Genomic DNA, 72,089 nt, shown 5'->3' on the forward strand with positions numbered 1-72,089 from the left:
ATCCTCTAGTCAGACAAGGAATTCATTTTTCTTTTTTAAAGCAGCCTTAGATGCAGCTTAAGGGTAAAACTCTCTGAGTTATGTTATCTTCAGGTTTCTGAAGTATTTCAGAACAAGTATGAAATATGTTACAATTCCCCAAAGGTGAAGGGGATTCTGTGTGTGTATATATATATATATATATATATATATTATTTTTCCTGCTTAGAAAAAACCTGATATAATAGTAAGTCACAGAATGGTGCATTAGTGAGTTGTTGGTACCGTTTTTGGATGTGCCTTCAACAACTTGTACATATCTGAGATGTTACCACAAGCACGTCACAAAATGGCTCAGAATTCTTAGGCGCATGTTTTTGTTTTTGTTTTTGTTTTTGTTTTTGTTTTTGTTTTTTTCCTTAACATAACTGATTAACTAATGGAAAAGAGTTAAAGGTCATTCCCAATGGAAGAATAAGGGAAAGACAGAATTGCCGTGGGGATTCAGGTCAACCTTGCATGAAAAGAAGATGCCTGACTAACTGTAAGAGTAGATTGGTCGTTGTGAAGGTTTGAAATGAGGGGATTGGTCTGAAAAAACCCAGTCCATTTCAGAAATGCAACCAGAAGTACTGAGGGTTAAAATTATGGTCAGGAGTTATCCAAATGAGATCTTGCCAAAGACCTGTATATTCTTCTGCAGGTCAATGGATCTATGTATCAGCTATGAAATAATTCTTTCAGAAATAATAAAAGAAGAGTTAATCCAGTAGCAGCAAACATTACTGAAAATAGCACATATGGAGTTGTTCTAGGTCTGTGCTCAGAAGCCACATTCTTAGGAAACAGGAAATTCACATCATGTTATTTTCTTTATTATTTGGCTTAGCCCCTGAAGTGCCACTAACTAGCAAGTAGTATTTAAAGCAATTTGATCTAAAGCTGTATTTTCCCCCTGCAGATGTTTTTAGAACATTTCAGTAAAGCCGAGGAAGTCGACAGTGGTCACAGTTTTTAACTTGAGAAAAGGGAGAGCAAAAAACCCTCAATTTGTTTGACCAGAAAGGGAATGTAATTATACTAATACATGTTTCTTGAACAAAACTTCATCTCAGTGTCATGTCTCTAGAAAGCAAATCACTTTTTTGTCAGTCAGACTTCTTACTCTACCCCTGCCTCGCTCTGCTGTAAAGTATATTTGCCTTTTAGTAGAGCACTGTTCTCACCCCATCTGTACCCCTCAGCTCTTGCAGAGTGCAGTGCCTCCTCCCTCTTCCGGCAGCAAGGTGATGAAATGAGGGATGAAGGTACTCTCTACTTCCACTCAGTTTGTTAAGATTTAAATGACTACACAAATGAAGATATATGAATTGAAATTAAAATATAAGTTTATGCATGCTGGGGAATCTCACAGCTTGTACTAGATGCAGGCAGAAGAGATCGTTACTTAAAAAGTAAAAAGATGTTTCAGATACCAAGAGGAGAATGGAAGAAAGTGCTTAACAGTGAATGAAGGCACAAAGTTGAAAAAAATGACTACAAAAATGTACTGTGTTAACTGGAAGCAGAGATTTAGATAAGGATAGCACCATGAATTCACTTATGAGCTGAGGATGAGGTATTTGAACTGCATATGGAATGAAGGAAAAAAGAGATGAAAAAGAGCATAGGAGAGTGGAATGGAATTGTAATGGCAAGTACAAAAAGAGAGGGTAGATTCTGAAATAACTGAGGAAGAAAAAGTAAAAATATATGCAGAGAGCCTAAATGTGATGAAAATAAGGCAGAGGAGATATGGAGGATTTTTTTTTTGCTATTATACATCTTGACTGATAAGCACATATTTCATGAGGAAGAATTATTTTAGAAGACAAAGCTGAATTTAAAAAAATAACTTGCAGAGGTTTCTTATTGTCTTGTTGTTGTGTTTTAAGCACAGATGGAAATTAAGCATCATGCAGACACTCACTCAACCCTCCCCTCTCATCCCCCTGACCCCAGTGGGGTAGAGAGAAGGATCAAAATAAAATTTGTGTGTTTAGATAAGAACAGGTTAATAATTGAAAATCAAGCAAAATAATGGTAAAAAACAGTAATTACAATAAAAGGGAAGCAAACAAGTGATGCACAATGCAACGGCTGACCAATGCCAGGCCCTCATTCTGAACCCAGATGGTCCATGCTTCCAGCTAAATCCTCTCAGTTGATGATGTTCTGTGTGGAATACCCTTTTGCCCAGCTATGCTCCCTCCCAGTTTCTTTTGTGTACCTCTTCATTAGCAGAGCATGAGAAAAGAGGAAAAATCCTTGGCTTAGGATAAAAAAGTCTTAGCGGAAAAAAAAAGTAAAATCAGTGTGTTATCAACACCATTCTCATTCTGAATACAAAACACAGTAATGTAACAACTATAGAGAAGAAATTAACTCTATCCTAGCTGTAACCATCACACTTGTTTTTGAGAAGAAAAAAGTTAAATAACTTTGATAAAGAAGATTGATTTTATTTTAGGAAGCCCAGAAATAACTACTTGATGAGTGGTTATGACTAGATCTTCTGCCATGACAAGGACATGTGCCACAGTGCATTCCGTGAAACAATTCCAAAACAATCAACTAACCAAAAATACCACAGACTGTTTAGAACATCCTGTGAAACTCACTGCAAATATGCTTCAGTCAATTTAAGAAACCTGTCTTTTGTGGACTGGAACATTTGAGACACTGGGCCAAAGTCCATTGAGTATCTTGTCCCTTCTAAGACAAAATATTTTCTACTACAAGAAAAATTTTAGCAATTTCCTATGCGAAAGCTAACCACTGCTACAAAGGAAAGGGATGGAGCTGGGAAATTTCGTTGTTAACCTAGCTCTTTGCTGTGCATTGTGCAACCTTTGTTCAGAAAACAACCTTTGTGTTCAGATAACTTTTCCACCTAGGTCCACCTTTCTACCTAGACCATGAGAACCAGTGTATTTGGAGTATGTATGCCCAGCCTTCTGCTAGGGGATGCGGCATCCAGAGCAGCACTTGTGTGTCAGACATTGCCTCCTCCTTCCCTGATGAAGGCTGTAAACAAGCTGAGCACCCAGGGATGCACACAGTGGAATGGGGGTGTGATAACATGGAAAGTCTTTCTGAACTGTAGAAAATCCAGTGGTAATGCTAATAATATATCTTGGTATCAACTATTTAACTCCCTTCTCCCAAAGGATCTGCGGTGTCATCATACCTTCCGGAATCCTCTAACGCTTTCCTGCTTCACCCACTCACTCCCTAGCGACATGCCATCCACAGCCCACTGCTGCTCAAATTACGCCTTCCCTGACACTGTATCACTGGAGTTTTCACTTACACCAGAGTGCTTGTTTTCTGCTTTGCTTGGAGATGACAGGAGTCAAGGGGAAGGGAAGGAGGCAGGGCAGAAAATGGCTTTATAAGTAGTTCCCTTGGCTCAGGGTAGTGAAACAGCAAGGGCAGGAGAGACAGGGACCAAAGATGCCTGATTAAAGGATACCACCACTATGGAAATCTCCTACACTGAGCCAGTTCTGTACTCTCTCCATCCACTCCTCAGGGGCCTTCTCCTCCATGGTTAGGCTTTTGGTAAAAATGCTTTACTCAGTGAGTGAATATGCCTTTTCTGTTTTTTGATGTATTTTCAACATCCCAAGACCTACAGTCCCCACCTCATGGGATCCTCACAGCCAGATCTCTCATCTCTCCAAGTAACACCAGCTCTGCTCATTCAAAGCACACTAACTCTCCCTGCTCCCTGTTACTCCTTGTGTCCTTATCTCCCATGCATTCCTTCCAACTTACGACCAGTCAGTGCTTTTACCTGATACTTCCATTTCTTTAATGCTAGCCTGCAATAGGGCATCAAATCTATTTTTCTTCTCTTGTTATCCAAAAAAGATTTTCACTAATTTGTAACACTGATCTCTCAGAATTATTGACTTTATAGCAAACCTGAACACTGAAAACATACTCACTGAATTATATTTTAATGATGCTGGTGAAGACTTCGTTCCATTTTTAAACCACTGATGGAATATGCCTGATAGTTAGATGTCTCATAATTCTTCACACTTAAACCACTCATGATGGATCATCAGTTAGTATTTTTATTTCTCAGATCTTGTTGCTTGTGCAGCAGACATTGGTCATACTTTTGTCGTTGTTATTATTGCTACTAAAGCAAGCTTCTGGTACAGAAATTCTGTGATCAAAAAGTCTCTACAAGAATATCTAATTAATTCAGCTGATGACTGAGAATGTGTGAGCTATAGATGTGTCAAAGGAAGGTAGCAGTTCTTGACTCTCCTGATTCATTCTGTGACAGATGTTACATTCAAGAAGTAGGGGAAAGTTAGAAATAAGCATTTATTTATTCATTCCACAGTCTCCTGCAGCAAAAATCTACAGTAGTGACAGTGCTCACCCACACTGAACAGCTTAGAAATGCCAATTTGTGATTAAAAAGAAAGCTGATTGTTCTGTTAACATGGAAACCTTTCAGAACACAACAAAGGAAAAAAATAATCTACCTTCAAGGCCTTACTGGCTACACAGCATGACATATACCAGAGCAAGTTTTATTTGTTCCAACATGCAGGTTGGGATAGCAGATAGATAGCATTTTTCATGCAAGCCTAGAACTCACACTGGCTCTTTTCAGGGAGTTGATTGGGGTCCAGTACATGAGATTTCTCTATAAATAACTCTAGCATTTCTTGGCAAAGAGGTGAATTTTGTCCTGAATGTAGATGTTACTTCTAGATGAATGACACTCCCACCTCTCCAGCCTCTTCCTGGAATATATGCTGCCACAGGTGGGTGCCACTAACAAAATTATATCAGTGCAAGGTCAACTGTATTTCTCTCATTCTCCTCAGTACATAAAAAGCCAGCAAAGGACAGTCACATGGCTTTAGCATTCAGTAGCTTTGTATATTTTTTGATATCAGAGTTCCACTTCCACTGTCATTTTGTAAAATTTGTGATCTTTGCAGGGAAGTGGTGGTGGGAAGTGATGGAGAAGGGCGCATATGAATGAAAACCTTACCACTATGTTCATTCCTTTTTATTTTCCTAACTTTTTTTTAAAGAGATGAACAAATGTTTGGCAGAGAGAAAGATCTTAAAATCTTAGAACTCAGAACTTGCAGGAACTTTACTCTTTGCTAGCCCATCTTGCCTTCAGCATCAGCTGAAGCTCTGGAAAATGCTGGTGATGGCATGGCACAAGCTGTGAGTGCCCACGTGGCCTCCACTTTAATTCTGAGCCATGGACAGACAGTGTTATCCAATCTGCTGCTTCCAACAGCTGTGGGAAATGTCATTATTGATCTGTTTAGACCATTATATTAACTGGAAGCTGTGTTAACAGTTGATAATGACAGCTCACTGCAATCTTCTCCTTTACTCTTCCTTTCCATTTCTTCTCTGACTTCCTTCACCACCCATGAATGTGGAGTGGTACCCTTTTGTGTGTATTCTCACAAGATAATCTGGTAGGGAAATGTAGATGTCTTCCCAAGGCAACAGCTTACTGGTTGTATATAAAAAATGTAAAGCCTTTTTTCTCTTGAGCTTTTCAAAATTAGGTTATTGATTGCTCTCTACAGGAAAGTACCATATTTAAATATATCATGGTAACTGTGATTTTGTCATGGTTTAGGAATGGTACTCCCCAATGTACTGTTCCCACTGAAACCCCAAACCACACATTGTTCACTCTCAGTCCCCCTTTTCCCCTTCCCATCCCCACTGCAGCAGACTGGAGAGGAGAACCAGAGGCACAAAATGCAAAGATCACAGATTGAGATAAGAACTATTTACTGGAAACAACGATACAAAAACCAACAGTGACAGCAATAACATTAATAACAAAATCCTAGAAAATGGAGTGAAGAGCTCAGTCCAACTGCAGTTACTCACCCCAGCTGCTTCCTCAGGACAAGTGTCACCCCACTGCTGTGCCCACCATGCTTGCTCGACCCAAAGGAACCTGCTCTCCCTGGAAGAGAATTCCTTTTTCTGGCCCTCAGCAGTGACATGAGGTGGCACGGAGTAACCTCTGTGCTCTAGTAGCCATGTTCCCTCCTGCCTAATGCAAAAAATTAACCTTTCCATACACAGCTGTCTCCTGTCAGCTATGTAGCTTTATTCTTCTATGAAATTCTGTTATTTGCTTTGTTGCTTTAGGCATTCATTAGTCCAGCATTTGTTCTGTTGCTTTATATACTCATTAAAGGTCTATGAAACATGCTACAAAAATATCAAGCACCTTGCAGCTCTGATTCACTTCTGTTCAGTATTCAGGTATTAGTTCCAGCAAACCTTCTGTGGACTTTTAATTGCAGCTGGTACAAACTTTGTGCTCCCTCTGCCTGTCTCCAAGCATCTTTTGATACTGCTCTGTGATGCCTTTGAAAGCTGAATCTTGTCTTTCTGTAGAAAATCAACACTCTTCTTTCCATTTCTCTGACTGGATGAAAGTGCTGTCAGTGCCTCAGAGGATCAATTAGAAGCTATTTTACTTGTGTGACTATAGAAAGACAAGCTGAGCTCTTTCTCCAATGGAGGAAAAAAATAAAAATCAAAAGACTAATTTATGTCAGTCCTTCCTTCTGGATTAACCAGAGCAATGAATTAGTGGAGTTCTATTTTCACTCTCTCAGAAACCCCATGTGCAGACAGTGCAGTATGACAGCAAGGCCATAGTGTCCATCCCTTAGCTCAGCACTCCTAACAGTGCCCCACAAGTGGTTTGCAACAGTAGCTCTAAACCATGTGTGACAGCAGTACACAAGCAACAGAACATCACTGACTAGGTGTGACTCTGTGACACACCAGGGCAAAATTCCATGTGCTTTGTGCTTTAGCATGGCTTTTATTCATCCTTTCAACCTTGGTGTATCTAATCATCTACATCCAAAAATACAGTAAGGTCCTGTTCACCAAATGTTAGCTTTTCTGACTGAAGTACATGAAGCGATTTTTGAACAACACAATGTCTTAAGGAATGAGCAAGACATTTGTGGGAATGTCTATTAACTGGAAATTAGGAAATCACAGAGACTCATGAGGCACACATGGAACTTGTGAGAGAGTATAAATATCCCTGAGTTATGCAGCCACCCAGAAAGTATAAATGAAGGATTTAATTAACCTCTGCTGTAAGCAAGCAGATTATTAGAAATAGCCCTATTTCAGGTAAAAAAAGCAACCACTGGTTCCTAGAAGTGATTTCTGTGGTACACATTAAGGAAAGCTTTAGAAACAGCAACTGTCAGTTGTGGAAAGCAGAAAACAAACTAAGGAAAGCAAAGCTTCTTCATATTTAAAACAGGGTTTTCACAATAAAATCAGAAATGCAGTTGAGGACATTCAGACTTTTAGGAAAGATGTGGTCTCCTTGTAGAGAAGAATCTCAGAACTATATCACTGCTTGTCATCTATATTGCTGCTATAAATTCCTGAGTGACAATGATTTAGCAGAGATTACAGCAGGCAGGATGCCTGCTCTGTCAGAAGGGTCTTGTGTGGATATTAGCAGTGGCTGGTGGTCAAGCACCTCATATCACAAGCTCTCCTGCTATGAAGTTACTGTCTTTCAGCACAGCAGCTCTCCTTCCCCCCTCCACCTCCACGATTTCTACAATAGTTTAAAATACTGAGAAGCATTAGGTATAGAAGTATATAGATACTTAGAAGTATCAGGTATAAAATACCTGAAGTATTTATATGTTGGTTGAAAGGAAATTAGGACTGTGTGAAAGGAAGATGCACAAGGAACTCCTCTAATGCAGGACTGATAATAAAACTACCTATGGCTTTCCAAGCTGGAACAGAAATAGAGCACCCCGAGTCCTTAAAATCAGGAGGAGAGAAGAGAAAACAGACCAAAAAATGTGTTTCTGAACCTATTGTCCAGTTCCACTTTGAGCAGCTATGAAGAGTGAGCTCTGATAAACAAATTGCTGTAAAATAACATATAGAGCTGCTCCTGTACCAAAAAAATATTTTTTGAAAAGGTAAGTCATTTCCTGCTTCATAACAATACTGAGTCAGCGCCTTGTACTTTCTCAAATGCAGAAACTGAAAATAAAATTCCATAGCTTTTCTTCCTATGAATCTTTCTTTCAGCTAGTATGCAAGCAAAAATTTAAATCCAAGTCTAAGGATCATCAGACCTAGTAGCCAATACTGCTGTTTTGAAAAGGTCACCTTCTTACATGCAAAGCATTTGGAGTGAAATCCAAGCCTTGGCAAGTCTCCTATTGATCTCATTTACTTCAGATGCATATACTGATCAGGAAAAACACTTTACAATGAGGAAGGAATTGAACTGGAAATGTAACTTTATGAATAAAAGTCTTAATTATTATTGCAACAAGATTTTCCTTTTGAATTTCAGGTTTTGGACTGAAAACTGCTTTTTCTAATTCTCAAAAAGTTTTATTTAGTTCATCTATGCCACTCTGTGGCACTTTCTTCTTCTTGTAGAAGCTAGCCTCTACATTGAAAAAAAAAATCCTCTGCAGACATTTTAAATTTTAGCCTTATTAACTCAGTTATTTTGATTTATTTTTTTGATTGCCTTCAGGTATCGAACCCACACCAATTAATTACTACAGATGATAAAATTAATCATCTTATTAGCTAGAAGCCACAGCTACCATGGTAGCCTCGTTTAGTATGCTACAAGAAAGTCATGCAGAAATCAAAAGCTTTAGAGAAGTTTTAATCATACAAAAATTATTGGAAATATGAGATTAACTCCCAGATATACAAAATCTCTATTATGGCTGAATTTTATAGTGTTTGACAACTAGGATCTCCAAGAGAGTAGACCAGCATTTGGACAGGAGATGTGCTACTGTATTTCATAGTTATCAACAAAAAAGCCTAGAACAAAAAACCCTTACTGCTGAAAGTAGAAAGTCAGACAAGTTAGAGCATTTTTGAAAAACAATGGGCCCCTAAGTGTACTGAAATGTCCCTGTGTTATTTAATCAATTACTAGAAAAAATTAAAAGGCTAAGAACTCATTTGTCTGTGATGTTTCTACAAAATATATTTTTAAAATCCACAATAAATTTGTCAGACACTAAAGTTTAATTCTTTACGTATTTCCATTCATTTTGGGGAACGGTTTGGAAAAGGAGATAGTTATATCCTCTCTATCAGAGGGGTGAAAATTATAAGGTCTATGTCATGCAGAATGTTGCCTCCTCAGATGGTGAACATCCCTCTATTTCAGGATCAGCTAAAATAAGAATTGGATGATGGAAAAATTTGGAAATGTTATAACCTTTTTGTTGTTGTTGTTGCTATCTTTGGAATGAGTCAGTTCTGAAGGTTTTTCATTTACAATTGAAAATGTGAGTGAAAGGGTGAAAAAAGGTTTTGAAAGTGTCAAACACGTTGGATAATAAGAGAAATCATTTTAGTTTGGCTACACCACATTTAAAAATCACCAACTAGGAGTACCAACTCTTCTCAAAGCCTTTTGTGCAGCAAAAGAAAAAGTATGGATTATTCAGTCAGGGTAGTGCCCCTGAATTGGAAGTCTGAGTTGGAATTTGAGTCTGTCAAAGAGGTCTCTCAGTGCTGCTGGAGAATTGCTTCCTGTTTACTGCAAGTACATGCTTTTTTAAAAATATGGGAGATCATAAAAGAGATGTTTTCCAAAGTTCTTAGGGTATTCATTTTCTCCCTCTATATCTAAGCTGAAAGTGTCTCCTCTTGTTTGGTTTATGGAAGTACAAGTCTATGTATTAAGCAAACTATCAGCTCTGCATTAACTTAATTTCCCTTCTCTAATCACGATACATATCAAGATGACAACAAGTATTCTCAAAATAGCAGGGCCCAAATCCATTATCCTGTGCAGAAAACTGCTTGACATTTGTGACATTTAAACACCATTCTTATATATAGTCAGGGAATGTGGTGAGGCATGATTGCTCTCAGTCAAGCAACATAGGATATCACAGTTCATAAAGCATGGGGCAGGGATGCTCTATAGGTCACAAAAAGTGTCTTAAATTGCAGACAGTCACATACTGTGCTGGTGAAAAATGATGAACTCTTCCGGTTTTCTTTGATTTTAATCCTTAATGGCACAGAACACCGTCACATAAGGGAGTTCCACTTTTGCAGAGCCTAAGGACGATGTTGTTTTCCACTTTTCACAGAACTTCTGGAGAAATCTGTAATGAAATACAGAATTTAGATTCTGTATTTGTAGGCTTGAGGCTGCACTTGCTATAGTCTTATTCACCCCAACAGTGTGATATTAAAAATTATTTAATTTTTAGCAGGGAAGTCTCATCTTCTAACTATAATAGGAGTATGTGGCAGATGTGCTACAACAGTGAATTCCACTCCAGTGTGTACAGAGACAGGGAAGGAGGCAGCTCTGCAACTGAGGGCTGGAAGAGATTGCACTGGTGACACAATTTAAAAAATGGTAGATGGAAATTTTCAATGCTCTTGACTAAGAGCGCATTCTATGATTCCTGGGCCTTCACAGAAAATACCTCTTTCTTGACAGGCTGTGAACCCTAAAAAGAAACACCAGAGACTCATGTAAATGCTTTTACTATTTACAATCATAGATTTAATTACATTACATTTAATTACAGTGAAGTACTGTTGATGCCTGTCTTCTCTTCATTTGTCTCCTGTCAGTCTTAAAAGCATTTCATTGACATGCCTGGAAAATAAACTTGTTTTTAGAAAACTCTTCATATCAAAGCTGAATTAATTTGATTCTAAAGAAAAAGGAATGACATTAAAATAGTCAATTGTACATAATTATCAAATTAAACCTTGTCAATAGTAATTAATTTATTTTGGTAATAAAAATAGCAGGCTGCCTTTTCTTGTGTTAACATTAATTCTTCAAACCATCAAATCTATACATGTGATACACCTCTTTTGTAGTACTTATGTTTTTATATGGCAGCTTGACAGGATTTCTCTTTTAAAACCCCTATGAATCTTATTGCAAAAGAAGAGCTATTGAGATGGATGCTTTTACAGACATTTCATTGCTCATTTTCCTTTCTTAGCATACACATTTTTATTTGGTATTTTGCAAGAATTTGAAAGCATCTTGTCAAAGAAAAAGTAGCTATTTTTCTATAATTACATATCTAGTCCAGTTCATTGTCCTTGCTACTGTTTTACAAGCTGCATTGGGTTAAGTTCCAGTGGCAGTTAATAAATCTTTGAATTCTTTCATGTAGCGAGATGCAGTAAGAAAAATCTATGGCACAATATCATGTGAATTATCTGTCTAGACACTTCCAATCTCTCTGAAGATATAGTGGAACTACTGAATTACTAATATTCACTGTTTCTAAGGTATATGTTTAAAGCCCTATCTATGTCACAGACAAATACTTTAGAAAAAGGAGGAAAGTATTTCAATGATGAAACCAAAAATCAATTGTTTTCTGTCAGACATGATCTATATTACCAAGACCAATTGAGATGCTCCAAAATGTTGACGAAGTATGTTTGAAAAGAAACAAAACCAAAATAAAACATTAAAGTAACTAGAATTTTAAATAGGAAGAAGAAAAAGTCATCACTGATTGCCATATTAAAGTCAAGACCTTTATTTTTAGCTTCCTTTAGTTTGAGCTTTCATTCGTAAATGCACTTCTTAGTGGTTGCTCAGATGCAATTTAGCTATTTCAGTCAACAAACAAAAATGGTTATATCTCCATTGTATTAAAAGGGAAAAAAACCCCAACAAATCAACCCTAAATTAGTTTTAGAATTTAGTTTGGATTTGTAGTGATAGAGGAAGAAATCAGATTCAGTTTGTAGATTATGGCATCTAATGCACCAATCTCCAAGTAGAATTTCAGACCTACACTGAGCAAGGTGTGTAGGCTGTCCTTACACTGGGGAAATCTACATTCTATTGTGATCTTAGATAAGAGTGTGAGCATAAAATTTAGGTGTCAATCTTTAAACTATATTTTAGCTATGTTGTTTTACAAGGTTATTAATCTTGAAGTGGAATAGTGGTTGTTTGAGACAGTCATGCAAAAACTCTGTGCTTCCTTTAAGGAGGGGTAAATAAAAGGTTGCATGAGATCCTTGTGATGATCTCTCTGAGTCTGAAATTGGTAATTTTTGGCTGTCATGCGATTTGCCTAATTCAGTTTTTTCCATGATCAAGAGAAGGGGAAAGTAATTGACAAAGGGCTTGAGCATTGACTTTCAGGCTTATGTCTCAGGCTTTCAGACTAAAGCTTTCAAAAGACTATAGACATTAGGAACCATCTAGACTAACAAGCTGAATGTATTGGGGACCTTCATTTGTGGTATTAAACTCTTGCCTTCTAACCAGAACAGCCTTGTAGCTGCCTAATGAGAGTAATACCCAACCCATGCGGAGCCCTGAGCGCTGCCCAGGAGGTGCTTGGAGCAGGCAGAGCTGACTTGGGCCAAATCAACACAGCACCTACTCCACCTATTTAGAGTTCCATGCTGATTGCTTCAAGGCCTGGAAATAGATCTTTGGAGTCTTCAGTTTATTACTGGAGATACAGGTTATATGTTTCTCTAGCAATGTATTTCTAGAAATGCATAAAATGCTGAGTGCTCCTATGCTGTGGCTGAAGATGTATATTTGGATGCACTAAGATGAGCACACCAATAACTGTTTCAGATATCTTTTTAAAGAAAATTAGTAAGATTTTCACCTTATCTAGATGTGCAGGATTAAATATTGTAGAAGAATGCTACAGTTGAGGATCAAAACCAGAGAGAGAACTAAATTTTGAAGGAAAGATCTTGGAAAATATCCAATTTTAGGTTATTTCAACAAAGTCAGGATAGAACTGTTATGATCCACTTCTCTCCATAGCCCTAAACTGATATGAAACAAAAGACGCCTAATATGTCCATAACTTTAAACTGAATCTGCCTTTTAAAATATCCAGTAATTTCAGGAATTTAATCTATAAAATTTTTCACATGGATTATTTTTTTAATCCTCATATGCCTCCTCATTGGATTGGTTTGGATTACCTTTTAAAAAGTTTAATACTTTATTTTTCAAGTTGTACTTAGTTGGAAGGATAACATACTCAGCAATGTCTATTTCTGTTCTCCTGACACATTTTATCGAAGAGCAAGTTACATGTAAAAATGAATGACAGACTCTTATAATTTTTTTTCTCCAAAAATACCTTCCAGGGAAAGTAGAAAAACTGATCAGAGATTATCTTTATTGATTAGGTCTTGCCATATAGCTCCAGAGATTGATTTCAGAAGAAAAAATATTACAAGGTTCAATTATTACCTCCAGAGGAAAAAGAGTTTGATTTTTCATGAAGTCCAAGGTGTTAATGCTGAAAATTGACAAAAACAAGTAACATTTAGCTTGGTTTTAGGAATACTGTGTCCTGAGACATTCATTGGAGTGTAAGGATGTATTTCAGGAATTTTGTATCAAGAAATTATTTAATATTCTTACTCCAAAATCTCCTGTTCTTAGTTCCTTAAAATTGTAGAATTTATATCTGTTCTCCTTGTGAACTAGTGAAAAAAAATAGCAAAGAGCTGGATAGGTTGCAAAACCCTGTTACATTTTAAGTTTCTTAAGACTGAACTTCAAGTTAACTCTATTTGTGAGTTTAAAGAGTTTTATGAATGGATTTTAAATATTAAGTATATCAGTATTAAAATTAACTGCTGAATTGTAGGTCGTGCCAACTGAATTGTGTGAAAACTATGACATTTCTTTTCCTTGAAAGCAATGCATATAATCTGAAAACAAAAATTTCTAAAATTTACAATTGTCTCTACATTATGAATAGTTTCTCCTTATTGCTGTGATGCAGTCCTCAGCTGTTCTGCCATAACCCCCAAAATGTACATTTTGTGACCATATCCTGTTGTAATGCCATATTATCAGAGTGGAAAAAAGGATTGATTTTGTAAAAAAGTACCTGTGACAACCAGATAGACATTTCACTAACATGAAGCTTGAGCAATTCTTCAAAATGTGACTGAACTTTTATTTTTTTAATAGTAATTAAGGTAAGGATTTCATTAAGATTTCGAAAAAAAAAACCCCAAAAAACCCCACCAAAACTAACAAATGACACCAGCATTGGCCATTGGGATCTCAGCCTTATCTGACATTTCTGGGATAGTACCTTAGAGTTCTTTCCAGAAAATCCATAAAGTCCTCAGTTTCCATGTTGATTATGTCTTACCAATTTGTTCCTTCTGAACAAAGGACTGAATATGTGCTAAGTTTTATCCAGTGTTACATAGAAATTTATACAATAAGGAAACTTTAAAGGGGTTTTGTTTGCTTAGTTGATGGCAAACTTGCTATATGTAGATTTTGTGTTTACTTCACAAAAATACTGGTCTGCAAATAATGCTGTACATGTACAGAGTAAATTTTCTTAGACTTTCAACAAATATTTTGATTTTTATTCAAAAAGCACATTTGAATCATAGCCTGCTTTCATAATTAATATGACTACATATTAAAAACAAGATTTTTGTGGCATAGCATCCACTAACCTTTCTCTAAAATATAATATGCTCATTTCCATATTCTCCACAAAAAAATCTCTCAGAAATTTCAACCATGCTCCAGAAAGCCATCATTCAACCGAGAGCAAGCATGTATGAGCACCTGCTCTTCCACAGTGGAGAAGTCTCGGAGGCAAGAAAAGAGGCTGTTGTGAGAATCCAAGGATTACTCAGCAATGCCTGCTGGTGTCTTGAGCAAACACATTAGTCTCTTGCTTAAAACAGATGCAGGTCACGTTCTCTGGGCCAACATGTGCAGACAAGGCTGTTGAATTGCCATCTGTGCTTAATCTGTCACTGAAGAGCAAACAAGGCTGTTCCAGCCTTTCAAAGAAAATGCTGACTGGTAGGAACATGTGCAGCATTAAAAAGCCCTCCAGTCATAGGACTCTGCTCACTTATGCCTTCTGTTTGATTGCTTTCTTAATTAATTATTTGGCCAAGATAGCTATCTTAATCAGTATAGGCATTTATTTAAAAGATTAATTGCTGGAAAAACAGGAAAAAAAGTTCGCCTTGAAGTTTTTTTTTTTTTTTTCTGTATGCTACTGCAGTTATGCAATTTCTGGACATGTCTGTTCTAATTAGCCATCTTCTTCTTAAAATAGTCCTAGGTTTTTAAAACATGATTCTCTGAAATTACGTGCTTAGGGCTGTAAAAATGTACAAGAAGTACTTTCAAGTTACTTTAGTATATTATCTAAGGGATTTTTTTAGAGACAAATCACACCAAAGCATGGTTCCAGGAGAAATGCTCTGCCAAAACCATTAGTTTGCCAGTGGGTTTTTTAGTCTTCTTTTCTACCATAGAGACACTTCTGTGCATTAAAAGTAGACTTTGCCTTGCCAAAATCTTTCTCTTCTCTGAATCTCTCCTACGTATATACTAATTCATGCAGCTCCCTCTATCTTATTGCCATCACCAAAGAAAGGATGTAATTTCACAAACCATGTATTATGACTCAGCTACTGCAGCAACTAGAAAAACATATCAAATTACTTTCTCTCTAGGGGCAAGACATCACTTTGATAATTAGGCAAGACAGCAGAAAAAGCTGGTGGAAAGATCAAGACAAATCTGCATGCATTTTAAATAATATGGATGATGTATATCTGTATAAAGTTCCACTGGTATAAATGCCACTCTTAGTAATATAGCCTGAAAATTTAAGCTTGATGTGTTTTGGAGTTTTGTAATTCATCTAGAAAACTACTCAGCTGCCTTCTGTCATGGGCTGGGTGCTGAAGGCAGGGAGAAAAGATAAAATATAGCCAGGCAGTTTAGCTCCTGGCAGGTCTTCCTTCCCATAAAGTCACGTGAATAGCAGAGTAATTTTGTTGCACCTTCCATTATGACATTTGCCACAGCAAACAGGACAATTTGCTAGCCTTTAAAAAGTCTTTGTAAGCTTGGTTCTTTCTAAGAAAGAGGCAACCTTTTGAAGACAAAGACTTCTGAGAACAGTTTATTATTTTTCTCTTCCAGTGCATGAAGCTCTCATGAACCTTCCATGATCTCAGACATTTTCTGGCCAAGCATCCCCTTTTTCTGAAAGTTACTGTTATATTTTGATTTGTCTCTGTCCCCACAGATAATCTATTTTAAGTAGGTTTGCTTTTACATTTGAGCACAAGGTATCTCTAACCCTTATTTTACTGAGGCTAAAAAGGAGAAAATTCAGCTCTAGAATGGTAAAACTGGGGGTTTTTTAAAATCCAACTGCCAAATTCAGTGGCGTATTGCACCAGCTACTGGTATCTTTCTAAACAAATCACTCTCTTTTTTTGGGGGTGTGGGCATAAAGTAATCGCTGCACTTAATGAATTCAGGATGGTTTCATCCTCTCAAGCACTATTCTATAGAGATAATGACATTAAAAAAATCAATGCGTAGGGTTTTTTTTAAGTCTTCAAAACATTTTTAAAGTAGCTCTTATGCACCCTTTGTGGCATATCCAGATGACATGGCAGTGGAATATAATAGTCATTTTTAGCAATATTTTGGGGTGTATGATGTAACTTGGTGCTAGTCTTATAATTCATAGATAATTCAGTTTCCTAAAACTCATACTAATAGAAATGAAAAATTAATTGGAAACAAAACCATAACATGTTCCATTTTGCTTTTAGTGGAATCTCCCCTCTGTCACCATTGTTGTTTTCTAAACAGTGACAATTTTTCATTGTGAACCAGACCTATGCTTTAATTTTGACAAACTGTGTTTTGAAGCAGGAAAATGTTCTGTTGGGCTCTCTGACTAGCTCTGCATACCAGAGATGAGCAGATGGAAAGGCTGTACTACTCCCACCAGCAGTGAAATACAGGGGGTTGATGCTTTTCACTTCCCAGGAAATTTTACTGGCTTCAAATTTTTCTCCTCCCACTCTCAACCCTCAATTCTCTTTGGGGCTGAAACCAGCCTTTTCTCTTGATTTTTAGTTCTTGCTTCACACTAACAGTTAAAATCACTCCCTGCCTGAAACAAGAGCTGGGATGACTCCTGGATACACAGATATTTTTATTTCTTTTGCAGTATGCATCCCGAGTTTTCTAAACAGTTTATGAGTGGATTAAACACGCTGGCATATCCAGCAGCCTTAGGTAAAAGACTGCTGTTTTGCCTGTAGAAAAATCAAAGTTTAAATTTGTTTGGCAACTCACCACCATTCAGAATGCCAGGACTGGAGTGGAGATTGAAATTCAGGGTTTACGCGGCTGAGGGCAGATTATTCATGCTTTCTTGAACTATTTTGTTTCTTAACCATTAAGGCTATTAAAGACTTGTCCAAAAATGACTGTCCCTTCCCTCCCCAAATAATGTAATGCCTGAGTGCCCAGGTGCCATTTGTTAGGGAAATTGAAAGGATTTAATCTGTTCCTTTCAGGCTACAGGGGCTTGGTGTTAAAAGCTCTGCTGAACAGAGACGGGTTTCAATGCCAGGAATGAAAGCTCGGATCTGACAAAAAGCGACAACCACAAATAAAACCTTTTATGCTGCAAAGGGCCTGCCACTCTGGTGGTGACAAATACGTGTTCAAGCGACAGCGACGAAACGCCGCTGCCGCCCTGCTCGGCAGCTCCCTGGGCGCGGCTGAGCGCGGCCTCAGCCGGGCAGCCCCGGGCTGGCGCTGCGCGGGGCCTGCGAGCGAGGCGCTGCTGCGGAGCGGGCAGGAGCTCCGGGACACATCACCTGCCCGGGCCTTCCCCCGGCTGCCCCGGCCTCCCCCGGCTGCCCCTGCCTGCCCCCGGCTGCCCCTGCCTTCCCCCGGCTGCCCCGGCCTCCCTCCGCCTGCCCCTTCCGTCCCCGCCTCCCGCCTCCCTCCCCGGGATCCCGGGCTCGCAGCGCCGCCGGCCGGGAGCAGTTCCTCCTCCACAATCGGGAGCAACGTGTTCTGAAATGAAAGAGCAAAATGTAAGGGCTGGAAATTACTCGCATACAGAAGGGATAAAAGAAAATAAACAAAAACTAACAACACAGCACCACAAGAACTCTCTCCCCAAGCCCACGACCTTACTTTGGTTAATGCATTCAGTCTTGTTGTGTCAGGCTGTCTCTGTAATAACTCTAGGATTTCCATCCAAATGTTTCCCATTCAAAAGAACTTAAAAAAAATCAATTTAATTTAATTGAAATTAAATTTGAATTTAATTTAAACCACTGTTCTGAAGAAACTGTATAGTACTGGGACCTCAAATTTGTTGTAGCTATCACAACCTGTCCAATCCTCTGACTGAAAACCTCATAACTCATGGCTCTGTACAGCTTGTTCCTACCTAGATTACAAAAATTTTCTGTGGGCATCTGAAGTGGATAAGTAAATACTGTCTCCTGCTAATATTTCCATAATGCGTTAGTCTGCCAAAATGTTACAGTAATTCGAACTCCATTATGCCTCAGAAACCACCTTTTACTTCTGAAGCTAAAGCCAGCCATGCTGTGGATGAGGCATGGATTTCTGCTCAATGACCTGAAGAACCTATCTTACACTTTCAGGGCTGAAGATCATTTTTGTTTTCATTTGTGTCTGGACCATGTTCTTAAAGTCCTGGAGGGGAAAATGGATTTTTTTTTATATTTAAAGAGGTGGGATGATTCCCATCACAGGTTTAGGTATGGAGAGCTTGACACACACCAAAGTTTTTATTCCATATGGTATCCTGTTGTGTTCTCAAAATCTGTTTTTATTCAGGTGTAATTTCATGGGAGAACAATTATTTAAAATATGTGCAGTTTTTATTGGTAGCTCACTAATTTTTAATTTTAAGCATTACCCATTATCAGTTGTAATTGTCACTTATAGCATCCTGTCTTCAGATGTTTGTAACTGAGCTTGGACTGAAATTTTCCATCTTAGATATATTCTTCTGTTTTAACCTTTGGGAAACTTATAATCAAATTTATTTTAGCTGTTTCTGAGAAGATGAAAAAGTGTCATGTACCTGTTAAAAATACTTGTGCTCTTTCTTTTTCAGCCTCCTGCACTTCCTCTGAAGGGCAGGAACTTGATGTTGAACTGAAGTATGAAGTTTTGCCTTTTACACCTCTTCTGTTGTGAATGAAAAATACATCAATATTTTTCTTACATTTATGAACCTTTAAAAAAGAAGTGCAGTTTAGTTATGACTATAGGAAGTCTGCAAAGGTTTTACAGTTTGGCTGAAGATCCCACTTGCTCTGAGTACATGAGTGCTATCCACATGGACACATGTGCCAGCTCATATTCCAGGGCAGGGTTGAAAGGGCTACAAAAGGATTTGGGCAACTCTGATCCCTTGTGGGCTGACTTGGGAGTGTGGACTAAATTCAGAATAAGAAGCTCACAGCTGTGCTGCTACCAACAAGAAAGTTCGAACCAGGAGGGGAGAAAAGTTGGCTCAAACACAGAAAGAAAAGACAAACAGATAGCAACAAAGTCTCTGAAGCTGCATTTGGACTTGAGGCCTACTGACACAGCATACCTTATTTCGGGGTGGGAACAGAGAAAACACTGAACAACTCAGTCTGGGAATATTAGAGAAGATGACTGAGTAAGGAGTCTAAATAGAAAACATAAGTTTGGGAGAAAGATGGCTTTAGAGAAAGTGCTTACCATGGATGTAAAACTCCTGGATGGGGAAGGCTGGAATATGAAAGTAATTTAATTGCAATCTTTGTAAACAACTATATCATTTTCAAATACTGGATACTTATCTCCTAAACATTTATCAAAGCAAGGTGCCCAAATCTCTATTCTGACATAGCAATAACAGCAGTCAGACAGAGTGATAATCAGTCTGGGGTTTTGCAGTCCCAGATTAGATTTCATGAATTTTGAAAGATGTTGCATTCTTGTGTTTTTGTAATGATATCAATACATAATAAAGCATAAATCATGAAGATATCTCATTTACAAAAAAAACTTAACCGAAACCACATTTTCATTGTTGAGATTTCTTCTAAGCATATCCTTAATGGTGCAATTTCTTAAATCTATGTGACATCATTTGTTTAATGTTCACGTTTCATATGTATCTTCCAAGACATACCTCTCATTTAAACTATAATTCCTGCAGGAATTTTATTACTTTTTGAAAAGTTCATTCATGATCAGTAGGAAGGTAAATGCAAGGGAGAATTACTATGTTCTCAATTAATGGTGTGGCACTGTTTTTTTAGTGGAATCACAGATTTGCTAAAGTAGTGCTTAGCAACTAATCTGTGCTGCTAAAGGACAAAAATACAGCCAAGTTAAGAGCTTACAGAATCACACAATGGCTGAGCCTCACATCCATTTGGAGATTGTGGATCCTCAGTGCTCAGAGCAAGGTCTGCTGGAACAGGTTGCCCAAGACAGGTCTTAAAGATCCAGAGGTGGAGATGCCGCAGCCTGTCTGGGCAATCTGAGTCAGTGTTTGACCACCCTCACTGAGGTGGTAAGTATTGCTCATATTTACACAAAATTGCTTAAATTTCAATTTGTGCCCCTTACTTCTGGCCACCATTTGGGCACCACTAAGAAGAATCTCCAACTCTGTCTTCTGTACTGTCCTCCTTGGATGTTCACACACATTTATAAGATCTGCCTCAGCCTTTTCTACTCTTTACCAAAATGCTAAATTAATGGCTGCAAGGTTCTTCTCAGCTTTTATTTGGCCACTCTTTGCATGCACTACCTAAAATGAAACACTGATCACCCTGATCTCTGGCCTCTGGCACATAATACCATGGAAAGGAAGAGACACCACCTTTGTGGTGTATGATCTCCTCCCGAGGAGAAGGAGCAGAAAGGTCCTTGTTCTATCAAGATCCTGTTTGGTGAATGAAGAATGGGTCTCTCTTATCAGGCACCACTGCTAGGATATAAGGAGTAGTAAAAGTGGTCTTGTATCTTTCATTAGTGTGCAATAGAGAGATAGTGCCAGGTCTGTGAACTGCCATTAATGGCATTCCATAGCAATATTCTGTCAGGCTCATTTACTAAATTGAGTATATATTTAATTAAGTACAGTCAAAATATTAGTGATTTAGATTTTTGTGTAATGAGCTTTGTTTATTGTAAACACCAAGCTGATCTTTAGGTACCATCAGATGTCATCAGAAATACCTGTTACAACACAATTCACAATAAATTCCTGTTTTAGGAAGTGTGTATTGTGGGAGATATTAAGAAGTTTTATTTGGGAGGCCTTCTGGTGTGTGCCACAAATTTGAAAGTATTTAGACAACTTGAAATTATTAGCTGCTGGTTGTCTGGGGAACTTAAATTGTAGTTTGATAAATTGGAGAAATTCAAAATGTTGTCATAAAGTTAGGGTTGATTCATCCTCTTAGCTGCGAGAGCACTTTAGAGCAAACTCTTTCTCTAAAAAAAGAGGAGGAGGGGAGGAAGACGCTGTTATTTTCTCTCAGCTATTGTTTTTCACTAGAAATTCATATGTGTAACTCATACCCTCTAGAGGTACCATTATAATCAATCAATCCCTTTAACAGAATTTACCCAGACTCTTTACTATTAATATTTTCTACTTTCTATCTTTTTTATTTCTCCTATTCACAGCAGTAAATTAAAAACCCACAAATTTTTCCTTATGCTGTTGAGATAAAGTAATAGTCCTGAACAGCTCTTCTCTTACAACTGTAGCTTCTTTGTCAGAAGATGAATATTTTAAAAGTGCAATAAGCTGATTTTCCTTAGAATCATTTCAGACAGAAATTCAATATTTAAACCATTCTCTGCCATATTATTGAGCAGTACCCATAGCTGTTTTTCCCAATCTATCACAAAAGTAGATGAAAGAGATGAAAAATTCAGATATTCAAATCTTGGGATTTAAACAGTTTTATTGTCAGATTACACATACTTCTAGAAGACTAATTTTTTAATATATACATAAATAATGGCAGAATTTTGAAGAAAGGCATTTCAACCTCATAACTTTTAAAGTTATATAGTTTAAGAGTCTTATGCAGTTTTAGAGTCTTTAATAAAAGTCTCTTGTGACCAGTTCAGTGTCAGTAGTCCACCACTGAACTGAAAAAGATGACATACAATTTGTACACTGTGAATGGAGAAAATACTCTGTAATAATTTGAAGTCATTTGACTGTATATCAAAATGAAAAATATTTTGTACTAGCTGTGGTGCAGTCATCTTTTCTAGTGCAATAACAAAAGAGAGAAAGGGAATCAGCAATTCCAGCTTTGGTATTACATTGACCAAAGAACTTTGGAGTTAAGAAGCCTTTTTTTTCCCCTGAATTTTGCATGCTAACTGATGTTGAAATATAAATTCAGCCATTACAAAATAAATTAAATAAATTGGACAAATCTTACTTTTTCATAAAAGAAAATTGCTAATCTTAATCTTTCAATTGAAAAAACAAATTCAGTCTTTCAATTGAAAAAACAAGTAAGAAAATTTGAATAGAAACAGTCTGAATTAGAATGCAAACTACTTGAGAACTACATTTGAAATTCCTTTAAGGAAGCTCCATTTTTTGTTTTTGTGATGCTGCAGTTCTTGGTAACCTTACAACTGAATAGAATAGAATAGAATAGAATAGAATATTTTAAATTGGAAGGGACCTGCAATGATCGTCTAGTCCACCAGCCTGACCATTCCAGGGCTGACCAAAAGTTAAGGCATGTGGTTAAGGCCATTGTCCAAATGCCTCGTAAGCACTGACAGGCCTGGAACCTCAACCGACTCTCTAGAAAGCCTCTGTCAGTGTTTGACTGACCTCTCAGTAAAAAAATGCTTCTCAACGTCCAGGCTAAACTCTCCTGGCAGATATTCAAACTTCATGCATCCTGGTTCCCATGCATCCTGTACCTGGATACCTGGAAAAGAGACCAGCACCTTCCCCTCCTTGGGAAGCTGTAGAAAGCAATGAGACAGCATCTGAGCCTCCTCTTCTGTGAATTAAACAAGCCCAAAATCATCAGCCTTCCAGCCCTTTCCTCAACTTTGTTGCCCTCCTCTGGATGTATTCAAGGATCTCCACAACCTTCTGAAATTGTGGGGCCCAGGATTGCACACAGGGCTCCAGGTAAGCCCACACTGAGCACAGTGGGACAATCCCCTCTTTTTCCCAGCTGGTCATGCAGTGTTTGATGCACCCCATGCCTTTTGCCCTCTAGGCTGACAGGGTTCACTCACTGCTGACTTGTGTCAAGCCTGCTGCCCAGCAGCACCCACATATCCTTTCTTGCAGGGCTGCTTCTCCAGCCACTCTTGTTCCAGTTTATACTTGTGCCCAGCATTACTCTTCCTAGGAGCAGAATTTGGCATTTGTACTTGTTAAATTTCATCTCATTAATGATTGCCCAGTGCTGCAGTCTATCAAGATCCCTTTTGCAGGCCAAAGTTTTATGAAGGTTTTTATTGTCTTTCAAAGACAAAAATGTACCATAGAGACTATAAACCTTGCATTTATACAATTTTTTTATTCATAATTAGTGAATTTGAAGTCATTTTTGCAGACAATAAAAAGATAGAAAATTACACTGATTGAGGAATAAATGTAGTTTCATGGTTTTCAATTAAGCAAGGGTTTGATAAGTCTAGCATAAACTTCTGCTCATTAGTTTATGGCATATCAAAGCTTTTCTTGCTTTACTGCCTCTCTCCTACTCCCTCTCACTCTCAACACCACCCTATCTTATTACAGTCCAGGATATCATCTTGAGGGCTATGACAGGATATGGGAGCTAAAAACGAGGCTTTCTGCCAAATAAGAGATTTGCATCCTGCTAAATGTTCAAGTTCTAATAGTTTAAGATGGTTTCTATTAGCTAGCAGTGAAGAAGACTGTGAAGGAGGAAGACCAAAAAATATTAAGGCATTATAAGATTAAAGGTGAACTTCAGGAGCAGAATTTAGGACTTTTAAAAATTATTTGGAGAAAAAAGGCCAAAGAAGAAAAATAGATCCATAGGTCTAGGTAGGCACTTACTTTTATGAAGGATTCAAGAAATTTAAATATGTCTATTTATATATACAAATATATATAGTTGCTTTGCACATAAAGCCTATCAACATCTACAGCAACATTGTATTTAATGTTGATTTTAATTTATTTAATTATAAAATTTTATTTTATAGCGATTTTTTTCACTAGAAGCATGAAAAATTTAATACTTGTATAACAAACCGAGTTTTAAATCTTCTCTCAACTTAGACCAAAGTTAAAAAAGGCTTATGGGCACCTCATTTTATCTTTAGCTACAAATACAAGGGTCAGATCCATAGCCTTTCCCACTAACATTTTGCCTTCTCCCCATTTAAAATCCCCAGACTACATCAGCATCATTCTCTCTCAAGCAGCTTCTTAAGCCAAGAGATTTGACTCTTGGGAATACTAGTATATTTGTGATGGTGTCCATGGCTATAATTTCAGCCACCTTAAAAAGCAAAGCTGTGGCATATCACCAACCCTCTGTATTTGAGATCTTCTAAAAGGAAAACCACATGAGCATTCATGACAGGTCAAGGTGCATGGTCTGTGATCTAAACGATTTTTTTTGTTCTCTCTTATTTTTTTGCGATGCGTTTAATTTGCTTGTATATATGCAAATGCACACTTCAGTCATCGATGAACAAGTTGTAGTGTCTGTTTATAGCAAAAAGTATATTTATCTATCAAGTACTCTCTTTTTTGTTTTTTCTTTTAATGCTCAAAAAGCCTCCGTTCTGATGTTTGCTTGTCACAGACACATTTTATGAAAAATCCTTTCCTTAGGATTTTTTCTTATGAGAAGCTGAGAGGCCTCAGGAACAAAATGTAAACAATTATTATCTGCTGCTGTGGAATGAAACAGGTTCATCTGTGATTGGTCTCGTGTGGTTGTTTCTAATTAATGGCCAATCACAGTCAGCTGGCTCGGACTCTGTCCAAGACACAAGCCTTTGTTATTCATTCTTTCCTTTTCTATTCTTAGCTAGCCTTCTGATTAAATACTTTCTTCTATTCTTTTAGTATAGTTTTAATATAATATTTATCATAAAATAATAAAGAAAGCCTTCTGAAACATGGAGTCAGATCCTCGTCTCTTCCCTCATCCTAAGACTCCTGCAAATATTTGCTGAAAACCATTTCGGGATTTTTTGAAATTTCATCATCTAGTTAGGCTTTCTCTTTTCAGTATAACATAGTAACTTAAATATTATGTTAATAATAATACATATATAATATAATAATAAAATATTTAATACTTCAGTATAACTTAAAAAAACCTTCCTGAACGGGATATATATATCTGAGGGGAACAAAGGTTCTCTAAATCTCTAGGGTAACAGTTTTGACCTCTTTGGCATATGCAATGCTAACCTTCTTCTGGTTCTTATTCTGCCAAGCCTCTCTTAGTGTATGTGAATCATTAGACAGTAGGCAGCGGGGTTAGAAGTATACAAATATATATATTTATTTAGGGAGCTGAATGTCAAACAGTTCCCTGCTCTTAATAGCTGATGATTTTACAAGTCAGACACTTTCCTTGTGCTGTCACTCTGGTTTGGGTTTCACACGAGATCGTCTTGGCACTTGCAGTCTTGGCAGGCAGGCTGTGTGCTCTCCTCTTCCTCTTCTGCTGATGTGCCTTCAGCCTACTGATCTGTGGAAGGGAAAGCAGCCATCAGAGGGAAATCCTCATCTTCAGTGCTGCAGTCACTAACTTCTCCAGACATCTCCACCACCGCTTGTCTTTCCTCTCTGTACTCGCGGTGGCCCATGAAGTACTGGTTGGTGTTGTGGGGCGTGCACATCCCTGGCAGCCGGTATCCTGCCAGGTTCATGGGCCGCAGGCGCACTCTTGCCTCTCGCCGAATTGCTGCTGGCAGATGTGAGGTTGTGATCCAGCAGCCCTTCTTTGCGTTCCAGAGCAGCTCGCTCTTTTCATCACTGCCGCTCTGCTCACCTGCCTGGTCTTGCTGGAGGGGCTCAGTGCATTGTAGTGGTTGCTGCTTCCAATTCCTGCTGCACTTGTGACCCTGCCACTGTGCCTTCCCAGACTGCTTCTGCTGCAGTCCATGCACAGGATCATTGTGCTGGCCACCATGTCTCTCGCAGCCATTTGAGGACGATGCACAGGGGTTCTGCTCCATGAGGTCCTTCTCTCTTTTCTGTTGCCCTCGCTGACCGTCTCCGTTAACGTGCCTTCTCACCCTGTGCTTCCATGCCTGCTGTTGCCTCCTGCCCCTGCCAGCCCTGTTGCTATACAGGAGCACAATGAGCATGTCTTTTGCCTGTACTTGGTGGCCCTGCCTTGGTCTCTTGTCCCTGTCCTGACTTTGCTGTGCCTTCTAGCACTGCCCAACAGTGACAGTAGCCAGCAGCAAGGCACGGCTGGGGGAGCGGTACGGGGGTTGGCTTTCACTCCAGCTGCGGCCTGGCATGGCAGCCATGGCCCCATGGGGGGTGCTTACCTGGCAGGCCGCGGAGGGAGCCTGTCCATGCTGACATCCTGCCCTGTAGAGGCTCTTTGTGTGGGCACTCTGTGACAGACAGCCATGCCACCCTGCCTGGAGGAGCCAGAGGTGCTTGGCGGTGACATGGAGCTGGTGCCAAGGGCACAGTCCATCAGTCAGTAGGGGCCACTCCCATGTGGGCCCTACAGGCCCAGGCCAGGCCTCACTGGAACAAATCCAATCTCTGGCCCTGATAACATTACTAGCCCTGATACCATCACCAGCCCTACTCTGTGATTCCCTCCAAGCACCTCGTGGGACTGAGGGAAAGGTGTCCTGGGCACCTGGTGAAGAAGGGTGTGGAGGGACTAAGTAGCTGTCAGGAGTTGGCACAGAAAGTCAGCACCTTCAAAAAGCCTTTCTCACCCTCCTGACTCAAAACCCTGTATCCAGCACTTATGTCAGCTGTTGAATGAATTCCTACTTTTTCAGTGTGGAAGGTGGAAAGATAGAAACCAGGCTTATCTCAAGATTAATTTTCTATACACAGCATATTGGCATAACACCAGGTACTATTTGTAGCATCCTTCTTGTTGGCTTTTTGTGATACAGAATAAAACCTAATAAATCATAGAAGTACTGAATGGTTGGCCTGGAAGGAATCTTAAATATCATCTAGTTCCAACCTCCCTGCCATGGGCAGATACATCTCCCACCAGACCTGGCTTCTCAAAAACCTCAGCCAGGCCTTGAACACTGCCAGGGATAGGACTAAATAAAATTAAAACTTTTTTTTTTTAGTGTGTTTGTTATGGTTAGAAAAAAGCTGTAAAGATGACAGCTATGTTGAAGAAAAGAGTGTCCTCCTTCTCACCACACAAAGATAAGGATGGGGTTTTTGGGGCTGTGTTTGTCTTTGGAAGTTTGCACAATTTGTGTTGCTGGGAGTAGGTGGGTATTTATTATTTTAGGCTCCCTGTCCTTCCACTGATACTGTCAGACCAGGCTTATTGTTTCATAGTAAGTGATGCATTTATACTATTTAGACCAGAAACTGTGTTTGTCATTTGTTGAGAGATATCATCAAGCACTCTGAATTTTTGTACATATTGATTAGAGAGATTATCTGTATAGTATCACGCCCTGCAACATAAATTCTTTGGATGTCATTTATAGTCTACTAATTTAAATACAAAAAAATATATAATAAAAAAAATTATAAAATAATCATTTGCAATATGCTATGAATATTGCAATATGCTAAGAATATTTTCCTCTTCTTTTTTTTTCCATATTCTAGGTTGATTTAAAAACCACAAACAAAATACCAAAGCCAACCAAACAACCCCCTCAGCAAAAACAAAAGCAAAAATATTTCACATAATCTTCCTTTGTTTTTTATCATCAAAGGTTCAAGATGAAAGGGAAAAAAATGTGCATAGGGTCAAGTTTACCAAACAAGTAAAAACAAGTCTCATCTACCCTTAGTATCAGGCTTTGGTGTGATTTCCAGTGTCGCTATTCATCAACACACGATGGCAGTAGCAGTCCATGAAATGATTAGCTGATGCTGTACATGAATGAAACTAAATCTGCCTAAGGCCTTTTTTTTCTAGAGATAGCTATAGTCTTTGCTTATGAATATTGACAGTTCTGAGGCCAGCTCCACAGAGAAGTAAAAAAAAAAAAAGAAAAAGAATAAAAGAGGAAGGTTCACAGTCTTTTCTTGATCAAGGCAACCCCAGATATTATCCCAGGTACAGTTTGTGATCCCAAACTCCATGTAAGAAGTGGCAGATTAGTGCTTTCATTAACCACAATGACTTTCTGGAAAGCTTACTGGCTTATAATGTTAGTTATAGCAGGTTCTACAGTCATTCTTTATCTCCTGGTCATTTTGGGGATCTCCTCTAATCAAAGATTTCTCTAGCAGCCCATTTAGCTAATAAGACTCCCTTATCTGTGATCAATTTTGACTGAGCTATCAAAGGTGCTTACTGGAGAGCCATATTGACTAAGCATATACAACTTTCTTCGAACTACATTGCCACTTTGGTTTCATTCTATCAAGAGAAAGTCTTTTAAACATGTGGCTTAATCCTCACAGTTCTGAGTTTGATTTCATGCCGTTACATGCCTCCCTGTTGAACCCTGATAGCTTCAGCGTTTCTGCAGAACATGTCTTCATGTATTTACTTTCAGGTGAGATATTCACTGGAAAATAGACATTTAACATCAACTCCCTGTAACTTAAAGTAATTACATGGTTGAGATTCTCGTGGGTCTCCCAGGCTGAGTCTGTGGCTGAAGGAGTATTTGTACTGGTCAGTGGATTGTGCTGCTGAGGTAAGCCTGTATGTTTCCCAGCTCCAGAAGCCAGCAGCAGAAATAGCTGCGGCACTCCAAGAAGCCTAAGTTAACAGGATTTACCAACAATCTCAAAAGCATTACAAAGATAAATTATTGCTGCAAAAATATAGATAGATTATGGAAGGGTAATCTGAAGGAAAGATTCTGTTTTCTGAAGAAAACATGTTTTTTGGAATATTGCTAATACTTTTCCAAAATAAAGGGATCTTTAATGAAAGAAGTAGAAAATTAGATGTGTCTCTGAGAGAATAATATTTAATTAAAATAAAACCCAGTAAATAATCAATTGCGTACACAATTTTATTTTTGTTTACCATATAATAGTTAGACTTTAATATGTAAAAATTATTTAAATTTAGAATTCATACATTGGATCTGAACAATTCAGCAAAAAATTTTGTATTTGCATTGTTTTTGTAGTAAAGTATTTTTCTTGATATTGCTAAATAACTTGCAGTTGGGTAGATAATGGATTTTTCTTTTAGCATTTCATAATCTTCTCAGCATCTCAGTAATAAATTCCAATATTAACAGAAATATTTCCCAAATAAATGATGTTTGTAAAAATTCATCTAGGTTGATGTAGCTTAGATGAGGTTACCAACTGGCAAGCGGGGTAGACACATGTAAGCATAAGGTGTTTTGCTCAGGTTGATGGGATTGCCATCCAACCTGATGTCTTCAAGAGCCCTACGCACGTAAGTAAAATCGCTCCTTTTGCAGAAAGTATCTTCATGCATCTCTTGAATGTTGTTGTTCTAAAAGAAAACAAGCAAACAGCAAAGAAACTATCAGAATAGTTACCTGAAAGTAATTTTTTATTCTGAAACACCATTTATGGATGTGTTTTCAGTGTGTAGAGAGATACTTGCTTGAACTCAAGGGCCCAGATTGTGGCAGCAAGTCATCAACAGAGAAATCTCCCAAGCAGGGGAAAATTTCTTGGCCAGTGCAAAACTTCAGAACTAAGTAACTCAAACCTTGTAGCAGAGACAGGCTTTGAAGGAGGAGCCTGGTAGAATTATAGAGCATTTTCATTTCCAGATTATAGTGAAGAGCCGTATTAAGACAAATTTGATCCACGATAGGCCAGTTCAAAAATCACAGAAACATAATTATCATCCTGACATCTTAATGTGCCTTAACCTGCAAAGGTACAACTCTGTAATTTGACCTGTGACAATTTCTTTCCCCCCGTCCCTCTCACATTAGTTTAACTCACACCTGTATATGTACTGGCAAAATTGAATGCATTTGGTTTTATTCCTTTGATTTAAATTGCTCTTACATGCCTTATATTCACTGAGCTTCCATTCTTGAAGCGAACCATTCTCAACCATGAATTGCTGGAATGCAGCATTGTCAGGAAACTGGGACTAAAAAGCTCATTACCTAAAAGGAGGGCTGAAAATTGTTCTCTTCTCCATTCCTTTGCTAGTGAAAAGTTGGTGTGGACAAAGTCCTGCTCACTAAGTTTTTTTCTGTAGCACATAGCACTGAATATTTAATTTACAGGCACAAACAGGTGAAAAGGAAGTCAGCTAGCAGGCAGAGAGTTTTAATAAATTTACTTACTGAAAGATCGAGGTTAAATGATGTGAGGCACATTACATTGCTTACTGAAAGATTTTTTCTGTATGATGTAATTAGTAAAAACGTCTGATAAACAAAACTGTAAATTGATACAAGATGAGATAACGGGAAAGAAGCAGAGCTGGAAACGGTTAAAAGGAAGTATTCAGAAAGAAACTCTTAGGTCATAGTAACTCTAGAATTTGATTTTTGAAAAAATATTTTATTAAAAATTCTGAAAATTAAGGCTTAGCAGAGCTAAATTTTACTTCTCTAAAAGACTTGCAATCACTAGTTAATTTTATGTTTCCCATAGCTTGTTTAGTCAAGTAAGAACACTTTTTGATAAAAAGAAGAAACACTACAAGACAAATATTTGCCCTTCTGAGTTGTGCATGTGCTTTGAGCATGACATAAAGAGCCATTTCTTTTGTAGCCTACCTGAAGATGAAGAGCTTGGAGGCTTTCAGGGAGCGGCAAGGGAATGTGATCCAAGTTATTGTCAGTGATATAAAGATGCTGCAGTTCATCCAGATTCTAGAGGAATATGGAAGAAAACGGGGGAAATGAGAGATATATTTGAAAATCTCTGCCAAGTAAGTTGGAAATCTATCAGTGCAATGAATGCCACCAGATAGCAGAACATTTAATTTCAGCATGATATGGTGAAAAGACAGAAATTCAAAGACAGTAATGGACTCTGATTTGCATAGGCTGAGAATGTTGCTGATAAGGGATAGGTGTTCAGATTAAAATGAAGGGGAAAATGTTTTTCAAAAATCTACAGAATTATTAAAGATATAATTTCAATGATGATGTTGTTACCTTTCTTTTGTGACAAGACTACTCAATTTTGCAGAAGTGTATTGTTTTGAAGCAAATTATAATTATATAATAAATGCTGGAATTAAAAATACATTTCTCATTCTTTTCAAAAGGTAAATAATTTTCTCCCTTGACTTGTTGGAGGAATGAGTGCTGAGAAATCTGGCAGACACCATAGAGGTTGCTCACAGTGGTCTTTGAAAGGCCTCAGGGATCAGGAGAAGTGCCTGAGGACTGGAGGTAAGCCTGTGTCACCCCTATCTACCCCTAAAAAGAGCAAGGTGGATCTAGGGAACAACCATTCAGTCAGCTTCACCTCCATCCCTAGAAAGGTTATGGAGTGCCTCATTCCAGAATCCATCTTGATCCCCAGGGATGATAAGAAGGTAATCAGGAGTAGCCGGCATGGATTCACTAAAGGTAAAACATGCTTGACCAACCTGATTGCTTTCTAAAATGAAACTACCAGAATGGATGAGGGGAAAACACTGAATATTTTCTATCTGACTTCAGCAAGGCTTTCAACACTTTGTCTCCTACTATACTCTTAGCAAACTCAGGAAGTGTGGACTGGAAGAGTAGAGAGTGAGGTGGATTGAGAACTGAGTGAATGGCAGATCTCAGGAGGACATAATAATCAATGGCACAGTCCAGTGGGATGTCTGCCACTAATGCTGTCCCTCAAGGTTCAGTGCTGGGCCCAGTATTGTTTAACATGTTAATCAATGACTTGGGTGGAGGGACAGATGCCTCCTCAGCAAGTTCACTGATGACACAAAGCTGGGAGCAGTGGCTGATACCTCAGAAGGATGTTCAGCTCTCCAGAAGGACCCAAATAGGCTAGAGATAAGATGAGAAGAACCATCTGAAATTCAGCAAAGGCAAATGCGGTGTCCTGCACCTGGTAAATAATAACCAGCAGTACAGACTGGGGGGCGATCTGCTGGAAAGCAGCTCTACAGAGAAGGTCCTGGGGGTCCTGGTGGACAACAAGCTGTCCATGAGCCACCAGTGCCCTTATGGCCAAGAAGGCCAATGGAGACCTGGGGTACATTAGGAAGAGCATTCCAGCAGGGCAAGGGAGGTGATCCTGCCCCTCTGCTCAGCCCTGGTGAGGGACATCTGGGGTGCTGTGTCCCCTTCTGGGCTCCTCAGGACAAGAAAGAAACACGGAGCTCCTTGAGCAGGTCCATTTGAGGGCTACAAAGATGACTGGAAGACTGGAGCATCTCTCTTGTGAAAAATAGGCTGCACTTCACTCTCCACATCCTCTGGAGAGAGGAAGAAAATATTTTCCCATCACACCCAAACTTACTTTAAATGCCTCATTTGGTATCCCTCTGCGACCAAGCCTGTTCTTACTAACATCAATGAATGTTAAGGTAGATGGTAACTCAGGCAGTTGCCTTATCCTATTGTCACGGAGCACCAGCTCCTGAAGTTGGGGCAATCTTCGGAAGGCATCTTTGTGGATATCTGATATGAAGTTTGCAGTCAAATCAATCCTCTTCAAATGGTCTGGCAGAGAAAGAGGATACAACAGATTTATAAGAATGTATTTCCTGAAATTTAAAGAAAACCCTGCCCATATCATTCTTTATACATCTTTCAGTGAAAGACTTCAAAGTTTAAAGATTTCTGTGTGTTTTGGGAACCTTATAAAAATTTCAATAATGCTTCTATCCATACTTAAGTTTGCAAAGTCATTTCTGCTGATCTTCTTGATTCTGTTATAGCGTGAGTAGAAATAGGTGGTTTTCTTAGGCAATGGTGGAACGGCATGAAGCTCACGATCATCACAGTAGACTGTGGTCCCTAGGCATGTACACAAAAGGCAAGTGGGAAGACCTGTCAAGGAATTTAAAAGAAAACACTTTGTTAGAAAGGACATGAATAAAAGTCATACATAAATTATTACAATGAAATGCTCACATAAGCACCTAATCATCAGTCTTTGTCTATGGTAAAGTTTGCTTCCCATTCTGCTTTGATTAGGCAATCATATAATTGCAACACTAAAGTGATTAAATTATTTTTAAAATTAATTTATTTTTTGCCCTGTGCCTAGAAGAGCAATTAACCTGTTCTAATAAATTGTTTCTCAGACTATAATAGACTATTTGGTGACAGTAACCAGCTGGAAGTTGATTTCCCCTTAAGCTAGCAGGTGTATACTTCTGTCTAGATGGAGGAATAATAGCTGATGAATGATCTTTTCTACCTAATCTGTCTCTCTGACACTCTCTTTCTCTCCTCCCCCTCCCTTTTTATATTTCTTTCTACCTCTCTCTCTCCCCCCCTTACATTTACTAATATATAAAATTCGTCCTATTGACTGTGGCATATGGTCTCATTTACACCTTTATTCAGGCAGAGGCATCCCTCTAACAATTTTAATAACTGGATTGTAACACTTGTGACACTGACTTTTTGATACATCTTTTTTGAGTATATTATGAGTATACATTATGAGTATAAATCAGCATATCTGTTTATCAACTTTTAATCCCATAGAAATACTTTTCTGTTTCATGTTTTCCTCCTCCTTGTAGCAGATGGGGTGGTTTGCTCTTGTTATTTATAGAATAGTAGGATAATGCAGGAATATGAAAATGTTTTCCTTGCAGATTAGTTTCTTCTCCAGGTCAGATGTGGCTACATGAGAGATGCGCCTTCTTAATCTGCCCCAATTACCTGTAGATTATTGAGGTGTCTTTTAAGGCAAGATTAAAGAATCAATAGGCAGAGTATTCTTTTATTTTTGTGTAATAATCGCTACTTGGACATCCAGGAATACAATTTCCCTAGAGATAAGGATCTTTTCATGCTTTCCCTAGCTTTCTCCACAGGACAGATGAAATTGGCTGCAGAGAGTAGGTCTGATACAGGGAAAAAAATATTCACATCTTGGACTATTCTGGCAAATCTGGCCCTAATGAATATTGAGTTAATGATGGCTGACATTTTTTCATAATATTGCAACATAGTACCATAGTATGGGTAAAGGGTTTCACCCTGTCCTATTTTTGATCTTGGAGGAGTGGTATTTTTCACCTATGTCTGGTGGACACTGAATAAAAAACAGAGGTAGGGGAAGAATACAAAAAGATATCAAGAAAAAATGAGTTTGGCTTAATGTTACTGAGCCTTGTAGTCTTTTATTCAGCACCAGGTCAATAGCAGCAACATCTGACAGGAAAATATGTTGCTAAAATAAAGACAAAAGAGAAATATGATTTGATACATTACTGTGTTGAGCATTTCTTTAGTTGATGCACTACTTGATTTGCATTCAGTACTCAAAAATGTTGACAGACACAGAATTCATCATATAGAATTTTTAGAATATTATCAGGATATAATGTAAAATCTTCTAATTTTCAAATTTGAAAAAAGAAAAGTATGGGCCTTTTTTTTTTTTTTCCTAGACTCTCCTTGGAAGTTCTCATTTCATTTTGGTTTGTTTTGACAGTGTATATTTTTGCCTGGTCGAGCTCACTTGTAGTATGTACCAAAATAAGACTATGAATTATTAACTTCACTGAATACACAATTTTGGAAGCAGGAACTCTGGGTTTTATATTTGGGTTTTTTTTTTTTTTAATTTCATTTTTCTTCTATGTAACACAGCTGTAGTGTTGAGTATAGTAGAAAGTAGGATTTTCCTGTTACTGTATGTTGATCACCATAAAACACAAAGATCCCTCACAGAAATTGATAACTCTAGTAGACTTTGCCTACTATAATTTAGAGGAGCTTCTGACGAATGCCAAAAATTAGCAGTGCAAAATTCGTGTGGGAGAGGGACAGATTGCGTTTTGCAATTTTAATTCCCCTGCAAGATTTATAAAGTTCTTATTTCACTATTGATATTCAGAAGAACTGAAAAATGTCTCCACTAAAAAGTTCTAAGTAGCTCCCTTTCCTTAAGTTTTTCAGTTTATAACTTTCATGGTCAAAAATTCTTCAACAATTTAATTGTACTTTGTATTAACACATTTATAAAAAACATGCAGCAAATCACCATAAATAAAGACAGTTGATAATGATATTGAAATTTAAGACAGAATGACAAGTACTGGTAGCACTGCCAACCATCAGCAAATTTTCAAGTTGCAAATGTTCTGGAACAAGTGGCACAGTTGTTTTCATAGTGAAGTAGCATGGAGACCTTTTAGACACTAGGCACCTATCTGACTTTGGAGGAGGATTCAAGATAAGATTCTTTCTTCAGTAAGAGACATACAGAAATGATGTACTTCATTTTCAGTAAAAAAGAAAATAAAATGGGCTTGCTCAAAATCAACACTATACACAAAAACATTTCTCTTTCCTACTAACCATCTTGAGTCTGGGGTCCAAGAACACCTGACCCCTGCGCTGAAGACCCATCAATTAATTTTGGTGTAGATGCTTCATCCTCAGTTTCTTCTGTCAATGGTGCAGAAGAATAACTCTCTTGAATTGCAGACAGTAGTTTTGTCCCAATATCTGTCTAGGAAAAATTAAAAGGAATTGTTACTGTTTACTTCCTTTGGAAGCTGTTGGTCTTGCAGTTATTCATATTCTTCCACTAGAGGTCACAAATTTTCTGAGATTTAGTGCTGGAGCTGCATTTTATCCGGAGCTATAATGAATTCTGATAATTTATAAACAATTCATGAAAATCCAACATATTTGTTCACTTTTTGTCTGTGTTTTGGGTTTTTTACTGTATGCACACATGCATATACTTCATTACTAAGAATATATACTAGAAAAATTATTTTTCCATATTTATTTAAAGATAAATTAGATTTGTGATAAAAATTGATAAACTGTATGTAAAAAATGAAAATTTGCTATGAAATATCAAAAAGATGCAAGTCATTTGCCATAAAATTGTAAATTGTACCATCATATATCGAAATCCAGTACAGGTGTGCAGGCTCTGCTTAGAACACTAACATGGTTTTAAAATATTACTTAATAATTCTGAACATGATTTAAAAATATTACTAAATAATTATGAACTTCAACTTCACATAACTTTCTAATATGTTAAAGACTCTGGTTAACGTCATTCATTAGTAGTTTGTATTATGTAGTATGAAAAATTTGATATGTGGGATAAATCCTTGGTTTTAAAACACTTATAAAGTTTGGAAGATCCTTGCATAGAACTAGAAAACCTCTTATTTTGTCCTTCAATCAACATAACTAATCAAAGCATTTAATTCTGTCAGGTTAACTCTACTTCTAAAAAGGCATTCTGTTGATTTTCTTATATGACAATTCAGGATAAAAATTAAGATATAGCAATTTTCTTGTTTCACATCACCTCTCATAAAAAGAGTATTGCAGACTTGTCAGGCTTGTTGCAGAGGGGGTCTATGTTATCAAAGAGGGAGAGTTGTTTTCTGTAATCACCCAGACAGCTGTATTATCTTTGTAAGTTACCTTCCCAGTTTATCTTCATTTCCCCATGTGTAATAATATTGTTCAGCTGAGGCAGAGCCCCTTTTGAAAGTGCACTCTGTTCTTTAAATCTAAAACAATTAATTAGTATATTATAGGGTTTTGCACATCAGAGGTGCTGTTAAAAATGTAGGTAATTGTGGAGACCCTGGGGGGCATCCCCTAGTTTAGGGGTTCAGAAGAATCTTCCCCAAAAAAGCTGTTCAGACCCCATTGGCTCCTACCCCTGTTTCTATGTCCCTGAGCCACTCCCTCCCTATTCCCTGATTTGCCCTCCTCTTTGTACTGCCAGAGACCAGGTTCACCCCCTGCCCCTGGGATAGAGAGAAACCTGGACCCTCCCTGTGTGTGCCTGGGACCTGAACATCTTACCAGGTGGCTGAATAAAGCATCTGTGGATACCATGCAAAGACCCTTTTTGCTTCCTTGCCCTGGACTTTATTAGCAGTAATTCAGGCTGCAATAGGTAATACATTTAACCCTGCAGGTGCTGCACCCCTGTGCTGCATTTAGCACTCCTTATCTTTTTCTAAGACACAGCCAAATACAGAAATTTTGTTACAGTATCATTATTCCAAGTGCAAAGGCACCAAAGCCCAAAATTCTCCTTCAGTTTTCATCCACTGCAGCTTTCTAGCACAACACCACCACAAAACCACTGAGTCCTGAGTCTTTAACCTGACCAAGCATCTCCTTTTTTGACACCATCCCACAGCTACTGCTTTCTTTGCTGTCTTCATGAAGAACCAGTTGTTGAAATCCATCACAGTAGTGTTCATAAATTATAATTGTAAAACACAGGTAAAAACTAATTGACTGGCCAAATAGTTAGAATTTTTAAAATTTGGTTTTGTATGTAGACTATAGAAGTTAAAGGAACTAAAACACCTAACATCTGGATTCCAAGCACAGGCAAATCTTTGCTGTATTTGATCCCTATTTGAATCTCTTTATATGTGTATATGTATGTATACATATATAATATGTAACCAGCAGCTCAGGGGATGTGATTCTGCCCTTCTACTCTGTACTTGTGGGACCCCACCTGCTGTACTGGATCCAGCACTGGAGTCTCCAGCACAAGGAGGACACGGGCTTGTGTGGAGCAAGTCCAGAGGAGAGCCAAGAAGATGAAGACAGACTGAGAGAGTTGAGGTTGTCCAGCCCAGAGAAAAGTAGCTTTTCAGTGCCTAAAGGGGACCTACAAGAAAGCTGGAGAGAGACCTTTTAGAAGGACATGTAGTGATAGGACAAGGGGGAATGGCTTGAAGCTGAAACTTTTATATATTATTAAATTCTTTACTGTGAGGGTGGTGAGGCACTGGAAATGGTTGCTCAGAGGAGTTATGGAGTCCCTTGCTCAAGGCAAGGTTGGATGGGGCTTTGAGCAACCTGGGCTAGTTCAAAGTGTCCCTGTCCATGGCAGGGAGGTTGGAAGTTGAAGATCTTGGTCCCTTCCAACACAAACAATTCTATGATTCTATGAACTGTGAACATTTCATAAAAAAAAACCAAACCTTTACATCTCATAATAGACTGTCTTGCAGCATGGATATATATAATTACAGGCAGTATTAAGCAATATGATCCTGGATTGCCTTACAACATCTAAATAACTACCTAAAATCTATATTTTTGGACATAAATAATTTCATTTGGGTTATATAATGGCAATAGGTTCAAATATTTTACATCAATTAGTTTCACTGAAGACAGAGAACACGAAAGCAATAAAAAACCAGTAAGCACTCTGAACCACACAGGCTCAGATTTTGACTAAGAATATTTTAGGTTTTCTATATATTCTTTTTTTGTATTCTACTAAGCCACAGATGCTATTACTAATTAGAGTTTATGGATAAAAATGCCCCAAACAGTTGCAAATTTCACAAAATGCAAGGTAATCAAATGATCAAGATGACCTTCAGCTGAACTGAGTAACTTGAGTTGATGTAAGTAAGAGTAAGGATGTACCTTGTCCTTCTGTGCAGACAAATACACAATCTGCAGCACTGACAGTAGACAGCTTAACCAGGAATGGACTTGGGGACAAATCAAAAGAAGATTTTGGGAACAAAGGAAATGGGACAGATGTTCTCTGAACGGAGGAAGCCTAGAGGGAGAGATACATTCCAGACTTTTATTGACCCAGGTTAGTGCTGCACTAAAGTTCTTGCACATGCTGTCTACTTCTTCAGCAGATTTGTGGAAATCAGATAAGGATCCCTCTTCTGAACTTCGGAATTAAATCCAGAGATTTAAGATCTGTAAATGTCTTTATATACAACTTTTCTTCTACTGAAAGTAATATTCTGTAGAAGAGTATTTTCAAGATAGTCTTTTTAAATAGGCTTCAGACCAAAGATAATTTTCCTTTCACTCGTTATGGGGTTTGGGTCATCTACACTGACTGCCATCTCTCTGCATATATGGGACATGCTTTATGGAGCTTACTATCTTGGCATTTGTTATTTACTTTATGCTTTCTGAGGGTTCTTAGTTGATTAATCACTGCAGCTGTTGGGTAGCAAAGTGGAGGTGTTAACCTCTAGTACTTCCATGTCTACACTATTATCTCTTTCTTACTGTAGGATGTTACCTAGATTTGAAGATACACAGTTGAAAGTCTCCCTGCAAATGCACTATGTCTGGGGTTTAGGGAAACTGCTCCAAATAGTTAGCTTTATCTGTCCAGTGTTCTGCAGTTGTGAGTGTCATAAGAAAATAAAAATTATTGATGTTAACTTAATGATGTTGCAATTTTTATACTTGTAACAGAGTAGGAGTTCATTGATATATGTGTTTTACATACCAGATCCGGAGCATGAGCAGCATTTTCTTGCTGTACATAACTTGGACTTGAACCAGTGACCTAAAGGTAAAAGTCTGTTTCCCATTATTGGTCATATGATCCATGCAGCTTTGTATCTTTTACAAGTTTGATAAATCATGCGAGATTTTAACAAGACAAAGATGTTTCTTGGACTGTATGCTGTACAGAATAATCCCTCATTTTCCAGATGTTTGTTTATTTTTGGCAACTGGACTTAATTAAAAAAAAATTGAAACATAAATGATTGTATATCACTTAATGTCATTATTTTCCATAGGGTTTTTTGGAGGGAGGTGGGAGCCTGTAGTTAGGCAGGGAGTGGACTTGTATTTCATCTGGTACTTTAAGAAATATTCTTTGTGAAAAATCACAAAGCAGGAAGAACATTGTAGAGAAATACAATAAAGTATGTTTCTCCTTGTCAATATCTACAAGTCTTCAAATAATAATCTGCCTTCCAAGACAGTTTTTATGCACAGCATAAGAAAAAACTGAAGGGGCATCACATCACTTATCATTAGCCATCTATGTGTTTAATAGTTACCCTACTCTGTCTTCGGCATCAATCAAAAGATTTAGAGAATATCAGTGCAGATTAGTCCCAGAGCATGGCAAATGACAGTGATACCTTTCCTAAGATTGCATGGAGTACCTACTTTTTTCACTATCCTATATTTATGCAGTGTGACTCCAATTTCCAATGAAAGATCTTAGTGAGCCTGGCCAATTCAGAGGCCCATTCAGACCAGGAAGTTACAAAAGTCAAGAATGCAGAAATTAGAACATATCAGTAAGTGATAAAATGCAATTGGTAAAATCCAACCTGCTACTTGTCATCCATAGGCTGGGCATTTAGTTATATTAGCATCACTTCACAGTCAGTGTGAATGAGACAAAACTTCTGAAAAGCAGCTCCAGATATTGGCTACAGAAATTCCTTTTAGGGTGGGCTCTTTAGATGTCTATATCTCACCACTGACAGTAAAAAGGTGAGACAAACAAAAGGCTAGGAGGGGCTCAGGAGTTTATTTTATGTGTCTTTTTTATGTGTCTATTTTATGTCTACATATTTTAGGATCAAAGCTGATGTATTACATGTGATAAGTTTAAATCCACAGAAGAATTCTGAAGTGTGTTGTGTTTCAGTGTTTCTTTTACTGCAAAATATAGATTTAATACACAAATAAAAATGCAAAACTTAAAAAAAGGCATTTTAACCTTGAAGGGACAGTTGTTCCACACTCTGACCCATCAAAAGGAACTGGTTTCTCCCATAGCTGTTTTGAAACTACCAAAGGCTTACAAGAAAATGTCTAATTATGGTAGAAGTTATTCATAGAATCACAGAATGGTTTTGGTTGGATGGACCATCAAAATCATCTATTTCCAACCCCCTTGCCGCAGGCAGGGAGGTTTGCTTTCCCATCCAAAAGTGACCTAAACTTGTTCTTGAAATTTACATTAAAAGACTTCTTTTCTCCTATTGTTCTAAAAAAGAAATGGAATTGTTAGTCACTGCAGACAATTGAATAACAAGATCTGTAGTTGAAACCTTTCTGAAAAACTAGAAAAATTTCAATTTGGGGATAAAGCTTCAAATAAGTTCAATTTTCTGGTCAGCTATTTGGCCATCTGACTTGCACATTACTTGTACCAATTAATAGGGTTTTTTTTTTAAATTTACATGGTATTCTGAAAAGTCATTGTATATGCACTTTGAAGTCTCCTATTTAATCAGATACCAACCACAAAGACAGGAACAGCAGTGTAAGCCTCTGTCAACCCTGCAGAATGGCAAGAGTGAGTTCTTGCTCAAGCATGGCTCCTCTTCATGTGTGTTATGCCAACAGGAGAGATGGTTTGTGTGTATGCACACAGACATGAGCAAATGTGTGTGTGGAACTCAAGTTCTGAACTATGTGCAGGCACCAAAATGCCCTATTATTAGTTGATTCAAATTCAACTATCAAGTAATGCTAATCAGAATGCATCAAATATTAGACTTTCACTGCATTTCTTTCTGAATATTTTGTGGATCATATTTTACAGCTCACATATTTTGTGTAAACAGACCCAGACCAACCTGTATTTAACTGTCTTACTTTTCTGCTCCTTCAGTGCTAGGCAAACCATTCTTAATTAAGTGCTCCTTTGCTTTTCAGCCTCACTGATAGCCTATCTTAGCAATGAAAATATTTTTCTGATGCTCCTGTATTTTTGCTTCTTATTTCTCTTAGTTTTTCCTACCTAAAGAAAAATTGACTGGTTATATTTAACAGATGCTGTAATAAAATAATAATAATTCATTTTATTAGGCATTAGTAGCTGATGTACATAAGAATCTCTCTCCACAATTTGTTTCTCTCACACATTTTCCAAACAAAGTTTTAGTTTCAAAGAGGGAAAAAGTAAGAAGCTCATACAATAATTCCTTTGAGAGTCTGGTTGATTCTATTCATTTTAAAGGAGGAAATCTCTCTTTGTATATGCTTTCAGAGCAGTTAGGAGAGATAGTTTTGACTGCGGCCTCTGGACTCTATCATTATATAAATATTAATTCAAAATACTAATGAACTGTAAAGAAAAGGGGAGATACATCAGCTCATGTTTATACTGTTACTGTCTGTTTCAGAAGATAAATCCAACACAAAGCTTGTACACTTCCAGTGACATTTCTTTGCTGTAGCTTTCTCCTTGAGGACCTTGGAATTCTTTCCTTGATAATAGGCTTTTCTTTTACTCAGCCTTTTTTTAGCCATTATCTGTGAAAAAGTTGATACTGCTATCTTAATATCTCTATGCACATTTTATTTCTGAGTGATATATTACTTTAAGGTTTTCCAGTATTAATTTCCATTTGGATGCAAAGCATTAGCTAGGTCTTCTGTGTCTCACTAACCTGGGATCTTGGAAACCATAGATTTTATAATCTGTAATGTCACCTAACACATGACAATCCATAGCTTTGATTGAGGATTCAATACAATACTCGCAAGTAATTCACAGCTACAACTACTTTCCCCATGCAAATATTTGCATTTAAAAAAGTATTCCATGTATACATTACTAACTTTTCCCAGCCTTAAGATTATTCCAGAATCTATAACAAAAATAGACTTCAAGTGAAGAACATCAAGGCCATTATCTAGAAATGTTTTCAGAAAAATGTTTCCAATCCAATGAAGTGTATGTGTATATACATACACTCTACACAAGAACCCATACTTCCAGGGTATGAGAATTAGCAAAGTCATGAACTTGGACTCAGTCACCTTACTTAACTGTATTAAGATTATAAATTCTCATACTAAGCCTGAAACACATGTCCAGGGTTCATCAAAAGTTATTTGAGGAAGATAGGTGTATGGGGTGGAATGAACTTCTCCCATGGCATTCCTCAGTGCTGTGCTTTGTGTTTCCGGCTGAAAAGGTGTTGATAATGCACCAGTGCTCAGTGACTGATGAGCAGGGCTGGCACAGCACCAAGGCTGTCTCTCCAACTTTCCTCTCTCACCAGTAGGGCAGGGGTGGTCAAGATCTCAGGAGGGGATGGAAACAGGACAGCTGATCCAAGCTGAGCAAAGCAATATTCAATATGGTATCTGGTCAGCAATAAGAGCTGAGAGAAAGGAAGCAATGAGGGTGGGGGGGGGGGGGGGGTGGGCTTTATTATTCAGGTGTTTGTCATCAGGAGCACCTGCTACACGTACTCAAGTCCTACTTCCTGGAAGTGTTTGGCCATCACCTGCTGACGGGAAGTAGAGGATAAATCTTTTGTTTCCCTTTGCTTCTGCATGCAAACTACGTTTTTCTTCATTAAACTGCATATATGTCAACTCCCAAGTTTTTAACCTTACTTTCTTTCCCTGTCTGTCTGAGAAGGGAGAGTGAGAAAGCATTTTGATGGTCACCTTGGTAGCCAGCTAAGATCAACCCACCTCAACAGATATCCAAAGAGAATGATTCATACTTGTCTTGGAGCATGGTATTGGGATGCCAAGCCTAATTTTTAAGAGAGAATGAGTGGAAAGAATCTCTTTCTAATTTTCTTCAGGTCTTTCCACACTTTGGTGATTACACATTGAATGTGTGATTACAGTACCTAATGGTCTGGAAAAGGACATGTTGACACAGGTGCTTTAGCTTAACTCCTTGAGGTGCACAGGTTAATTTTTACTTCAATTCACATTGAAATTATCAGGAATAGCATCTGAATGCATCTGAGGTACTAGAATTTGTCAGTTTCCTGGATCTTCTACTAATCAGTTGGATACACAACCTTACTAAAGTTTGCAATTTTGCCAATGAGTCTAAAAATGGATTAAACAGAATGGCTTCTATCTGCACATAACTGAATTTTCAAATCTTAAATTGAAGACAGCAACAACAGAAAATGCTATTTGAGTTTTTTCTCCACTGCTTCAATAGCCTGAATATATGATTCAGAACTCTAAATGGAAATTCAAGTCTTAAAGAGTTACTGCACACAGGCTAGATCTGTTGAAGGCCTGCTGGTTGTCTGGGCCTCTGTGGTATTGCTCATCATGCAAACTATGCATAATAAAAACTAACCTGTGACCTTGAATAAATATTTTACACATAGATCCACTTGTGTTGTTCACATCATTATGATAACAAGATTTTAAGCGGTAAAGTCATAACCACAATCAAGAAATCAAACATATTCTGCTTAAAACTTGGGTGACATCAGTAATATCAGTGATTAAAATATAACTTGCAAGACTGACATGCCCTATCAAATAGGACACTGACATGTCTATAAAATTTGCTTGATTTCTACAGCACTGACCACTCGTATCTCCTGGGATATGGGGAACTATGAATGCTTAGGATTCTCTTGGGTGGTACATGGTGTTAGGAATGTAAGCAAAAAAAAAAAAAATTTGGCTAAACATCTATGAAAAAAAGGCTCTCACAGTGAGGTTCATCCATATGCAAAACAAAACTCTGTTCAACTGCTGTGTTGGATGAACTTTACCTGATGAATTTTAAAAAGACTGTCTGAAGAGCTCAGTAATGGAAGATAATCCTGCTCTGGAAGAGAAGCTTACTAGTTTACCCTGACTCTGCCTATTCCATGCCTTTTAAAAAAAAGCAATCCATGTTGGGATCTCATATCTTTTCATGTTGGGTGCAACATCAGTCATCCTGAATTTCCTTTTGGCTGGAAAAGAACAGCAAAGCCTTGCTTTATCCTTCACTCAGAAACTTGGAAAGGGCCACCCTATGTTTTGATGCTATAGGACCTTGCAGAGAGAGCACAGCACAGGAGAACCCCACCTACATTAAATGCATTACTAAGAAATCTGTTGTTTGAATGAGAAACTCAATGATGACGCACGTTCAAAATAACTTCTCCCATTTCTGGGAAGGAAGTAATTTCTGTAGGAATGATAAAGGTTTCATTTCTAAGAGCAAAGAGAGTCAGAAAGTGTGGTTTATTAATCAATGTGAAAGACAGCACAGTGACTTTATCAGGAAAGTGAGCTCAAACAAAATCAAGTAGAGCACAAGAGTGGCACAAAGGAAACAGGCCAAAGGTAAGGTAAATTCATTGCAGCAATGTTATTCTCAATTCCTCTTAGACTGAAAATTTATTTCCTAAAAATTATAAGGTTCTGATCTTAGTGCTAACTTTATCTCTTCAGTTCTCCTGTTTTGGAATGTAGTTATTCTTAAATTGTCTCTGTCTTTTGATTTCAAAGCTTTTTTCCAATTTCTATTTCACATTGATGAAAGAAGAGCTCCTGTTCCTCCTGCTGTAATCATGAATCTTTCAAAGGATTGTATTTTCATGAATTATGCATATTGTTATGTGAATAAGCACTAAAACATTATGTATAAAAATAAAAATACCATGCTATTTAAATGTTCCTTTTTTTACTTCACTTCTATCACACACAATCCTGAATCACAGAGTGCTTATATTACTTTCAGGGAAGTTGTACCAATGTCTAATCAGCAGGGTGAGAAAAAAAAAATTAACGTAGCCTTTTAGTAATTGTAAAGAAATAGAGGATTGTAGAAGAGGAAGGAAACTTTTAAATCAAGAAGTGGAGTCCCTTGCTTCTACAGGTGACATATCTTACCATCTCATACTGTATCAGAATTTCAACAGGTTTTTTTCAGTAATTTATTTTACTTTCCTGCGTTTAAATTCAAATTCTTTCCCTTTCTTTTTTCTTCCTTCTGCCACTTTCCTAGCAGCAAGAGAAAACATTAGCACTTATAGCCTGACACACTTGTAGTGAACATAAACCTAAGGAAACAGCATTTTACAACCTCATTTAATGGGAAATGCTGGAAATCCTGTCTCAACTGCCTCCATGCATCACCCAGACAGTTAAATTACAATGAAGATCTCTAACAGAATTTGTGGAATTGCATGGAGACCTGAGGAAAGCATGATACCTTTCACCTACTCTTAAAGATTACCACAAAAAAACCCCAGAACAATTAGAATATATTTTGGCTGTGTTTGTAGGTTAGGGAAGAAGTGAATAGAAACCACATGAGTATATTTGTCAGATAAGTATTTTCATGGCAAAGAAAAACTGATCAGTAACTACTGCATTTCTGCACTTTGGAAAGACAGAATAAATTAAGTTCTAATTACCTCTACTTGGTCAGACTGCTTGTTTTCATCATAGGCAAATGGATGAGGCAGCTCTCCAAGTGGTATGTCATAGAACTCAGAATCATAAATTATGGTATCACTGATAGGGGCAGCTACAACAGACTCAAAGATAAAAAGTCCCAGAAAAACATTTACAAAGGTCTGCATTTTGTTTTCTTTTCTGAAAGAGAAGAAATTGGACAGATGATAGGTACTCTGGTGTTGAGTACCATGTCACAAATACAGTACTTATATATAAACCCCACAATATTTCTGATGAATAATTAACATTTATTTATGGTGACTCAGTAGTTTAATCTGGTTTTCTTCATGAAGAGTCTCTTTAGCTGAGAATCCTTCGTACTGGTCTGGCCATATTCTTATTCATATGATTTAGAAAAGACCTATGGAATTTTATTGGTGTAAAAATAAACATCTGCATGATATTTTTACCCTTTCATCTAACTTCACCTATTTTCATTGCAATTAGATATGAACTTTTGAGAAACTAGAGAAAAGGTAAATTATTCTATTACTTGTCTCTATCACAATAAATAATCTTTTGGAATGTATAACAATGTAATATTATATCTCCCTTCATAAAAAAACACTAAACAGAATCAAACAAACAAACAAAACCACCAACCTGTTAGAAAAGACTCATGGATGGGTCATTTCTGGATAAGCATAATCAAAACACTTTTCACCTGTTAGTTGTTTTGTCAGAACATAATTTTACTTGGTGTGGCACATCTGGACCATACTTTTGAAAAGGTCTTGGGAGCAAAATAAAAAATAATATGTTGCCCCAAGGACAGTAACACCAGTACTCTGAATTTCTTTGTTATTCAATCAAAACCATTTTTGAAGTAGTGAGAAATTGTGATATGGTGTATTCACCTGTTCTCCTTGGAAAATAGAATTGTAAAACTGAATTATCACCTATTTAAAGTTCTATAAAATTGAATTATCACCTATTTAAAGTTCCAGAATTCAGTAAAATGGTAGAAAATTCATGCTAGGCTAAAGAAGTAGTGTTTATGCATTCCCTTTTCCTTGTAAATGATGCATTCACTATTGTCATATAAGATGCCTGATACAAGGCTCTATTCAGCGTTCTTTACTTACATCTTTGTTTATCTACAGCTCACATTAATTTCACCAAAAGCACAGTGATAATGAGCAATGCATAAGTCTAATAAACAGTATTCCTTATGTGATGCCGTGATATGCAGTCTTAAATATTTAATTTCAAAATTGTAGCTACTTCTAATAAAGTACAAGAAATACATGAGATGTCTTTTTTTAATGTATGTACTGGGCAACAAGCTGAATTTTAGCTTCATGAAAAGAGGTCTTTATAAAGTTAGTTTAGGCATGAGGATATGAAATTCCTCTGGGGATGGTCAGTAACACAAGGCGTTCATTTTTCTCTCATTTTCTTTATTCGGAAAGCTGCTGCTGGAAGAAGCCTGAGTCACTGGGTCTTCTCTTTGAGAAAGCTTAGATTAATTTTACCTTTAGTATTAGCTTCCAATATTACTAAAGGTATTATGCTTTATCAAAAAAATTAAAGTAAAATAAAATAAAAATGCAATCAATCTCTTAAATAAGTGAGTATGCTAGAATTAGCGGGTTTTTGTCGGTCTTTGTTTTCTGCTGCTTATTTTTGGCAGAATTGGTTTTGGTCTTGCTTCTCTTTTTTATGTCATTTATCTCAGATGATTCAGCTATAGAGGGTGTTATCTATCAACCCAAAATGTAGTACTAACATATACGGTGTAATTTTTCCTCTGAATAAACAATTCTTAAATAAAAAATTGTTCGCTATGCATAATTGTTTGCATACCACAACTCCTAAAAATAAAAGATTTTTAAAGAGTATAAGGCTTGATAAGTATTAAATTTTGCATATATACAAACCCAGCAAATATCTGTGGGAAAAAAAAAGTTTACCTATGGCTATAGTATCTGCACTAATTTGCAGGGTTTGCATGTCTCTATTTCCCTTTCATGTAATATATTGGAATGCACTGTAGAAATATTGGCATCTGCAGTAGCTGTAAGATCAAATATTTTGATGAAGATTATGTACACCTCTCACAGGAAGGAACTAAGACATATCCAGGGAAAAATAAATAGTCTCCACAATCTGCGAGCTTTGAATCAGTATTAAGCATGATAAAATAAAACAAATACTAGTATTTCCAGCGATAAAAATTCAACTAAGAGAGAAGCGCCAAAACTTACCTTTAGCTTCTACTGTCTCAAATAGGATGGAGCTACTCAGAATGCAGAGCCAGTGCTATTAGACCCTGACCAATGGCAGTGGCATTCTGCAGCTGTGGGAGGTAGTACAGCTTCTACCCTCAGCTGAAGACCTCAGCCCAGGGAGTTTCTCAGACTTCAAACACCTTTAATATATGATTTTGCTGAACTGAATTTTTGGAAGGTCAAACAAAGATTTGTTGTAAGGAAATGGCATTTATTTCACATGCCAGTTTTTTTACCCCTTCCCCTCAAATTTCTTGGTGCTCCTACCAACATAGCAATAAGTTGTGTTCTGGAAACAACTTCTTTTGTATTACCTGATAACCTACAAATACAAATTTGTCTTTGTCCAAAATCAAGTCTTCAGCAAATTGAGTTATATATTAACATTTTCTCTATATGTAACATCTCTATTTTGTGACTTATTATATGTGATAATATTTAACAAATTTCCATCTACTGCAGGTATTTTCTGGTATGTATTCAGAGGTACTTTCCCCCCACCTCCTTTACTTTTCTGTAAGTACTTATGGAGCAATGCTCATAAAATATACTACTTCAAGTGTTTTCCTTCCAAGAGGAAATGCCACTTTCTTAATTGATATAAATCCCTATCATAGGCTGCACATAATGGGCATATACTCCAGTATAATGTGCTCTCTTACACCAGGAAAAATGTTTTACTATATTAGCATGTCAAGCTGTGTCTTTCCTTAATTGATTGTGCTTTCTCTATTATCAGTTCCTGCTTAATTATTTACTTTTGTATTATCAGTATTTGTACAACATCCACCTATTCCTCTGAATATTTTCATAATTTTTCCAACTCCTCAATGAAATATACCTTCTACTACTGTCAACATCCAATATTAGCAACAGAACCTCTCCTGTATCCCTGGAGGGATGTAGGATTCATGTATTAGGCTCCAATGTGCTAAGGAAAATTTATTTCCTTTGCTTTATGTAACTTCCACAGCCATTTTTTTTTTCCATTAAGGCCATCCTAGCGGACAAAATTTGCATGATCCACTGAGAGGACATCAAGAATTTTAAGCCACGTGCCTTGTGGCAAGAATCCAAGATGTTTGGCCAATAGGTCAAAGGGTAGAAGAGCAATAGCTCTGTTAGCAGATAGTAGAGGTTAGGGTGTTGTGGGACAAAATAGCTCAAGGTATCATGTGCTATTTTGGCAATTGAGTCAAGTCTGCAGTGGCTTTTAGAATATGACCAGTCTTGGATGACAGACTTCTTTCTTAGGAAGGTTTAGCATGAATAACTATGAATTTAGCATAGTTTCTATGAAAATAGAGGTCTTGAATCATTAAATCAGGTATTTTTAATTTCTTTTTCACTGTCTTTCCCATTGCAAAACCATCTTCTTCCATGAAGAATGAGGGCAGTAAGTAGAGTGAAAACACCACACTATTGTGTCCTGCTGCTCTTCTCTTTCTTCAGATCAGTAGCCTCAGTTTACTCCTTAATTTAGTGATCTAGTTGCTTGCAATACATACCTGTGTCTGCTCCTTCCTGACAACAAAGCAAACATCTGTACCTGCTGCAGCAAAAATTCGTCATTCACCTTCTTAGTGCTACTGATAATTTTTATGCTGCTCCATTTGCAAGTAGTTAACATTATTTCATTTTTCAGTGTAGTATTTTCTGCTGTGCTTGGTAATTTAAGATTTGTTCCGCTAAATCCTCATTTCCGATGTGTCTCTTTCATTTACAAAACATATTCTCTCTAGGCAGGTCCAATAGTCATTGCTTTCACTTGTGCAAAAGATCCCAATGTTTTATTTTTTATTGAAGGAAAATTCTTTTCTGTAAAAAGTTATTAATATAATTATTAATATTTATCTTCATTCTTACACAACTAAGTAGATTTAGGCATACTGAGACCCAGGGCCTGAAACCTTTGTATCTGTAAGTTTTCTTTTTTGGTTTTATAATGCCAATGAAGTTCAAACCACTTTGTGTCTGGATCTTAACTTTGATTTTAATGGTATACTGTACTCTTGTCAGAATACAATATGCTTTGCTGACCTTGTTTTCCAGAAACACTAAGCAAGTAAAATTAATTGAAAATGTTAACTTACAAATATTGGATGTCTGTTTTTGTTGGAGCTAGGGAAACTTATCTGAAAAAGAGTATATTTTATATAAAGAATTTTACAAGCTTATGAGAATGATAGTTTGCTAAGCACACAAATAAGAAAACAGTTTTGTTTGTTTTGGTTTATGCTTTAAAGAACAAGAATGTGGAGATTGAGTTCTGTATCTGTAGGGGACATGCCTTAGTTGATGCCAAAATTAATGTTTGGCAATTTGTTTGAGCTTGGATGACAGAAGTCCTGATGCCAGCAATTCTAGTCCAGCTAGAAAGCCAAGACACCCAACAAAAAAAAAAGATAAAAGAAAAAAAAGACTACTTAGAGGTCTTGTGGCATCACTGAGCAAAAACCCAAGCTTTTTATAAAGCTCACAGTAAATTTGCACATGAGTTAGAAACTGATTCAGATCATTGCTTGCATTTTCTGAGTCCTGTTATCACAGAAGATAATGAAATTCTCGAGACTTGGGAGTGAGCTTTTCATGTCCTCTAATTAGTCCCTTCACTGACGTTTGGGTTTTTTCCAGATCCTCTGGCCTTGTACAGTCTAAGTTACTGTCTTGTGAACTTCCTTGGTTGTCTTTAAATCTTGCTCTTTGACTTAGTTGGGCTTGATTAAAAACTCACTGAAGTTAATAGAGAGTTCCATCCCATTCAGTGGTTTTTGGGGCACTGCTTAAACTGGAAGCATACCCAGCTGTGACCATTGCCTAACACATTCCTAGGAAGAATGTATTCCCACTGCATAATTTCTGGCAGTAGGAAATGAATTTATTTATTCCCCTGCTTTTTTGAGAGGCCTTTGTTTCCATTTCAGTTCTCCCAGTTCTTGGAGGTGCAATGACTCCTAAGGGTGTTCTTGAACTCAGTGCCAAAGCCTCAGGGTCGTCCTATTCTTGTTTTTCCAAAGCTTTGATTATAAAGCACTGAGCCTTTGATTCAGACTGTCAACATTCACTCGTTATAATTTTTTCTTTGCTTTCTTTTCTTTCAGTCCTCACAGATTCATCCCCAGGAACTTATGATGAGAAAAAATGTGTGGAAAAAATGTTATCTTTGCCATAAAATGAAAAATCCTGTCTGAATCTCAGAAGGAGCTTGGGTATTATTGTAGCAAATTTCCCTCTTGTCAGCTTCTTGGCCTGCCAGTCTGAACAGAAGCAGAGGTCTTCAATCTACAGTGTCAGCTCTGGAAAATTTTAATACTGATTTTTACCAAAAGGAGAAAGGTATGTCTAGCATTTAAAAGAGTGACAGGAGAATCCCAAAATAACTTATTCATTTTGTTGTTTCACCTTGGCACCTGGCTAAAAGATTCTCCTGGTCCGAGGCTATAGTGTAAGAGTAATAAAGCAAACTATGCTAACATGTTGATGTATTCTCATCTAGACCAATAGTAACAAAATAGAGGATCACCTTCTCCTGGGCCAGGGACCAGTCCTACATAAGGGGGGAGGTAATACATGAGCGTTCCTGTAATGGTGACAGTAAGTTCAACTGCTGGGTTATGCAGTCTCTTAAAACAACACATTCAGTTTCCTCCAAATTTTTCATATTCTGGGACCAGAAAAGCATCTGTCAGACAAACAAAATTGGGTCACTCGTATTGTGTGACAGAAACAATTGTGTTTGGGTCAGAAGTGGAAGGTCCATGAATGTGCATTTCTCAACCTATACTATGACTCATGAGCTTGCTAATGTTAGTATGAGGAAGCAAATGAATGTCAGTTTTCTTTGAGTTTACTGTAGACAAGTAACTGCAAAGTAGGTGTAACTCCATCTAGACACTTTAAATTATTTGGAAAGACATGTATTATTGTGAATTAAAAAAAAAAAAAGGATTTAAAATATGACTTTTCAAACAATATCCTTTTACCTACATATATATACCTTTACCTAATTCAAATTGATTTGTTTTGGTTTTCTAAATAAAAGTATTTAGTATTCCAGATTAGGCCCACTGAATGAAGAATTTTACTTCAGTGCATATCAAAGAGTACTGGATCAAACATCTTTGACATCCTACTTCTCCCAGTCATTTAATATGAAAATCCTCCAACATTTTCACAGACGTTACATGATGTACCAGTGTGTCTGCTTCATGTCCAAATAAAAGCTTTTCTCACCTTTTTTTAATGACTTTATTTTTTCCTGCATCACTATCATTCATTTTCCAATCTTAAATATGTGGTCAGAATTATACTGAACAAAGGAAAAGCACGATGTGAAATTCTGGAATCATTGAAGACACTACGATCATTTCCAGGGCTAAAATTCAGGCCAGTATTTTAGACTGATTCCTTCTGCAGTACTGAACACTCTTGACTCTTGTTTGTTTGTTAGTTTGTTCTGTAGGCATAGAAAGAGAATGGAGAGGTAGGAATCTGCTTTGATAGATCCCTTGCCTGTCTCAGTACCAGTTGCATTTCATGAATTGCTGGTTGTGGAATTTCGTTCACCCTAGGGCCCTGGGAAAAAGAGAGCATCCTATGAAGCTCGCTGGGACTAGGGAACAAAGGCTGGATAACAGAAAAACAAATATCTCAGAGAGCAGGAGAAAGGAAGGAAATCATGTGTCTGCAGAAGGGATTAGCATTTCCATTTTGCTCATCAAAGTTAAAAGAAGTACAAAAGAAGGATTTAGAGTGCTCCAACTGTTCCACCCCCTGTGCAAATTAGCATAAACAGCAGGGAAAAGAGAGTTAAACAGAAAATGTGAGATAGCTACAACTGTTTTTGCTAGCAAAGTCTTGTTTAGATTTAATTATTTCTGCATAAACAGTGAATGCAAGCAATAAAAAGAAGCTTTTTAATGAGTCATAGAAAAAACTACCCTTTACATACAGATCTACTCAAGTGTCTTATTTCTCATGTTTGCCTGATTTTTGTTCTTGATGGCAGATTCCTTTTCAATTCACATACTCTTAAAGTCTGTTATTCTCTTCCTCTGTGTTTACTTTAATTGTCACCTCTTGCTTCCATGGCTGATGAAGGCAGAGAGCATATGACTTTTTCCCTGTCCTTCAAATATATTTTGCTGCTTTTTTGCACTGCCCATCCAGCTGTTTGGTTTTGGATTTGGGGGTTTTTCAGTTGGTTTTTTTGTTTGGTCAGGGTTTTTAAATCTTTCAGAAAAAAATAACGTGACAATTTTAAATTTGTCACCTGTATGCTAGATCCATCTAATATTGCTTACTAGCCATAAAATCTCAGAATATTTTCATGCAGTCCGGTACACCAGACTAATTACTTTCTAAATGAGCATTCAGAGTATTATTTCCTTGCATATGGAAAGACCATATCTATATAGTCTCTGATATATCATTGCATTCAATATGCTTGGAACTTCTTAGTTGTTAACAAAAAGCATTTTTTTCAACAGACACCTTGCACATTTGCAGTAGAATCAAACAATCTATGGTTATAACAACAGGAATGGATGTCTCTTACTTTACTTTCATAAAGGGTGGTTTTGAAACTTCAATATCTGCTTCTGAAATTACTAAACTTTGTTGCAAACTGTGAGCAAGATCCAAAACTTATTTCTTTCAATTGCCTTAAGCCAGGCTTGATATAAAATTCAGAGATCCTCCTTAAATACATTGCTAATGTTACATCTCTAACATTTGTTTATATAATAAACCCACAAGTTAAATCAAGCACAGCATGCTATTCACTCTTTCTGGATGATATGAATTTTAAAGCAGATGAAAAACTTGTCAGATTGCCAGTATATATTGTATATGAATAAACTATATTGTTAACCTGGAAAAGTACCTTGGAAATCAGAGAGGTCCAATTATTCAAACTCTGCTAAAACAGGTCTGAAATACAGTTTATAATAAATTATGTTCTTGCACTTCTTTTTATTTGATTTAAAAGCATCAAGAGAATATATTTTTTGAAGGGTATTTAGTAATTTTAGTTTTGAAACAGCTGGGAGGTAATACTGAAATGTAATCTAAATTGATGTTGATGCCTAAGCTAAAAATTTTCCCCATTCCATGCAAATATGCATATGAGAGAAGGAAAGATGATTTTTTTCTGAGGATTTTGCTGGGAAAGTCTTAATGCGTCAATTTTTTCTACCTTGTTACTACTCCTTTCATACTTTTGAAATGACTTTGATTACAACACACCTGGGCTGGCCTGTTGAGTACGTGCATGCATGCAGATCTTTGCAGGTTATACCAGAGCTCCTTCACGAAGGAAGTTTCAGGAATTCCCAGTGAGGCCAAAGGCAGGAGTCAGAGTTTCAGGCTCACATATTTGGATTCTATTCCACTCACATTAGACAGACTGTCATTCTTCTAAAACCAAATTTACAATTTGCTGTTTAAGAGGTATAATTTACATCAGTTTTGAGAAGGAGCAGGAAAAGAAATTGCTGTTCTTTCTTTAATCATAGCTGAATATAAGATAGTAATGCTGAGTATGCAAGCATGTGGTGTTGCAAAATGGTTTTTATTAGCCTACAGAGCTATTGTCTGCTGTTCCAGCCCAGCCTGTGGACTGGTGGTGTTAGACCCTTTCAGGAAAATGCAGTTCCTGGCCCCAGAGATGGAAAATTTCAGTGTGTTTTTGCTTAACTAAACAAGTACAGTTCAGAGCTGGGTTATCATATTTATCTCTAGAAGACAAATGATATTTTGCTTGGGATTGAAAAATAAACCCGAAACAAAGTTCAGTAAGACAAGAATTTGGAATTCATAGAGCACAAGCTTTGTGTTATATGTTCACACAGCCATTTATTCAAACAAAACTGTGAACACTACTGTACTTCACTTATTTCATGGATAGAGAATAGAAAAGATTTTATGTAGCATAGTGTCCTCAATATCCTGAGAAAAATTGAAATTGATGTAATAAATTAAAGTTGATTTTCTCATTAGCATAAACATTTCCCAGTTTCCTATGAAGTTTGATTATGAAATTTTATGTGTACTCATGGGTTTGCATTTTATATTACATAGATTGCAGTGGTTTATATCCTCTATGTGTGTTTCCAAAATGTTAAAAAATATTTATAAAGAAGTTGGCATGATAATTTGCATTTGACTGCCTTCAACATTAGTAACATAAAGGAGTTCTCTGCTGTTACTGAATTTCTTACAATATGCATGCATAATAATAACTTGTAGCATCTTAAATCTTAGAACAACTTACCAGCAAGTAATTCTCCAACACAGTGATCCCAAAAAGTTATGATTCCTTCAGACTGTAGAATACAATCTGGAAATTATTAGTGCAGTGTATAAACCAGTCATGTTAAAACTTTGCTTAGTCACCAGTGTGTCATACATGCAGTTTTCAGGTTCTCAAAATATCCATTGCACCCTTCAATGCCATATATGCATTATCTCCTTTTGATTGCTTCTTCTAGCAGGACCCAAGGTAGTGGCTCTGGGGACTTGGATCTCAGGGGAAGCTCTACTGACCCTAATTCATGTTGGTCTGATCTAGTATATTTGAAATATGTTAATTCTCTTAATCTGTTATGGAATCAGTGATTGAGTGTGGGTCCTGTTACATGATCTAGCCGTGACTATAACACAGAATTTCAGGCTGGAGGCACAGAAGGAGTGGTGGCACGCAGTAGGTGCATGGGAGGTGGGTGCTGTGGTCAGAAAACAGGGGGAAGAAGTGAAGGAGCCAGTTGCACAGAGTGAGAAAGACGCAGCTGGTGTGGGCCAGGGCTAACCACAGCCTGACTGCAGGACCTCCAGCACTGTAAATAAGAGACACACCACCCTTCAGCCAATAGTTCTGTTTATTTGGTTTGAATTTCTGCTTTAAACTGTTTCTTTTCTGAGTAGATGTGGGAACATGTCCTTTGAGACACTAATGTACAAAGAATGTGAAAATCTCGTTTTTTTCATAAGCTTTAAGGAAAACTATTAATTAACTTTAGTTCTTAGAATGACAACGGACTTATTTATTACCAATAAAATAATGTGGCTATGAATGAGACTTAAAGATGTTTTTAATCAAACCATCATTTACACAAATTAAATGTTTGGAAAACATCTTTAAAAAGTTTGGAGAAAATAATGCAGATAGCAGTCCAGCAAAAGTGCAGGTTGCTATGAGCATAACAATGAAGGAAATTATAATTTGTTAATGAGCAGCATGTGAATTTCTCTGCTATTTTACAGGTCAGACAGTCATGTTTTTAAAATGAAGATATCCAATAAAAATACTGAAGTTAATACTCCGTTTGTGGTTGAACTGAAGTATTAAAAATTGCATTTCAGCTCTATTTGGAATATAGGTGGCATTTTCCAAAAGTGTTTTTCTAATTTATACACAAACACACACACACGGATCCTGGTAGCTTCAAAAGATCTCAAGATAGTGTGATCAAATGCTCTTTAAACTTTTGATTAGTGGCATTGTCTTTTAGGAGGTTTGTTTGTTGTGTTTCATTGCCTGCACAATGTGTCATTGACCCTCATTGCCTAAAATCAGTATTTAGTCAGCTCACCATCTGCATGACATTACCACGTGGTGTCTGCTCTGCAAACTCAGTCATGTCTCTGTTGCTGTTAACAGGAACAGGACCAGAACAGGGTGATGAAAGGCCCTTTATCCAGCACGCTCGATACCTTTTTTCACACAAAGCTGGGCAGATGAGTGTGTGAAGGAATCATTCATGGGGAAGTTTCAGCTTGTGTAAGTTTCCTGAAGTCTGTAAACCCAGAGTTATCCGGATTCATCCAGTTCTAGACTAAGGGAATAACTCCAACTCTGTGCAGAGAAAAATTCTACATCCAGGCACATGGGAAACAGTGTTAAATTTCATTGTATAAATGGTGCTTTCTTTTTGTTTCTGTCCTTTGATGAGCAGTGCAGTGATTATAGTGTTGCTTGCCCAGATGCCCGCAGTTATTTTGCTGATTCTTTGGTAGTCAGTTGGTCCACTGCAAGTAACTAGGGAAAAAATTATCTGCTGGCACCATGGCAAAAGGCGTTCTGTCAGCCATATAAAAATTCAGGTGGAAACTTTAAAGTTTCCTAACTGTAAAGCAGTAGAGGAATTGTCCTATGATGGCTAAAAGCCTTTGGTCAATTGTCCTATGATGGCTAAAAGCCTTTGGTCATTTTAGTGTAAAATCGCAAAAATGTGTTAATTAGATTATGTGATAACAAGTAATGGAGATTTTTGCTCCAAATGAAAAAGTTGTACATGAAGATCAGAAGGGGTTCTTTTAGCATTTGGGGAAAAGGAGTAAGTGGAAATATTCAGCCATAACCTGTCATAGTCAAAATGGCAGGCATGGAGGAGTATTTGAAACTTGGTGTTCACAATGTACGAAGTGTATCTAAATGGCCATGTATGGAGAGAGAAGGAAGAAAAAAAGAATTGCTGTACTGGAGATCAGAAGGAAGGTATTTTAATAACGGAGCTTTATAAAAACATTGACAAGAATCATGCAGAGGAACAACGGGTTTATGAAACAGCATAGCATGTAGTGCAAATATTCACACCATAGAATTGTGGTATCCAAAAGAAGAGTGGGTGTGATATTAGTATCAGTAAGGAAGACACATAGAAGACATTGTGGAAAATTGTGAAGAAGAAGAGTAAGCTCCAATTGTCCCATCTAAAATTCCAGTTTCTTTAATATAGTTGTCAGCGGGACACTGGGGAATGAATCTCTACCACAGAGGTTAAAGATCAAGTAGTGTGAATCAATAAACTCGTCCAAGGAAAATGAACAAAGGGAGACCAGCAAAGAGTGGAAGAGATTGAGGGAAGGACTAAGAGTTACTGAAGAATGAACTGAGAAGTAAAAGGATACCCAGTTACTGATGCTGCTCTTAAACCAATAAATAAAATGCAGAACCATCACCTTTTCACATAATCATTTCCTGGAAGGAAATTTTATGTATGCAAAGATGAAAGTGTTCATCTCATTTGTAATTTCTAGTACTCATAGACTTTCTTTGCCGTAGTAAATTCCTAGGGACACAGCTGCAGCTGGTGAGAAACATCAGATTTTCCTGTCAGAGTGCAGATTAATGAAAGTTGAGGCCTGAACATTTTATGGTGGTTTAATGATAGCTAATACATAAGCATGATAGGCCAAAACTAATTAAAGAACAGTGCAGTGTGACTTGTAAAACACATTACTGAAGTAAAGCCATCTCTGAGGTAAATCACTTGGAGCCTGTGGCGAGCTTAGTCTGCTGGCAGAAGTCATTGCTTTCATTTACACCTCTGAAACCCCATTAACAAAGGCAGATTTTGGCCCATGTGCTACTTTAAATAGAATTCAAGGGGATTTAGTAAGTCAGACATGTCTATCATTAAAAAGAATCCTGCTGAGGGGACCACTCCCCTTTGGTTGCTACTCTGTAGTGCCAGTGACTGTCACTGTATCGGCTGCTGCAGAGAAATTTTGTTCCTGAAGGACTTAATGCAAGAGCATTTGAAATGGTTTCATTTCATTATGTCTGGAATTTTATATCATTGAATAAAGATAATAAAGGGAGCAGAGGAGAATTCCATAATATATAGTCTGAGAAGAATAACCAAAGGCAACAAAAACTTTCCCTTTGGCAGTTAGTTTTTTCCCTTTTACTCCATGAAACATGAGAACTTTCATTATATAAAACTGTGCTTTCTTCTGAATTTTTCCTTTAGGTTTGCCAATGAGAGATGATGATTTAATTCTTTCCAGATATTCAGTTGATTTAATATAATTTCTTTCATGTGGAACAAAAAGGGATAAATGGGCACAGATCCTAGAATATCTATTCTTTTTCACAAATCCTTAAGGGTACATTTCATGGAATCGCAACATATTTTTGGCACTCAATTCCTGAAATAATTACACGTTGTTTGATTATAAGGCTGTTTATTGAAGATCATATGGTGTTTGTCCTGTGTCCCTACCCTGTTTTCTTTGTTTTAATGGATTGAGATGTATGCTTGAATTAGGAATACTATTAAAACAGACATATTTTAATAAGAAGCCCTCTTGTCCAGCTTCTCTAGACACAGCTGTTACTTTTGCAAACCCAGAAGCTTTAATGTACCTCATTCTCATTTCATTTCTCTTGGATTATTTCCAGACTAGCTTGAAGCATTGATTATGGTTAAAAGCTTCATTTTCCTCTAACTGAAACCAGTTGCATATAAGTCTTCATTTTGTGGTATCTTTTATTCACTCTTGTGCCTCTTCCTCTATCCTGTGTCTTTTATGTGCTTGTAGTATGTTTCTTTTGTGTGCTGCACATATTTAGTTGGAAAAAATCATCCTGAAATGAGCATATGTATCACTCAATTGGGAGCTATTGACACAAAGAACAACCTTGCCACTGTGGAATTCTAGCAAGAGGATGAGTCACTGTGGAGAGGGAATGTATGATCCAAACCAACATTTTATTCCCTAATTAGATTTTGTATTGAAATAAAAATATGTTGTGTTAAGGTTGAGCCAAAAAAGCAATTCTGTGAGTACAGGGATTTGGTAGGAGAGTGGTTGAGTATTTTCTTCTCAGTTTTCCCTTTCCTTTGAAATTCACTTTCAAAATTGATATCTTTTTTTTAATGTCCTATATATGATTGAGGTAAAAAAGAGCTTAGGGAAATTTGCAGTTTACCTTTTAGCCCTTCTGTCTCCCTTAGTTTTTTTTTAATAAAAACCCATAAGATCACTCTCCCTGTCTGGGAATGGCTGCTGCACTGACTTAATTGTCCCAAATGAAGGAACAGCTGAATTTGGTTGCTATTGCTGTCGTGGCTATTTCAAAACAGTGCTGCTGTTCTCACTGTCAAATTGTTAACCAGAATCCATTTGGGAACAATGTAACCCAAGCTATCTGTATTGTAAGAAATTCACTTTTGCATTCCTGGACCCCAGAGGACGTAAGATCAGACATTTATTTGCCTTTAAAAAAAAAAACAACTGAAAAGTGTTTATCTTGACTGGTAACCTGTTCTTCAGTGAAAAAAAAAATCAAGTTGGATTTCTGATATCCTGAAATATCAATTTAAATTTAAATTTGGTCCATATCAATCAACATTAAGTATTTAGTGGTTTTCTCATCAGGAGTAAGATGACTTTACAAAGCCATCCCATTTAGATGACCAAAGATTTTATATTAAGCAGTGTTTGGACAGTTCTTTGAATTTCTTTAAACATTTTTTCTATAACCATCAAATATTGACTTTTCTGCTTCAGCATGGACAATTTGTTTCCAGTATTCCTAGACAAAAATAGGACATTTCATGATGTGAAATGGAGGCCAGCAAGAAGCAAAACTTTGCTTTTGATCTTGTACTACATCTGAGCTATGATTCAGCATCTGAAAGTATTTAGGGGACCATAGCACTTCTGTAAAGCCCAACAAGTAAACATGCCTCTGAGAATTCATAGACCTTGGATCTTACATCTGCCAGTGTCTGATATGTCAGCTGATAAAACTAAGTATATAAGCTGATAAAAAATGGAGAAGCATATGTTTTACAGGATGAAGACTAAACCTGAGAAGCTGCCAAAGCTAATTTGCCTCTGTCATTACTGATATTACCTCTTCATGTGGTTTCCAGCTAATGAAATTGATGGTTGTGGCCTATTACCTTATTCCTTTTGGAATTCATTCTAAAAGGCATGAAAAAGAGCATGAAATACACAGAATACAGGAATGCATGATCTGAAGAAAGCTCATGGGCGTTATTCACACATCTACACACTTCCTTTGTGTTTGGACCGTGTGTTTATCAGTGCTTTAGTCAGCATTACAAATATTGAGAGCTTACTCTTAGTTGTTGCAGTCATGTCAGTTCCCAAACTCTAGACCAGGCTGAAGGATTATAAATCTCAGACAATAAACACCTTTGTAGACTGATGTTTTCCAAGATTTCCAACTCCCAGTTTTTCTCCCTAAAAGTACATGAGTATCCTGTGTCTGCTTGCCCATTCTTTTACTCTCATGGAAAGGGATGCCCAGTAATGCTCTCAAGCTTCCTTCTTTTCCAAATGTCCTTGCTTCTTCCTCTTTTATCCTCTCATCACAAGTTTTTCCTCTTCCCTTCCTAGTCATCCTTTTCATGTCTTTTATTTTCTCTCTTCTAGTATTTGACTTCTTTTTGTCTTCTTCCTTATCAAGGTGTGGTTATATTGGTTACATAAAAAATGAAGGATAAAGATGTTTTGTTACTTTTTCAGACATGGACCACAAGAGCCTTTTCCTATATCTGGAAGTACTGAGTAAAAGTGGTAACAACTAAGGCTCTTGCACATATATTTGAGATGTCTAAGATTTCCCCCTAAAAAGGCAGTTTTTCTACAATTACAATACTGTGAAAGGGCACTTTTTTACAAGTGGAAAAAGGCCACCTATAGGGCATTAATATACATTTCTAAGTAAAGAATGCCATTCACAGCGATTTTGACTGTGATCTGTTAACTGATTTCTTATTTGTTCGTTTCACATCACATCCTCTTCATCACAGTTTTTATCTCCTCCTGGTTCTATAACTAACAAAATAACTCTGTGATTTTGTGATGCAGAGGAGGAAGTCTCACCTAATCCTGGTCCAGGGCTGTACAAACTATCTAATTTTATTTCAGCATTTCAGTTGTAAAAGGGACAAGGCTTCAGAATATTCAGCTCATCTTTAGACAAGTTAGATATCAAAAGTTATCAGTCTGAGGGCTAAGGGTCTTGAAGGAATAGGAATTTATATTCCCAACAAGGAAGTTAACTGGAGTCAATAGCTCCAGTAATTCCCAGTACCTCAGGTATTTTGTTAAATTTGAAAAGAATCTTAAAATTTTTATATATATCACTACACACACACAGAGGAGGAAAATTTAGAAATATTAAATGTTTGCACTTCAATGGGACACAAATATTCCATATAAAATGTGTCTTCTAGCAGATCAACACAGAAAAGTTTATCTAAAACATTTCAAATTGTCCACTAATGACAAGATATGCTTGATCGAAGTTTATTTTCTTTTAAATAAGGCACATGAATTCCTCTGAAAATAGTTTCTGAAATAATGAAAACTTAATGCAAACTGTAGAAATACTTAGTATATTCTCTCTGTAAACAATAGCAGCTTTCAAAGGAGAGGCACTCTTTTTAGTTTCCTGGGTTGTTTTAAACAAGTTAAATGTTTACATGAGCTTTCAGCAATACATATGACTGCTGGGCTCTTCCTAAACTGGTATGTTTTAAACAGTTTCTGAAGATCTAGAAATGTTGCCTGATGACTGTTTAGACCCAATCTCAGTGATCAGTATAGAAAAAAAAAATGTTTCAAACCAACCCTATTGACAGCCTACTGTTTACCTGTGAGAAGGTAAACAAGAGACAAATCCTTACACATTATTAGAAAACTTTGTGAGTGTTAATTCAGCCAGTGCAATTAGAAGAGGCAGTTAGAGGGGATAAAAGCGTTTCCATTTCTGCATTCACAGCTTTCCGCTGTTTCTTCTCTCTGAAGTCCCTCTGGGTTTATGCCATAGCAGCAAACTGCCCAATCTTCATGGTAGGGTTCCAAATACCTGTACAAATACTTTTAAGTTTGACAGTTTGCTCCAACTGCTTCATCACTCTGGATTGTTTTCTGCTCTGTATGTTTGTGGTGAAATAGACTTCAATGAGTTGTTGAACCCATTTTTGCATTGATTCCTACCACATAATTCAGCGCCTTCATGAGCTGAGCTGCTGGTTATTTGCTTCAGCTCCTCAGACATAAGAGACCCTGGCTGTAATTCCGTCCCCAAGGCCAGATGACCCAGGCCACAAGCAGCCACCAGCAACAGGACTTATCCCCCTCCATGCCTTACAGTGCTAACACTGGGAAAAATCCCACTATGGAGATAGTATTAAACCAGCAGGAAATAAAACCACCTGAGTGTTGGGAGGTAAGCAGAGGATGTCTAAACATGTGGAAAGCAGACATCACAGAAAGCCTTGAATAACTCTGGGAGCAACTTTTTTCCTGAATAAAAAAAAAAATGGGTGCTGTAGTGCAGGGTTTTCAAAAGTAGGAAAATACGGGCATAAATCTTAATGTTTTGAGGAAAATCAGAAGCATGGATAATACTGCAGCTGAAATAATTCTCAATGTTCCTCAATACCTACTAATTATGCTACACTGATCCCAGACAGAATGCAGATGTAAACAAAGAACAATGGAGAAAAATAGGAAAGCATGGAAATTTCAGCTTGAGAACAGATAATTTCCTTTTCTGATTGTTTGTTTATTTGATGGTCAGTCCAATGTAAAATTATTTATATTTATTTGAGGAGAAATCAATTATTTTAGTCTTCTTCTTCATATAAAAATGAAAAATATATTCATGTGTGATATTTTAAATTTAATGTTAAAGAACTTGCACTAAACAAAAGTAAACACATAAATAATTAACTTTTTAAAAGATCCAAACCAGTGAGAGTTTTAGAGAAAATTTTCATGCACAGCTTTCTGTTCCCAAATTGGTCAGCAATTGAGAGGAAGGGAATTTAGACACCTTGTTTCTGGCAAATTTTAAGTGTAACTCACTTCTATTCTGCTGCTAAGCAGAGTTGAAAAGGCTTGCTATCAGTCTTCTTCATTAGAAGCAGTTCCAGTCATTGAAAGGAACAAATCTTAGGATTTACAAAAGACCGTGAACCCCTAGTCTGGTGCTGAAAACAGCCTTCTCAGAGAAAAAAAAAACCAAATAAATATGCACTCCAATTCAATCTGCTTCTGATTCAGACAGGGTTTTGAGCCTAGATCCTATAATGCCATGAAGCCTATCCTCACTGCCAGGGGAGAGAATCGGTGATTATTTGAAGCCCTGTAACAAAGTAGAGCATCACAAGGAGATTACCATCCTCAAAATAGGCTTCCTAGCAGTGGGAGCATGATTTCAGACAAATTCAGGGATTTCAGTAACTGGTGAAGGGCACATCATGCTGCATGGACATCCTAGAAACAAGAATATTAAGTAAGAAACATGAACATTATTATTTTTTTCCTTTCCTTTCCTCTGGTTGAAAATATTTGCTTTTTTTTTTTTTTTTTCTGAATCCACTAAGATTTCATAAGAATGGTTATAAACCATTATAATGAATAAAAATTATTGGAAAAAACCTACATTGACTGAGAGCTACTGAGTCCAAATGTCACTTTCGTTGCCCCAGTCCCTAATTAAGAACAGCTTTTCTTTGTGGAAGATGTGATTCTAGTTTCTTCATAAATTTTCCTACAAAAAAGGGAGTGGGGAGACATAGTCTTGGAAATAGATTTCCAGATATACTCTACCTACAAGGCAGCACCAGCCTGGGTCTGCACAGATTCACTGTGGGCGTTGTGAGCACTGGGAGCTGTGGGGCTGTTCTGCTGCCATGGTTGTGTGCAGTCAGGGCAATCCTTTCCCTTTGGAATTCCAAATGGAGCTGAAGCACCAGGAAAGGGCAGGATATCACAACAAACATTAACACCACATGCATAATGATGCCTAAGCTAAAAAACACAGAAGAAATTAAATAAAGCTGATGGGCAGATAGTTTGGTCAAATAGATGTAGAATCATAAAGTGATTGAGACTTGAACAGACCTTTAGGATCATCTAATTCCAAGAGCTCTGTCATAGGCATGGAACCTTCCACTACACCAGGTTGCTCAGAGCCTCATCCAACGTGGCCTTGAACACTTCCAAGCATAGGGCACCTACAACTTCTCTGAAGCCTTCTCTTCTGCAGGCTGAACAGCCACAGCCCTCTCTGCCTTCACAGGAGAGATGTTCCAGCCTTCTGATCAACTTAGTGACATCCCTCTGGACTCATCCCACTGCTACTGAAATCAAGACAAAACCAGTAAGAAGAATATACAGGCTGTTGGCAGCAGAGCAGGGAGTATAAGAAAAAACTGTTTTGGGAAAGATTTTGAATTCATTAAAGTGTAGATTTGCTAGCACTAGCACTGCTAGAGCACGCACAGGGCTTAGAAACAGTATCATTTCCACTAATGGGTGAGATAGTAAGTTAGCTAGGGCAGAACATGATGTGAATTGTGGATATGGTTTCATACACTTGACCTGAAGTGGTTATTGCTATTCCTGGATATCACTACACACACAATATGGTGCCCTATAGAGCTTCTCATGTTTAAATGGGCAAGCAAGTCTGGGGAAAAAAATGCAGTTATGGAAGCGACTTTCAGTCAAAAGAAAGACATTAACTTGCTGACTTTAACAGCACCAAGGATTCTCAGCCATGCTTGGCAGAAGATATTAGCTCTTTAACAATCAACACAGAAATGTAGATGTTACAGTAACCTGATTCCCAGTAGGTAATTAAAATAGCTGCAATTTGATATCAGCAAATAGTTTTTCTAGGCTGGAAAAGTGAACAACAACTACTCGTAGCAAACATTGGAAACCATTTGGGTGCAGCAAGGGTCACTGGAAATCCCTCCAATGACACACAATATGTGCTGGAGTTAGTAGTTGCAAAAATGCATATTATTTTTCTAGTTGTCTTCTGAATTTTTACCTCAGTGTTTGTGTTGAGTTGTCATATGGGCTGCTGTGGTCACTGGCATCTATGCATGATTGTTATGGTGGTGTTTTTCCCTCAGAATGTTGAAGAATAGTGGTAGCACACAGGACTCTTAAGAAAGAAACAGAAAATGCCAGAGAACAGTATGGAGCACAGAGAATCACACATGTGGCTAAATTTTTAACTATGCTGGCAGCATCTGAAAAGGACTTTTCTTCCTGCAGAGCCAACTGTGTTATAAAACCCCACAGCCTTTTGATAGATCCAGCATTCCAGCCTCCAATCATGCTGGCAGACATGGCAGAAACATCTGGGTATTTTTCAGTTCTTGAGTCTCTCACTTTGCTTTAATACTTTTCTTTACAGGGCAGCTGTCTGTACCCTGGCTGAGGTGATAGCACATCTGTGTTAACAACCTTAATTTCAAAATTTCCTAATATGTAAGATGGATTTCTGTAAAAAGCACTGGATGTTTGTGGTTTGATTAGTGATGGACCATGGCTGCAGTACACTTATGGTGACCTTTCCTCAGCTTGTCATACTTGTAAATGTCTTTGTTTCCATGCTATTCAATTCAAAACTGATTGCAATGTGTTCTGACAAGTAAGGGAAGCAAATGACTGTTCTATGATGCCCACTGCACTTTCAGACAAGACAGCTGAGAGGTGTTCCTCCCTTCTTTCAGAGGAAAAGAACACAATTGTTTCTGACCAGGAAATATCTGTGGGAAGTCTTAGAGAAATCTTGTATTAGGAAGAATTAACATCAGAATTTCAAGCACAGTGATGCTTTTTACATTATATTACTGGGTCTCAATATTAGCAAAAAGACAATGGATTTTACATATTCCTTTATAGTCTTCTGGCACAATGAATGAACTGACTGTGTAGTGGCTGAAAGCCTACATTGTTTAGTACCACACAATAATGCAATTTAGGCCTGCTATTGTAGTCTGAAAGGAAATTTCACCAACTTTCCCAGGACATTTAAGAATATGAAAACTATTGCAAATGGCCACGTACATGCAGTAAAGAAGCTTAACCCCCAAGCAGCATTGATTTATTTTGTGAAGGTCACTGCAGCAACATAACTGTTTGTTATTCTGCTTCATAGAGTGGCTCTGGGAGAGAGCATCAAGATGGAACAAATTAGCCTAAGTGAGAATACTTGAGATTTTCTCTTTATTAAGTAATTCCCAGACATGGAATCAGTGCATTGCACCCAAGGTGTAGAATATAGAGCACTGGGCAGCAGCAGCTCTTCAGCCAAACAGAAGTTTATGCAAGGATGTATCAAGAATTTTCACTTCACTCAGATTAACTGGGATTTGACAGAAACAAATCTTGAGCTTCAATCTGCATGTGTTCTAGAATTGTTGTACAGGATAGTACTGGCTTTTGAAGGACTAATTTATAAGAATTTCCACAGTACACTGCATTGGAAAAATAGCAGTACAGCTGGTGAAAATAACTCTTAAAATTTATTTCATCACATCTTGTGCTCTTGATTCCATCACATAATGCCCCTATCCAGCAAATGGAATACCTTGATGCTCTAGTATCCCTTTATGATTTTACATATCAACCTTTGACATATTTAAGCTTAACATTTCTTTAGGAAGGTTTAGTCTTTTCTTCAATGTGTATATGGTACCTAAAAGAGTAATTTTTTTACTGGATCTTCAAGATCCTTTCTGTACAATTAGAACTGTAAATAAGATTAATAAGTGCATATATGCCTGTGAATATTCACTTTGAAGTACCTGTATTTGTTCTTTGTTTTAAGTAGAAATTAATTTCCAACTACAAGAATATAATTATTTTTATAATTTAATTAGTAGTATTGTCACATAATTATTTTTCCAAAAATAAATTACTATGCTATTATTGAGTAAAGAACATAACTAAACATGCATACATATTGTAAAGACTTCTTAAATCTGTATTTTTTCATATAGGGCGAACACAGATGTACAGAAAATACTTTTGTTAAAAGGGCAGGAGTTTCTCAGCAATGACATAAAAAGAACAGCAAAAATAAATGGTTTAATGATCAGATTTCTGAGTGGGTTATTCCTATTCTGGGTTTCTATAATATGTTATTTCCACAAGTTCTCTGGATCAGAATAGGGCTTGACTTTCCGATAAAAAGGATTGATTGTCAGAAATTACAGTTCTCAACACTTCCAAAAATCTACTTTCAAGAAAATACAGCAAAGCATAATTATAACATGTGCACAGTCTTTAAATGCTTGCTACTGAGGCCAGTCTTAAAACATTAAAAATAGATGCAACTAATTGCTTCCATCTAGAAATGCAAGAAGACTAAAACAATGGCTGATGGATAGTCTGTTGTGCTGGCTAGCAGAAATAATAGTCATACTCTGTCAATGAATAGTTGACTCAAATATTCAAGTCATTTATTGAAAGCCAATATAATAAAATAGAAAAAAATCAACTAGATTTGATAAAATTAGCCATAATTCATTAAAAGTTACCTTTTGATATCTCCCTTGTTAGTGAATTGTTAATGTATTGTGTTCTAATAATCTGGACTTCTCTAAAATCCAGTGTTATTGTGTGCATGTGTGTGAGTTAGCAGATAGCTGAATGTTGCTCTGAATTGAATGTATTTGCTTAAATGATACAGTCCCTATGCAAGTGCTTTCCTAGTTCAGCAAATAATTGGGAGGGGATGTGTCTCTGAATTTCTTAATTTTCTCTTCGTCACCATTTCATTAAGTAGCCATTCAAATTTTTATTAAGTACCTAGTCCATGAAATATGTAATCATTCCTATTCTTGGTTGTATCTCTCTGCAAACTAAAATTAACCAGATACTCAATGATGATTCCAAAGTTGCAGAAAGAAATTGTGTCCAGACTAGAAATAGAATAAAATAGCAGAAAACTGGTACTTTGAGAGAACAAGATTACATCTCATGTTCTCTTATCCCTGGATTTGAGTTGGATCAGTTTATTCCAGTTCTGAAATTCACTGAATGAGTCCCTACAATGATATATATTCAGTGTGCTGCTTTGGATGCTAAGCCTCATGTATTTTTCACCTTAAAAGTATTAATCTTCAAAGGATGACAGCAATTTATGGGTTATTTGCATGTTAAGTGGTTGTTCACCACAAGTCACTATCTGAAATGTCAGTGGCAGTTTTGATAACTAGTAATCATGCAGCTCATGATTTCATTGGCATAAGTATTTGGCCAAGTGCACCCAAATTCATTGTGTTAGTTACTATATAACAAAATGAGGACACCTAACTTGTCTATAGGAATTATGTTAGCAGGGTAGGCATTGTCACATTTGACAAGAAAGATGGAGTAAGTAACGATTTTCTTTGGAATATTTGGGATCTTACACCAATGATTTTTCAATATGTTCATGTTATGAATTTATAGGATAAGGTGTTAAGCACATGTTTCAGGTCCATACAAAATCCCTTCTGAAAGAACAGCCTTTTCAGTTGTAGAAAAGATACAAGCAAAGAAAAAAATTAAAGTCAAATAAAGCTGTTACTTCTTGATTTGGGTTAGAACAAGTTTCATTCCAGCAAAACTTGTATCTTAACACTCTCACGGTACAAGAGTGACACTGCAATATCTTTATATGACAACAGCTTGAAGTAGTCGGAAACAGATCATGACGTCCAGTGGGATTGGAGGCTGAATTTCATTTCCATCCAGACGAAGGTATCGGAGGCGAGGGATGTTGCCATAATAACCATAATCTTCTTCTAGGGCAATGGAAACTGGGCACATCTGAGTACCATTGACACCTGAAAGTGTAGATCAACATGTTAGGTTATTTTCATGGGAAAAGTTTGTGAAGATAAAATTCACCTGGGACACAAATAAAGTAAACTTCCACTGACGTTAGCATGGGAGACTGTTGCTTTTGTTTCCATTTAAATGCTTTTTGATTGAAAACAAGCAATATAATGTGATCTGGATCAGTGAATTACATATTTACTGTGGTCCAATGATGAAAAAAGGCCATTAGATGCAAATTTTTCCTTGGACAAATGGGATACTAAGTTATACAACTGCATGGTAAGGATTGAGAAGTAGCTCTTTACATTCTGAGTGAGCAAGGCAAGATTACTTCTGAGGGGTTTTGAACATCTTATTTCAGTGACAGTAAATTAATTTTAGGCTGATAATATTCCCTAATGAAGATCTTGCATTCAAAACAATAGCAGTATTGAATCAAAGGAACTTTTTGTATAGTGTTTTTAATTTTTAACATCTGTACTTTTCTATTCTCTGACATTATTAAGTGGATTTGGTTCTAATTGCAAGACTATAACTTGTGCAATGAGGTATTTTTCTTCCTAATCTGAAAGCGAACAACTCCTCAAAATTCTACATACATCATGCATAATTTGTTTCTGTACAGATAAAATTTGAAACCATGGCTTCAATTATTACCCATATTCTGAAGTATTGAGTAGCTTGGGCTTTTTATCTCCTCTAGGTTACCTCTGCACTGTCACTTGGCTAAAATACTTGTTATATTTTGGTTTTAGTTGTTAAATAATCAGGCAGCTTCAAAATAGCCTCTAGAAAACACTGAAGTGTTGTTTGTTTATCAGAGATGTCAAATTCCTTCAACCAAATTATGATATTCTTTGATTGATCTAACTGCTTGAAGATCTTGGCCCCAGACTAACTGAAAAAAAAAAGTGACTGGAGAACGTGTATGTAACAGATTTTTTAAACAAATTTCTTTACTAACAAAGACATAGGAAAAAAAATTCTTCCTTTATATTTGGTAATGATGCCATGCACAAATATTCTGACTACAATCTCCAAAATCAGAGAAATGTTATGAAGTAAAAATAACAACATAACTTTTTTAAACTTTTTTTTACCATAACTTTTTTTTTTTTCCCCTCCACTCTATTTTGAAAATCTGCCCAGATGTTTGCAACATCTTGGATGTGGACTCTGTCTTTGTCATGGAAACTAGATAAATACATCCAGTTGGCCAAGGCCCGAAGCTTTTGTTATATCCGTGATAGCAAATTGTGGTTGTTTATCTTGTGAAATTTGATTAATGTTGGCAAAGCTTTTGGTATTTTTGGAAGAAACAAGCTACAGCTTATCTTTATGTGTGAATTTGCAACACAGAAAGCTTAAGAATTTTCATTAAGAAGGCAGCTATTTAAAGTTTTTGGTGAATCAACACTATCTAGCAGAAAATATCTGCTTTGTTTGATCAGCACTACTGTTCATAGAGACAAGATGGCTTCAAGTGTATCCTAAATGTCTGTCTTCTCTGACTAAAATCTATCTCACTGCACTCATTTTCACTGAGTTAATTACTTCAGGCTTGAAGTGAGGCAGCAGTTATCTAACCACAGGCCACCTAGGAAGAAGTTATTTCCTGATGATGTGTGGTATGAACTGGTTTGGGTTTTATTGTTCTCTTCCCATAAACAGTAAATCCTACCCAAACTATCAGTAAAAGCCTCTCTATTTTTTTCTCTCTTTCAATACTCTTCATGGATATATGGCTGAATTTTGTTTAAGTAGGAGGAAGAGGTTGTTCCTTCCAGAGGTACAATTCACCTTGCCATGATCCATGTAGAACTTGTGTCAGCCTAAGTAAACCATTTAGACTCTCTGTATAAATTCAGAGAGAGATGAACACTTCCAAAAGGGGACTGACAGCTCCTTTAGATGGGATGAATTTCCCTATACAATTGTGCGTCCCTTTCCATGGAGTAGGAGGTCTGTATGACTACGACAAATTAGATTAAAAAATATAGGATAGTTCATTCAAAGAAGATGAATTCTACCACTTGTTAACAGAATTGTTATGTCCTTGAATATTTGAACATGAAACCTAGAGCTGCTGTACGGGAAAACTGCCAAAGTTCTCATTAATGGCTAATGCCATCTCATTAATGTCTGCTGAAGAAATGCAGATCTTTTCCCAGTAAAACTTACAATTTGGGAAAAAATTTTAGATACATGGCCCAGGGATTTCTCTCTTTCTCTAAATGTGGTATTATATTAGCTAACAGTATCTA

General features: G+C 37.1%; 2 protein-coding genes across 2 annotated transcripts in view; both read right to left on the minus strand.

Moving 5' to 3' along the window:
- Positions 1 to 29,326: 29,326 nt before the first annotated feature.
- EPYC (epiphycan) lies at positions 29,327 to 48,409 on the minus strand. Its single transcript, XM_059472868.1, has 7 exons — positions 48,397 to 48,409; positions 46,147 to 46,327; positions 35,561 to 35,714; positions 32,909 to 33,067; positions 32,535 to 32,737; positions 30,836 to 30,931; positions 29,327 to 29,580 (listed from the first exon to the last, which is right to left on the minus strand). Exons 2-7 carry the CDS (start codon positions 46,312 to 46,314, stop codon positions 29,410 to 29,412), a joined length of 951 nt encoding a protein of 316 aa, XP_059328851.1. The 5' UTR covers positions 46,315 to 46,327; positions 48,397 to 48,409; the 3' UTR covers positions 29,327 to 29,409.
- Positions 48,410 to 69,043: 20,634 nt separating this feature from the next.
- KERA (keratocan) overlaps positions 69,044 to 72,089 on the minus strand; it is a 7,688-nt gene continuing 4,642 nt past the window's right edge. The window contains exon 3 of the mRNA XM_059473031.1: positions 69,044 to 69,830. Coding sequence (XP_059329014.1) covers positions 69,658 to 69,830 — 173 coding nt within the window. The 3' untranslated portion in view covers positions 69,044 to 69,657. The remainder of the gene's footprint in view (positions 69,831 to 72,089) is intronic.

Source organism: Ammospiza nelsoni, chromosome 5, assembly GCF_027579445.1.
Source record: "Ammospiza nelsoni isolate bAmmNel1 chromosome 5, bAmmNel1.pri, whole genome shotgun sequence".
Taxonomy (NCBI): domain Eukaryota; kingdom Metazoa; phylum Chordata; class Aves; order Passeriformes; family Passerellidae; genus Ammospiza; species Ammospiza nelsoni.

What these genes read in the sequence shown, in the direction of transcription:
- EPYC (XM_059472868.1), bottom strand. Translation starts at nt 46,314, where the DNA reads ATGCAGACCTTTGTAAATGTTTTTCTGGGACTTTTTATCTTTGAGTCT. An exon ending in TGGACCCCAGACTCAAGATG is followed by an intron (nt 33,068 to 35,560) that starts GTTAGTAGGAAA and finishes ATTCCTTGACAG; the next exon opens with GTCTTCCCACTTGCCTTTTG. An exon ending in AAATGACTTTGCAAACTTAA is followed by an intron (nt 32,738 to 32,908) that starts GTATGGATAGAA and finishes TTTCTCTGCCAG; the next exon opens with ACCATTTGAAGAGGATTGAT.